Source organism: Mus musculus, chromosome 11 (genome assembly GCF_000001635.26).
Source record: "Mus musculus strain C57BL/6J chromosome 11, GRCm38.p6 C57BL/6J".
NCBI lineage: Eukaryota > Metazoa > Chordata > Mammalia > Rodentia > Muridae > Mus > Mus musculus.
In genome coordinates, this window is record NC_000077.6 from 44,510,031 (window position 1) to 44,581,323 (window position 71,293).

Here is a 71,293-nt window from a genome sequence, read left to right on the forward strand (position 1 = left end):
ACACCATGTTCTTTCTGTCTGTGAAAGCCCATGGCTGGCTTCTTCTCTCTCTCAATCTAGGTACTGTCCAGATGCTTATCAGCTTATCAGATTCCATATGGGTGAAGTCTACTCGTCTAGGTGGCCTTCACGTTCTTCAAATCCACCAGGAAGCTAGTCCTAGCTCTTTATTTCTTTGGTTAACATCATTTTTTAAAATAGCAATTAATTGAAAAGGAAATGTAGACACACAGCTTAAAGTTACCTAGCTGGAAAAAGAGAGCCCACAATATCCCAGAATCTCGAATTGTTTGGTGAACTTGTTTCCACGCATTGGTCGAGAGGGGAAAGGCAGCCTTTCAGGTTGCCTCTGCACTGTAGAACACGTAATACAAGTAGATATTTCACAGAGCTGAAATTGTTCTTGATAGCACAAGGGGTGGATTTTTTTTCTAATATAACTAATCAACCATGGGAAGAAGTGGGTGGCTCTCTATGGATTGTCTGACGATTCTTAACGCTAGTAACTGTGATGTGGGCGGATTCATCTGTCCTAAATCTCCACATGTCACCCAGATTTTAAACTCCAGTTTTTTACTGCTGGGCCCCTCTGCCAGCCTGTTAACTTCTATTGTATTGGCCCCCAGTACACCCGAAGCTAGTACTCTTTCCTGTGCGCTGTCGTCCCTTTGTCTTAAACATATACTACTCAAGAATGAGTGTCAACTTAAAAGGTTAAACAGCTCAGGACTCTTAACTGAGTATAACAGAAAGTGCCACCTAAATTGCCATAAGCAAATGAGGTACTTTATTAGCAATGTCAGTAGGGGAGTAGGGTATAGGCATGTTGTTAGACAGGCTGAGCTAGATCCCATTTCCCGAGACTTGGTTTTGGTTTATTTTTATGTCTCAGCATTAGAGGTAACCCCCAAGTTAGTATTGACTCACATTTATGATTATTTTGTTGCTTCAGGACTTTAAATGTTTTAATTATTTATTTTATTTTAGCATGTGCGCCTGCACGAGTGCAGTGCACACACATGTATCTGTGTGGGTATATCCACATGAATGCAGATGTTATCAGAAACCAGAAGTGTTGCATCCCCAGGAAGTTGCAGTTATAGATGGTTGTGAGCTGTCCAAAGTGGGTTCTGGGAGCCAAACAGGCCATCTACAAGAGCCATATGTGCTCTTAACCATAGAGCTATCTCTCCATTTCCCTGTTTTGTTTTGTTTTGTTTGTTTTGTTTTTGAGGCAGGGTTTCATTGAGTTCAGCCTGAATTAGAACTAGCTTTATAGTTGAGTGTTGTAGTTTCTTTCAATGTTTATATTATGTTGGCTGGGTTTCCAAAATTGCATGAGAATCTGCTCATAAGATGCTGAGGGTCCCTGTCCCCAGTTGGTTTTGATTGGTAAATAAAGTTGCTGGTGGCCAATGGTTGGGCAGGGAGACAGAGGCAGGACTTTTAGGATTCCTGAGAAAGGGACTGAGGGAGGAGGAAGGAGTTAGCCAGCAGGTCGGGGAAGGAAAAAGGAAACATCAGGCCTGAGAGGTGCAGAAGAGAGAGCATAGCCACCATGGAAGAGTCAGGGCTCAGGAGGGCTGCAGGTCTGGGTCCGGGCAGCCAAGATGGAATATAGGTTTTAGTACTCGATGAGTTGGGATTATCAGAAAGTACACCGGTCATGTGGAGGTTTGGAAGTGGCCCAACCATTGAGCTGTTTAAGGCATATTAAAATATAAGGCTGTGTGTATGTGTGTCCCACTACAGCCACTGGGACAATTTGAGTAGTGCCATTTGGGTTCAACAACAGTTGAGTAGGGTTTTGAACTCCTGCTTCTCCTGCCTTTACCTTCCAGGTCGTGCGTCTGCAAACAGCCATCATCGCGACTAGCTTTTTAACATTTTAGTTTACAAGGGTGTGGTTGCAACATTAATAGAAACAACACCTCTAGTTTTTAAACTTTTTTTTTTTTTTGAGACAGGGTTTCTCTACATAGTTCTGGCTGTTCTGGAACCTGCCATGTAGGGCTCACACTCACAGAGATCCTCCTGGCTCTGCCTTCTGAGTGCCAGGATTAAAGGTGTGCACCACCTTGCCCGGCCTGTTTTTAACTTTTATTTTTCAGTGAGCTAGTGGTATGTTACACGACTCTTTCAGATAGCTTGGCAGCCACTCAGCCCTGCTATCTCTGAAGTGAGCCACCCACACTGCACACTAGTGTGCTGTACTGCTAAGCTAGGATGATTACCAGGGCAAGTGCATTAAGTGAACTGTCAGCTACAACAGTTCCCTTTCAGAGTTTATCGGCGCACAGCCCCATTTGTGAGGTGAGGAACATGTGTACAGGCTTCCTTTCTCAAGTCCAACAGTAAATTTTTCTCCCGAGTGGTTTAATCAGAAGCGCTAGTGGTTATTACCTTCATTCTGATTATCCTCAGGAGTCATAGATCCTTCCTTGATTTATTCGTTAAGAACTAAGATAAATACTCTAGATTCTTCCTTCCATGTCATGTGGCCAGCCGACCACATGGCTGGTCTTGTTCTAGGCATTACTGGAATAAGACAATAAAGAATACTAACAGGAAGCAATTAATACATCACCAGGATCATCAGTATCTGTCCTATCTGGTTAATCTTATACTTGGAAAAGGACACACAAGTTCATACCACTCCCTACTGCAGATTGAGCCGGAACAAACACATAGAAAAAAGCTGGGTAGGAAGGTATATACCAGCTAAGCCTAGGTTTGAAAGCAACGATAAAAATATTTTTTCTTGGCTAACGTTAGAATCTTAACGTTAACATAATCACAAATGCCCAGGTTGACTTTAAAAAAAAAAAAAAAAACAGTCTGGGAGTGGGGGAATAGGGATTCGGCTCAATAGCAACTGCTTGCTTAGTATGAACAAGGCTGTCATTTTGATCTCGAGGACAGTAAGTAGGTTAATAGCTTTGTTAAAAAGCAACAAAGTAAAGCTGGCTTATCTTTTGTAAGAATTAAAGTAATGAGTCCAACTTGATGGGACCCTCCCTGGAGAAAAGTGACATTTTGACAATGATGGGGTGATCTATTGCCTGGGCAATGAAAGAGTTAAAAACGTCTTTCCTTCTCTTAAGTGAAGCAATAGCAATTGGTAATTTTGAAGAAAGTAGCAGAGGCAGTCTTAGAATACTTAGGGGTGGGGTATGGTGGTGTTTTCAGCCTACCCTCAAATAGATTAGTGGCACACACAGATAAGGCAAGTAACTTAGGACACTGATGAGTGTTGAATCTAGACAGTGTGTATACACGCAGTCATCAGAATATGTTCTCAATTCTTCCATAAATGAAGTGTTGGTGGAAAATGTGTTCAGGAAAGTCTGTAAAATCCAAAATAAACAGCAAAATCAGTATACACTCACACACACACACACACACACACACACACACACACCCTGAAACACATACACTGACACACACTTGACACATACACACACAGAGATACACACATATTGACACACAAAGACATGTACACACAAAGACACACACACACACACACACACACTAAAAATCACCCAAACTTGGCTTATTTTTCTGTTGTTCCCTTCTGAAGTCTCAGATTAGTTCCATAAAAGATAAAGAGTCTTAAGCTTATATTGGTATTAAAATAATATAAGATTTATTGATTTTCCAACTATATATGAAAAGCACCTATAGGTAGTGCCAGCTATGTGTCTACTTCTCTGTTAATAGCGTATTATAATTTTGTTTTGTGCGTGGATTTACTTGTGTGTTTCAGTACACAAGAGCACACATGTCCAGGACACAGAACAACCCCGGGTGTTACTCCTCACTTGCAATCCCTTTTTATTTATTTGGCCTAGAATTTTTCGAGTAGGCTAGGTTAGCTGGCCAGTGAATCCCTTGAATTTGACTGTCTTCCTCCATAGTGCCGTGATTATAAGTATATGCTACCATGCCCAGTTGTTTTCTGTTGTTGTTGTTTGTTTACTTACTCATCATTTATTTGAAAATTAAAACATAATCACATTGTTTACCCCTTCCCTGTCTTCCTTCCAACCCCTCTCACATACCCCCTCAAATTCATGGCCTCTTTTTCTTTGTTATTGTTACATACATACAGATGCATAAACACAACCTGCTGCTTTCATTCAGTGTTGCTTGTATGTGCGTCTTTAGGGCTGACCACTTAGCACTGGGTAGTTAACGAGTGAACCTGTACCTGAAGAAGACAGATGTCCTCCTCTCATTTCTTTAAAAATACTCTGCCAAATGCAATTAACCGGATCTATGCCCCACCAAATACTGCCCCCTTTATATAGCATATACTACCACTGCTGTGTAAAGCAGAGAGCAGGTGAGGACGGAGGATTCCTGATTGCTCCGAGCTAAGAAGAAGGGCTTAGAGTGACTGTTAATGATACTACTCTCCTGAGGTTATGATGAAATGTTCTAAACCTGAATGTAGTAATGGTTGTATAACTCAGAATAATTAAAAACAAACAAACCAACCTTGAATATTTTGGTAGATTCAACAGTTTGTGAATTTAGTTGTTATATATAAAAGGAAAAAAAAAAAACCTCCCTGTTTTAGCCTGTAGATGGATTTTAATAAACTCTACTAGTTATTTGTATGACCCGGACAGCCCCCTCTGTGTAATAACTGAGGCAAAGTTCTGTGGATTTATTTAATCAGCTCTTGTACAATGATGGGGGATTACCCCTGATCTGTATTGCTAATGCTAGACTGTCTACTTCCCAGCTGCATCACCCAGATACTTGCTGTTTGAACCTTGCCCAGGTTACCTCTGCTCCAGCAGTCTGTCCTGGAGGGGGAGGGGGCATTCCACTCAGGCACGTGCTCCTGGCCCATCATGGCTAATAGAGACCTCTTGTTCTCTCCCTCTTCTTCCTCCTTCACTCTCCTCTCCTCCTCTTATCCCCATGGCCTCTACCTGCGACCCCCAGCCAGGTAACTAAAACCCTACCTCTTCTATTCTCCCCAGTAATTAGCTGTGGTCACTTTATTTAACCAATCATTTTAAATTGGGAAGCAAAATTTACATAGCATTATTTGGTGTGCTGAGATCTGCTCATCAGGGGCAGATCTTGGGGGCTAGTGTTTAGCATTTGAATTCATAGCAGCACCATGCTATTGCTGTGAAGAGACACCATGACCATGGCAACTCTTATATAGGAAAATTTGGGGGCTGGCTAACAGTTTCAGAGGTTTAGTCCATGAGCATCATGGTGGGAAGCATGGCAACATGCAGGCAGACACTAGAGCAATAGCTGAGAGTTCTATATCCTGACCCTTAGGCAGAGGAAATACTGGGCCTCGCATGGGCTTTTGAGATCTCAAAGCACACCCTCCCCCTCCCCCTCCCTCTGTGACTCCTACAACAAGGCCACACCTCCTGATCCTTTCAAATAGTGTCCCTGGTGACCAAGCATTCACATCTATGCACCTATGGGGGCCATTCTCATTAAAACCACCACACTCCCCTTAATGGGCTATATTGCCTGGTAACAATATCATTTTCTTTATACAATTAACTTTCAGAAAGAAACCATGAGGATAGTTAAGTAGAATGGGATTCTTGTAGACTTCTAGTTTAGGCAGTTGATTGTGAGTGAGAGTGTGTGTGCGGTATATGTGTTACATATGAGTGTACTTGTCTGAGCCTATGGGAGTGAACGATACAGACAACAAAAAAGGTTTTCAGTTATTTTTTTTCTCTCTCTGCCACTTGCCTAAGCTGGTCGATCAGAAAGCTCTTGGGATGCACTAATCTCTGCCACTCAGTTTTAGGGTACAGGCATGCATGTTCAGCTATGGCTGGCTTTTTAGGTGGGTATTGGAGAATTCAAAATGAGATCTTCAGGATTGCAGAACAAGCCTCATGCCCGCTGAGCTATCTTCCTAGGCTTTTAAAATTCTCAGTGTTGATTGTATAATAATTTTAACTGGATAGAAAAGATGTCTAAATACTCAGAGAAAAATAGTATAAGAATAAATGAACACATGATGCTTCTCCTTCAATTCTCAAGTTGGCTATCCAGGGTCTTTGGAAGTTGCCTTAATCGTGTGAAAGCTGCGCTAGGCTATCTCAAGTCTGGATTGCAAAAGCAGTGCCTCCTGAACTGGCCATCGGTTACCTGCAGATCTACCACAGATGCCCATTTCCATTTAGTAGCAAGCGTTGGCTCTATAAGAAACCTGGGAGCTAGTCTTTTAGAAGGGCTAGAACTGCAACAAAGATTCAAGGTTTAAAACACTGCCCTGACTTTCTCCTGGCAATTGGATGCGTTCGTATCTTTAGAACTTTGCATGCTGTTGTTCCCGGTTCCCTTAGTTCCCAGGCCAGTTTCTTTTATGAACAAGTTGTGGCAACTGGGCATTTTCTTAAGTTTGTTCCCATAAATTCAGTTCCTGGTTTTTCCTGCTTTGGATGGCTGAGTGACTCTTTCCAGGAAGTACTTACATTGTGACCCTTCTCTTCTATTCTGGTGACCCTTTCTTCAATCCCAGCTGGGTTTTTTTTTTTTTTTTTTTGTCTCTGGGATTTTCTTTTTAGTTTTATTTACATAGTAGCTCCTGGAGCCTTACCCAAACTGGATTAGCAGCAAGGTTCCTGCAGTAACCCTTTCATTACCAGAGCAATTTTCTTCACACATTGTTTTGAACTTCAGCATTTACAAGCCACTCCTGTGAAACTCAAAGGTAAAAGGACACATGATTTGTTCTTGCTTTGACATGTCCAGTGTACTTATGGTGGAGTGCTTAAGCTTTGAAGCCATTTTCTTTCTCCTTTAAAAAGACATAGAATGGCAAAGGGCAGAGGTGACCCCCCCCCCTTCCACTAAGGCAAAGCATGAATCTAATGAAACTTTTAAATATTGTCAAAACTCTGAAATTTACCTGAGGACAAAGGCAACCAATTCAAGTTTAGTGTTATATGCATTTTGAATTCTTTATTCTGTGTTTCTGGCCACATATTTTCCTGCCTTAGCCAGCAGTGAAACTTTGAGAGTAAAAGCCAAGGAAAGCTGTTGCTAGCATAGGCAGCTTCCTATTGCAACCATCAGCCAGTGAGGATTTTTACCTAGGAGGCTACATACAGAAGAGACTCATGAAACCACTGCTCTGTGATGTGACAGGTTTAATGGTTATTCCAAGGTGGCCTAAGGGATCCAAACAAAAGTGGCTATAACGAGTTATGAACAGAACCCCCAGAAACATTTAAACCCTGCTATGAAGCTAGTAGGTGACAGTTACCGATAATCATCAATTTGACAAAATTAGTCACATGGGACCATGGCTCCTGAGGACATTCTCTTGATTAGTGTGATGCCATTCCTTGGATAGGGCATCCTGCACTGCTTACGAGTGAGGAACATGAGGCAGTGAGCAGTGACATGCATGCATTCACATCACTCTCTGCTTCTAGACTCTGGGTGAAGTGACCAGCTGTTTCAAGTTCCTGATGCCTTAACCTGCCCCACGAGGGACTGTGCGTTAAACAGTGAGCTGAAACACACCCATTCTCCATAAATTCTGTCCAAGTTTTATCACAGTCACAGAAAATGGGAGGGAGATATGCTACTGTGAACTTTAGTGATGGCTTTGGCTACATATTACTTATTTTACATCTATGAATGTTTTGTCTGCAGATATGTCTGAGCACCACATGTTTGTAGTGTCCATGGAGGCCAGAAGAGGGCGTCAGATCCTCTGGGACTCGAGTTACCAGCTACACCTGGGTGCTGAGAATTGAACCTGGGGGTGGGGTGTTCTCTAGAAGAACAAAAAGGGCTCTTAAGAGCTAAGCCATCTCTCCTGCTCTGATGACCTTGTATATGTAGAGGTTGTGTTTACAGTTTTATAGCAGGGGAGACCCAGAGGTTCAGAATCGTGGGTGTATGTGTCTCATAAGCAGTGGACAAGGACACATAAACATCAAAGAATACTCATTTTGTCTTGTACAGATTGTAAGGTGGAGGCTCTTGGCAAGTTTCCGAATGAGCCAGAATGGTTGCAATGCCTTACAAATCACTTGGTGTTCATCTTCTGTTACCTAGGCACTGCCTAATGAAAGGCCACACTAGTTTCTAGTGGCAACTGATTCTCAAGGGACTAAACTAAAAGCAAGGAACAACAGAGCAAATGGCAGAAGGTAATAGCGAGGCAATGGTAATACAGATGAACGTAGTAATAGATCCCTGCAAAGATCAGCTTAAGTCCTCAGCAAGCTTATATACTATATAGACACAGATCCTGCTCTAAAAGCTTCTACATTTATAATACGGCAAGAATGTGCCATAGTATTAGGAGACTAGAGCAGAACAAAAGGGTTTCAGGGAAAGGGTGTGTGCACACTAATGTGGTTTGAACCTTGAACCAAAAGAAATGGCAAACCTATTTACACCTTTTATTTTCATACAGTAGTTAATCATTTGCACCAAACGAAGGAGCCGGAATACAGTCCCAGGGAGCAATTCCAAACCATTCACTCATCCAGCATTTTACTCTTCGTCGTCCCTGATGCCTTAGAGACGAGTCTTAGTCTAGTCAAGGAGAGAGTTAAAAATTGCTCTGGGTTTGCACGCGGCAGGGACCAGCCTTTCACATTGTCCCACGTGGTCCCAGCAGGTGAGTGTAGGTGTGGGCGCGTGCGGCTCGTGGTGTCTGCGGAGTGAGCGCGAACACGTGTCAGAATGGCTGGGGTCACAGTGCATGTCCCGGTGTCGCCTCACCCTTCCTTGGAATAGTCTGCCGGACCAGCACCAAAGAGAAGCCGGCGTTTCGGGCCCACTCAACGGAGGCGGTGCGGGAAGATCCCGCCGTGCGCGATTGTGAGTGAGCGTGGGCGCACGGGGGCCGGGCGATGGCGAGCTCGCGCGCAGGCGCAGAGCGCGCGAGCCGGCGGTCGCCGCAGAGCGCGGGGGGCGGAGCCGGAGCGCGGGGACCAGGCCATGGCGGCCGCCGGGCGCTGGTGCCGGCGCTCGGCCCGGGAGCGCCTTTGTCGCCGCGGAGGATGGTGACCTCACGGTTCGGGCCGCTTCCGCTGCCTCCGCCTCCCGAGACGCCGCAGCCGAGGCCGGACGCGGGAGAGCCGCCGCTGTGAGCCGCGCAAACCGGGCCCCCCGCCGTCGGAACCGAAGATCTCACCGGAGGGGCGGGAATCGGAGCCGGGCAGCAGCGGACACCGCCATCCCCAGTGCCGCCCCGCAGGCAGGGAGGCTGCGGCTCCAGGTGACTGCGGTCAGCCGGGAGCATCCCGCAGGCCTGCTGCCCACTGCGCCTCCCCTCCCCTCCCCCACCCTCGCTCCTCCCCGCCGCGCCCCCTCCTTCTCCGGCTCTTGGCCCCGGCCTGGTCCCCCTCCGCACCGCGCCCTCCCGCCCACCCCTGAGCAGCGATCAGTCTCCTGCGACCTCCTCGCAGAGCCTCATACTCGTTCCCGGGGCCTCGGCTGCCTCCTCACCACCTTCCATCCTTCTTTCCTCCCGCGCCTGGAGAGGGAGAGAACCCTCACATTCCTGAGATGCCCTCATTGGGGCTCACCCCTCTCTGCTCTCCTGTACCCCGGTTGCAAGGCCTTTCCCGGTCTCTCTGGCAGAGGTGTCCAGTCCGGGCTCCTTTGCTCAGGTTTGCATTTCTAACTTTTCGTCTTTTGCGTTTCTGTTCACTCTTTTTGCTTTCAAGCTTCTTCCCTCTTCCCTGGCGTCTCCTCACCTCGCAGCCCCTTAACTCAGCCTAACCATGTGCAGGCGGTGCAGGTTGCGGGTTTCAGAAAGACCTGCCAAGCCCAAAGAATAGGGGGACCCCTGGCTTAGTGTGCAGTGCGCCTCTCTTCAGTCACGAGCAGCTCATCTCTCTCTTACTGTGTTCCTTTTCCCGCTCGCCATCCCTGGGTTCGCCCTCTCCAGTTCTGCTTTCCCACCCTAGGACCTTTGTGGAATGAACCCCCTATTCTATCTAAGGGTTAGGAACTTGACTCATATAAGCGCGCCTTATGAGGCGCGGTAGAGCCAGCACCCTTGGCGAGGCAGGGAGCACCCGGGCTTCTCTTCCTGGCAGAGTTTCTGCTCCACGTAATCCCCTAGCCTTGGGGCTGCTGCGTCCGTGCCGCGCTGCTGTGCTGTGCTCGCTGCCTGCTTGCGGCGAGCTGGCTTGGGGTTACTACAGTTCAAATGTATCTGAGCAAAGCAGGCGGGGTTGGGGGAGGTGCGGGGAGAGAGTGAGATGGGGCGGGGGAAGGGGCCTTTGCAGTGGGAAGGCATCAAAGATTAATGGATGGCTTTGCATCTCTGTCTGCAGTAAACAGGAAACTAGTCTGAAAGGAAGGGGTGTGTGTGTGTGTCTGTCTTTATTTTATAAAATACCGAGTGTGCAGTTTTGTGAATCTTGAACCAGACCCAAAAGGATGAGCTGCCGGTGCTGCAGTCGTGACCTAGGCTGAGCGTCCAATGGCAGAGGTAGCGTTGTTTTCCTTCTCTGTGTCGGGCCCTTAGGTTGGACGATGGCTCTTTCACTGGAGGGTGGACTCTTATCTGTGGATGTGGTTTCGGAGATGATGAGGAATCACAGGATTGCTAGTAGTTTCTGTGGAAACCAAGTCCCTACAAAGTTAGCTAGCAACACAGTGGGAGTGGGGAGGATTAGCTATATTTAAAACGTGTGCCAGCGCTTATGTAAGGAAGTTCTCTTTCCTGGTCTCCTTTCTGGGCGGAGTTACTTTCGGATTTTAGGGTCCAGCTTCGCCCTCTCGTTTTTGTTTTTGTTTTTTTGTTTTTTGTTTTGTTTGTTTATTTTTTTTAAGGTCTCAGCATCCCAATGGATAGACAGCCTCCTTGTCCCCCATTTGCTTAGATTCAGTTTTAGTTGATTTAGAATTTGTTTGAATTGCTGGGAGCAGAGAAGGAAGGTTGATGGTGATGGTTTTGTTTGTAACTTTCAGCCCTAAATTATCTGTTATCAATTTAAGTCATCTTATTTTTGCTTTGTCTTTTTTAAAAAGGTAGTTAAGGAGTTGTGGGATTCCTTTTTTTTTTAATACCACATTTTTTTTTTTTTAAAGATAGTTTTCCAACGGAGCCCAGCAGTTACATTTTTCTTACTGTTGAAGTTTCTTTGTCTGATTTCTCCCTATTCAAAACTAAACTTTGGTAGTTTTAGGACAATGCAGAGTGAGGATCTGTGTTTCCTAACCCTCAAGCCCTATAATAAACTGCACATTATACAAGACGTTGTTTCCATGTCTTGGAAAGGCATTTATTGAAACAGCCAGGGTTTGGGGTTTTGGTGAGCATTTATTGAGTCTTTCCGTTTCTGGGAAGAAACATTTTCTGTTTCTGGAAAGAAAGTTTACTGTTTCTGGGACAAAACTTTTCATTTACTTAGCTGCTGGGCTGTCTAACATGGGTTTGAGTCACCTTTAGTTTACGTGGCTTGCAGAGACATGATGGAGAATTCATTTCCAGTTTGTTTCAATAACCCAAGGAAATTTTGGGATCTTACAGGAAGATAAGATAGTGCAGAAAGCTTACATATTTGCATTTGGCGGTTTTGGACCTTTTGTTTTTGCTATTCCTGTGTCTAGGGTTGCTGGGTATCATGGTTTTAAGGGAATTCTGAGCTCCAGCTTAATAATTGTTCATCAGCAGTGTTTGACCCTGGATCCAAAATAACATATAAGGTTTGAGCCAATTATTAAGGATCTATGATATCAGTTATTTACTTTTAGCGTCTCTGTGTGGGCAGATGTGCAGTGTTTTGTTGCTGGTGTGGAGGTCAGAGGACAGCTAGAAAGTTCTCCCTTTCAGCCATGCGGGTCTCACACCTGACCTCCAGCATCTAAGCCATCTTGCTGGCCTGGACAGCTGTTTTTTTGCTTCATGTTCTTACAGCCTAGTACTATGGAAGATATAAGTAATCGCAAGCTTCTATAATCATGGCAAATACCTCTGAATTTTGTCTGGATGTTGGTTTAGTGCATGGAGCTAGAGTATAGAACATTGATTTCTATTTGGGATGGTTTCCACCTGTCCTAGTTATGAATTACAAAGTTCTGAGGCATGGGGTTGGTCTTTGCTATTGCTTTGCTTATCCATGTTGTTTTCTCCATGTATCACTATAGGGCATTTTTAAAAATGACTTACAAAAGGTCCAGAAATAAGTGATCCATTGAATAAGTAATAGATTTATTCTTTTTGTTTTGTTTTTTGTTTGTTTGTCTTTTTGAGACAGGGTTTCTCTGTATAGCCCTGGCTGTCCTGGAACTCCCTTTGTAGACCAGGCTGGCCTCGAACTTAGAAATCCTCCTGCCTCTGCCTCCTGAGTACGGGGATTAAAGGCGTGAGCCACCACGCCTGGCTAATAGATTTATTCTTAGGTGGGCTACTTCATCTACCCCAGTCCCTTTAGATGTTTGGCTTTTGAGTGAATATGCTATCATTCTTTCTGGATATTCTTCTGCACTGACAGCTTTAGGGACCCACGGTTTCTTTTCTTTTTTCTCTTGGTTATATTCCTGAGACAGGAGCTGTAGGTGGGAATTCCCAGAGAACATGTGCCTTTCGGCTAATGGGTTTCTTTTGTGACACGGATGACCCCTCTAAGGATTAGGCAGCATTTTTTCCCCCACCCACATTCAGATCTAGATTTTCACAATAGGCGTACGTGCTAATTATTTTCCTTTAGAGCTACAATAAATGGAAAACATTGTCATTTAAAAAGTAACATTAAACACAGAGGAAGTTTCCAGATTAGATAAATACTGACCACAAATATTAACTCATTGATGCCTACTTTTGCTTGTTAGACAAATGGCAGTAGCGAATTATATTGGATTCTAGAATATGCAGAAATAGTCACTTTACCAGTATGTGTATGTGTGTGTGTGTGTGTGTGTGTATGTATGTGTATATATATATATACATATATATATGTGTGTATATATATATGTATATATGTATATAATATTATATTAAGGCCGCAGTGCTTCTTCTGTTTCTCTCTAGGGCGTGGGACATCTCTTAGATACCCAAACCTGCAAGACCCAAGGTCCCTTTCATAAATGGCATAGAGCTTTCTGCCTGCCTTTATTAAATTATATTAATTGTCATTCAGTAGCAGCCTGCGGGTGGGACCCTGGACAGCTTGTGTGAGTTTGTTCTTTCCTTCCACCATGTAGCTTCTAGGGATCAAACTCGGGTTTCCAGGCTTGGCTGCTGGCACTCTTACATGCTGAGGGCCATCTCAGCTGCACCCACCCCATGTCCAAACCATCTCTAGATTACTTACAACACCTAATACTAGGTTTGAACTAGGTAGGTAGTTTTTATACTGTATTATTTAGGGATCAGTGACGAGAAAAGGTCTGAACGTATTTGGAACAAACATTTTAATATTTTCAGGCGAGATTATTGACTGCACAGATACCCTGTGGACACCCAGGGCTGGCTCGAGTAGCAAGAGCGTCCCCTAAGTTGATGTTTCTCCACTTTGTGGCTTACAGTCATGTCAGGTTATAGAGATGTTATTCTTTGTGATAGCTTTTTCCTTAGGATAGAGTTGCTCTGTCCTAGTCCCACGGTATATTTTTGTGTATAGGAAAATGATTAAAAGCTCTCATTTCAAGTCATCGGAATTACAGGCTTTATCTATAAAACAACCATAGTGTATTATTGTCAGCATGTTTACATATATAACAACATTCCCATTATGGGAATGATTAAAGAGAGCCATTAATATCCTCTCAATGGTGTGCTAAGCCGGGTTCCTTTTAGTTTAAAGTATCAGAGCTAGGGAGTTCCACTGTCCCAGAGTCGGACGGAACACTGACAAACACTTAACTAGCACAGCAATCTGTCACTATAATTTCCTCACAAATAAATGTTTTCACTTCTCCTGTAATGTCTGAAATTACTGCCAAAGCTAGAAATGTATTTAGCTTTCTCAGCAGAATTCTTAAAAGGATATTGTCAGAGCCAAGAGTCCAGGATCCTCTTTACTCTTGAAGCCGTCCTTTACCCACTTGGGTTTGCCTGGTGTCATTCCACAGGTTATTTTGTAGCTATTTCTTCAAATTGCCCTTTAAGATCCAGATAACCACTTTCCAGTTCCTTCCTTTACCCCCAACCCCTTTCCTTTCCATTTTCTTTATGCTTGTCATTGTCTAAGCAGCGATCTCCCAGACTCAGAGCTTGGCACCTCCCATGGCCATGTAGGCCTGCTACCTTGCCAGGGAAGCATTTGATGGGCTTCATTTTCCTTTTCAGAAGAGAGACTTTGAGGATTCCAAACTAAGTGTGGAAAAAGGAAACAATCTTGCAAGTTATGTTTCTTTGTGTCTTCACTGAACATTCTCTGCATTGTATGTCCAGTATTCAGTTGGGAGTTTCGCTCCATAGGCTTTCTGTACAGAAGCAGGGCCATGGGTCTGATCTCTGTAACTATAAAAAGGAACAAAAGGAATTCTTAGCACTTCCATTTTGATTATGAATGATTAAGGATCAGCGCAGATGTAAGATTCAGAGAACTGAACCTGCCACACATCCATTACTGTATGCTTTATCATTTAGTAAGTTTTTTTTGCCTCTTCTTAGATAACTCAGTCTCAAATAATTACATAGGGAGGATATTTTCTTCAAATTAGAACATTCTCATGGGCTGTTTTTTTTGCCAGGGTAGATTTGGAGCTGGCGGCTTCTTTAAATTTTGAAGTGTGAACGTTTAAAGTGTGAATCACATTGAGGCAGATCTGAAAGTTTGAGCGTTTTGATGTACTATAACTATGGAAACACAGTAGGGGTGTTTCCGGGACAGCCCATTAGGTTCTTAGGAGGCTCTCCAAAGGTGGTCCGTGTTGACTTTTTTTACAGCTTCCATCTTTTGGTGTTTTAGGTCTGCTCCGAGGAAACAATCCAAAAGCAACCATGGCTGCGAAGGAGAAACTGGAGGCAGTGCTGAACGTGGCCTTGAGGGTGCCAAGCATCATGCTGCTGGATGTCCTTTACCGCTGGGACGTCAGCTCCTTTTTCCAGCAGATCCAAAGAAGCAGCCTCAACAACAACCCTCTTTTCCAGTACAAATACTTGGCTCTTAATATGCATTACGTAGGTAAGTGTCTGCATGTGCGCTCTGGCTTCACGATGGATGAGTCTGCCTTCGTTTACATTTTAAGAATGATTTCTTAAGGTATGCTGTGCTCCCTTCTCCTCCCTCCCTCCAGCCCCTCCCATGTCCGCCTCTATGCTCGCTTTCATATTTACAGCATCTTTTGATTAGTTGCCACTACATCCATGTTTTAATTTAGATAAAACGAGCCTCCAGTACATGGAGTTGACTGTGCTAATGGATGTATTTGCAAGTTTGTCTTGTTGTGTAGGATTAACCGAACCAGAGGAAAGTAGGATTGATTTTGATAGACTAAAATTGGAAGGCACAGGTAAACATTTTTCCTTTTAATATGATGAAATGTAAAATGTGAGAGATACCTTTCTGGAATCTGGCCTCTTCTGATTTGGAGTTAAGTAGGAATTACAAAGTAAGCTTTTTTATGCAGTCTGTCTGTCTGTCTGTCTGTCTTTCTTTCTTTCTTTTTTTTTTTTTTTTTTTTTTTTTGTTTTTTTTTGTTTTTGATTTTTGGTTTTTGAAGACAGGGTTTCTCTGTATAGCCCTGGCTGTCCTGGAACTCACTTTGTAGACCAGGCTGGCCTTGAACTCAGAAATCTGCCTGCCTCTGCCTCCCAAGTGCTGGGATTAAAGGTGTGTGCCACTATGTCCGGCTTTATGCAATATTTCTTATTACTAAAGAATTGTTTTATAGGTGTATGAGGGTTTGCCTGGATGTATAGAAGTGTAACACATTCATGCAATGCCTACAGTGGCCAGAGGGGGCGTTGGGTCCCCTGGAACTGGAGTTACAGATGGTTATAAGCAACCATATAGGTGCTGGGAACCAGATCCGCGTCTCCTGGAAGAGGATTCAGTGCTCTTAACTGATGAGCCACATCTGTAGCCTTTCTTACTACTATTGAGTCAAAATAAAGCATTAGAGTCACTTGCAAGTATACTATTCATTTCAACTAAATGAAATTTTAGACAGTAATATTTCCTTCCTGGGAAAAAGATAATCCTAGACTAAGACTTGGTATGCTTTGAAGGTAAAGAAAGTCAGGATATTAAGGCATGGAACAAAATCTACTTAAATTAACTTTTAGCTAAGCAATTATTAAAGACAATTTTGTTATTAGATTTGTAAAGCAACGAAGTATCTCTTTTATAAAGCTGTAGGCAGTTTGTTCTGTCTCTATGAGACATTCACTTTATCCACAGAAGGGTTTCTGAGCCCCAACGCCTTAGCCATCAGAAGTCTGTAAGAATATGCTGGCTCAGTCATGAGAAGAAGGGCGTTGAGGTAGGAAGGACAGCGCATCAGATACAGAGCATGTAGGCTCCATGAATGCCCCTCTCCGTGTGACACTACCACAGGAAAATGAGTGACATGCGGAGCTTGCCGTATGTTGGGGACCCTGGAATGCTTAGCCTTAGACTATCTACGTGAGCCACTTATGGGAAGTAGCTCCAGTCAGTTGTTGAACAATGACAATTTTTTTTTAGCTTTAATGTAAGAAGTATTTTCACCTGTGCTTTTTTTAAAAGGGGGCTTCTATCCTACTATTTTCTAAAATGTTTGGACTCGTTATTACAAAACAGCTGCCGAGTAAGTAGAAAATTAATTTTAGAAGTTGAATAGGTTCTGATGCAATGGAAATCCCCTCTGGCCTGTAACTGGGGGAACTCGGCTGAGCCTTCTTAAATACAGTGACTAGGTAGAGGTCATGGTGGGGTGAGCACAGCGTTTGTGTGAGCACAGCGTTTGTGTGAGCACAGCGTTGGTGTGAACTGGTGTTTCGTTGTTTGGTTGGGGTGCCTCTGTCAGAGTATTATGTAATCTAATACTTCAGTTTACAGAATTTACTCCTAGATACATTGTAACAATTCTCAAGTGTCAGAATTGCATTTGTGGTCAGAAATCAGAACATTAAAAGTGTTTGTTCAAGTGTTTCTGTATGTGGCCCTCTGAGTGCCTTAGAGTAGCTACTATTTCCTTGTGTGGCAGTCTAGGTTGCATCTGGGGGTAGAAGTCAATATGAATGCGTGCATCTTCCTTTCCTCTGTGATAGACCGTAGTGGGCCTGGCGGGGACGCCTTGGCTTGCACTTGCTTATGTGGAAACATCACTACTGTGCGTGGGCGCTTGTGTTTTTCTATTGAGACTGGGTTTTACTATGTAGCCCAGGCTACCCCCAGATGCACTATCAAGGCTACCATCCCCCTACCTCAACTTCCCAATGATCTCCTTCCAGGGCTTTATCACACTCAGGAATATAAAGTTTTGTGCTGTGTTGTTTTGTTCTGTTTTTTAATGTTGGCACATTCTAGTCTACCAAATTTTAAGATTCTACTTAAATGCCCCCTGCCCCCAGCTGATAAGTCTTCACTCTCAAGAGTCTGGAGCTGGGTATGATGTTGCAGGTCTAGAATCCCAGCACTGGGTAGGCCAGGGAGGAAGGAAACTGTTTGATGCCAACCCAAGCTACTTAAATGAGTCCCAACCAGAAAAACTGGGCGGCGGGGGGGGGGGGGGGGGGGGGGGAGTTGGGTTGGGATTTGTCTTATTTATAATGGTTTCATTATTACACTGAACTCTTTGCTCTGTTTGGAACTAACCTGTACATGCAAGTCGTGGTGTGTCCTTGAACCGTTTCTTCTAAGGCATGTGTATTAATGTAACGGCTTTTCTCCTCAGTGATATGTTCTAAATCCTCGTGTGTGCTCTGGTCTGGTGCAGACGCCTGCCTGCTGTTTTAGGCATGGGTGCCTGGGGCCAGTTAGTACACTGTCTTGTATTTACTGAGGGCTTGGTTATGTTGTATAGCCTGAGATGGTTGGCTTCTTCCTTCTTACGGCTTTTATTAATTAGTTTTCTTTTTCTTCTCCCCTCCCCCCACTTCCTTCCTTAGTAGAGGAAGCCTCTTAAAAATTGATTTTATAAAATCACATTTTTTTCCAAAAAGCAGGACACAGTTTGAAATTAACCGTCAGTCCTGTTCTCATCAAGATTCAAAATTATAGCTCTTTCATTGTTTTGTGAGAATTTAGTTACCTAGTTTCATTCCTCAGACAAGAACCCTGTGGAAATTTTACTGCGATTATATTGTTAGTGTGAAACGATAGCATTAAAGATGTTCTTCTCTGTGAAACCATAGGCAGCTTGTCTACATTCAAGATTTTTTTTTGGTTTAGAAAAGCAGTGACTCATTGACTTCAGGCTGGCTAATAGGATAGGCTGGCTGGTCAGCGACCCCAGGGTTCTACCTGTTTCTGCCTCCCCAGCACGGGTATAGTAAGCACGCACCCCACGTGTGGCCGTTTGTTTTGCACTGAGAACTCAGGCCCTTCTTCTTGCTTTGCCCTCATTTGCTTTCTCTTACTAAAACACTGAGCAAAGGCAAATTGGGAGATGAGAGGGTTTGTTTCAGCTTGTACTTCCTGGTCCGCCATTGAGCCGCGCCAGGCTGGACCCCAAGGCGGAACTGAAGTCCGCTTTATCGAGGACACGGCTTACCTGCTCCTTCTTCCCTGGCTTGTGCTTAGCTGTCTTTCTCATAGAGCCCATGCTCATCTACCCAGGGACAGTGTCTCCCCTAGTGGGCTGGCCATGCCTCCCATGTTAACCCTCAGTCAGGATTGTCTCACAGATATGGCCACGGGCTAGTGGGATCCAGGCACTTCCTCAGTTGAGGCTCCATCTTTCCAGGGGACTCTCGGTTATGTCATGTAAACAAGAGAAACTAACGAGTACCCTCCCACCCCAGTTCTTTATCTTATTCCCTTACTCCTCCCTCCCCACCCCCTCCCCTGCCTTCTTTGAGACTAGGTAGCCACTCCTTGGCATGGTTCAGACATGGTCTTGATAGGCAGCTACTCCTTGGTATTTAGCTCAGGCTGGCCTTGACCTCAGCCTACGCCACCGTGTTCAGATTCAGACTCCCTAGGTGTTGCTGGTGCTCAGGATTTGGGTTCCATTTTCGGCTTTGTTGGTTTGGAAGATCGCTCACAGTTTTGACTACAAAGCTGTTTCTGTTTCCCATTGCCTCTGGAGTTAGTGTTCTTCCTCTGTGACCATGACTCCGTTTCCAGTCTCCCATCTTGCTTCTGCTGCACTGAGGGCCGTATCGTATCTCTGATGTAGAGATCATGAGCTCCTGTCTGGTCCCACGAGCTGTCTGTTATCTCCGAGTTCCAGCAGGCACTTGTTCTTCAGGGAGCTCGTCTCTAACCACCTGTCGGTTGGCTTCCCGTGAGCAGCCTAGACAGTGCCTCCGGGCCAGCCTCTGCACACACCTTGACTTCTCGTCAGACTTCCTCTTCCTCCTGTGTTCGCTGGTTCAGTAGCTGAACCAGCCTCTTGATTGCCCAAGCTAGAAAGTTCATGGCCACCTCCACTTCCGTTTTCTCAGCCACTCATGCAGAGAGCAACACTTAGATCTGTTTAAACATGTTTCTCAGAGCTGACCATCGACTCCATAACCAAGCTGCTGGTTTGGCAATAAAACTTACAAGGATCTCCTGCCCCAGGTCTTAGTCTTATTCCTTCATTCCTTATGAATCTTCCTCCCTCCCTCCCTCCCTCCTTCCCTCCCTCCCTCCCTTCTTGCCCCGGTTCGTCCACAGTCCTACTGTGTCTCTAATAATAGAAATAAGTGGTTCATCAATGACATGGGCTTTGATGTTATGTGTTGATTTTCTGTTTTATGTACTAAAGTGTTTTGTCTTCATGTATGTCTGTGCGTCCCATGCATACCTGGTACCTGCAGAGGCCAGAAGAGGGCATCTGACCTGTTGGGTAGAAGTTACAGAGAGTTATGTGCTGGGGATCAAACCTCAAACCTGGGTCCCCTGCAAGAATAAGTGATCTTAACTGCTGAGCCATCTCTCCATCCCCAGTCAATACTGTATTAAATAGGTCATCGTTTTAAAATGTTGCCAGTTTACTTAGTTATAAATTACCATTGGCGTAGCTTCATCATTACCAACCTTATTTAGGGTTTTCGGTTATCATCACAGAGCAAACAGTGATGTGTATTTGCTCAAAATCAAACTGTGAGTTTGAGTGAGGGGCTCCCATAGTGGAAGAGGTTATGCTAATCCTGTCAGTAGCAGGCAAAGAGCTCTTTGGACCTGTTGGTTATGTGAACACATAAGCAGACTCTTCTTTTGATTTTGGCTGACCATTTGGAATAAAGTGGGGTTTTTTGTTTGTTTGCTTGTTTTTGTTTTTGTTTTTTTTTTCATACCCAGGAGGATTTTTGGAAATGACTTGTGGGTATTGTATCTCAAAAATGCTGTCAGTATTCAAAACAAGAGTGAATGCTTTGTGCCAGATCCCTTTATGGCTCCGTAGAGAGAGGAGCAGCTGTGAAGAGAGCACGCTGCCAGCATTTACTACGGGAGGTGAACGGAAAAGCGGGAGGAAGGGAGAAAGGACAGGTCAGGAGGAATCCGGGCTCTCAGCTGAAAGCCTAACAGTGTTGCCGGGGGTTGCCTCCGGATGCTGGGATCAGCAGGATGTGCCTGGCTTCTGGATTAGATAGCAGAAAGGTGAAAATGGTTTTGTAGTAGAGGAAGGGTCAAGTAGATGGCTAGAAAATAAAGGATTGGGCACAAATGGTTTGAAATAATGGAGTGAAAAAGTTAATCACCAAGGGGAGATGCTGTGAAGGGAAGCATTCTGGGTTTTCCCTTCTGGGATGGGGAAGAGGACCTGTGTTGGGTGTTGGAGTGATGGGTGGGAAGATGTCGGAGAGACGGGGGTTGTGGGGAGGGTTGAGGTTGGGGGGACGACGACAAGGACACATGATAAGTAAGGCCTCTGGAGATGGAGAAATCTAAAGAAAGGCAGCAGCTCCTGGGAGCCCAGAGACAAGGTGAGAGAACTGGTGTAAAACAGGGAGGAGCCGCAGAGGAGAGGTGGGTGTGCCTCTGTGTGCTGCAGCTAATTATAAAGCAGAAAGATGGCGCAGAGCGCAAGGCTATTTCCAGTTTTAAATCCAGAGTGATCGTTTTGAGCAGAACGAACCTTGGCAGTAAAATTAAAAGGGTAACCTCCATTTGTGGCTAGCTGCTTGGAAAATCAGTCAGAGCGGGAACGGCAACCATTTCTCCTTGTGTCTCTCCCCGCAGGTTATATCTTAAGTGTCGTGCTCCTCACTCTGCCCAGGCAGCATCTGGTGCAGCTCTATTTGTATTTTGTGACTGCCCTGCTCCTCTATGCTGGACATCAGATATCCAGGTAAGGCTGCCACCCCAGTTTTGGGATGAGTGAATGAGTTGAAAATTCTTGGGTTTTGTTTTTGTTGTTTCTGTTTTTGTTTTCGTTCTTTTTTTTTTTAAAGATAGTTGGTTTTTAATGTCAACATAGTGTTTTTTTATGAATATTGTTACAAAGTTAAGGCTTAGGTAGGTTGCTAGTTAAGACCTGCTAAAGGAACTGATAGATTATTTGTATTAAGACAGGTTTGTTAGATCGGGTTACAGGATGCAGTGGAGGTGGTCCAGCGGCTGGTTTTCTACATTGAGAGCCCAAGGAAGTTGGCTCTAGTATCTGCGGAAGATGCTGCTGGAACAGGATAGCTGTACCTGCCAGCAAGTGTGAGGGGAAACAGGCAAACAGCAGTGCTCCCTTCTTCCTTGTCCTTGTATCTGGGCTGGCAGGTTTGGCCACTTTAGGGTAGCTTTTCCACTTCAAATAATCTGGTTAAGCAAATCCCCTCACCGCAGTGGGCAGAGCCATTGCAGTAGGCTTCCAGCACAGAACTTTTTTTTAAATTTTTTTTTGATATTTGTTTTCCCATAGATTTTATCATTGAAGATTAATAGCTAGGATTATGTTGAGATTAATGGTTTTGTGGGATGAGGGAAGCAAGACAGGAAACAGGCCTTGAGGTCATATGTAAAGATATGCTTCTGCGTTCTCTGGGAAGAGAATTTTCTGCAGACAGACTGAGAAACAGCTTAGCTGTCCTGACTTCGCAGGTCCTGTCTTCACCGGAAGATACTGGTATAAAAATGATGGGAATCAGGGTTAAGTTGTAGACGTGTAGGCTGGTGACATCAGTTAATTGGTGGGACTAGTTGTGTCTGGAAGACTAAAATGCTAAAGCTAAGTCTGCCATACCATATGAGGTTGATGCCTTTGGGATACAAATTTTAGAGTGTAGTTGAAACTTAAAGCAATAAATGTAATGGGGTAGTACATATTTTCAGATATAGTTCCTTTTGCACTTAAATTTCATACTTTTTGGTTGACATGTACTTACTATAATGAGATACACTCTGAATTCTAAGGAGATTTGGTAGTGGCCTTGGGTATAAAACAGATCTTACACATTTTAATATTGGCTTGAAGTTGAATCTAGAAATCTCATGTTACAGGACTGAAATTGAATTGATTTTTATAAATGATAGAAATGTAATTTTTTTCTGGTTATAAGATTGCAGTCCTCATTGTAGATAAATTTTATGGAAATTCAGAAAGGTTAAGGTAGTGACAGTTACCTGCCCTGTTAGTGTCCTGAGGTGTCACCCAGCTTTTTCCCGTGTCTTTGTGTTCCTTTGCTTCTGCGGATACCTGTGCTGTCCCTTGCTTCTGGCCCCTCGGCTGGGGGAGCATCCTCCCCCTGTTTGGTAGCTGACCTCTCACCCCCGGGCTGTGTCTAAGGACTCAGTCCTCTTCTGCGGTCTGCACTGTTCCTCCCTGGGTGAGTGCGGTGGTACCTGGAGGGATTGCATGCACTTACCTTCTGCCCTTCTTACCGCCGCAGATGTCAAGGCATGCAGTCTGGAACTTGAAACGGTCCCAGATTTCTTAGAATCCTGTGTTTCCATCAACCTTGGTTCCTCAAGTAGAGACCTTGGTTACTCTGTGTCCTGCATCATGTCCCCGGGTCAGTGAGTGGAAACCAGCTTCCAGTTATGTTGCTTGGCAGAGAGAGCAACATGGCCTCACCCAGCAGTACCAGATGGTATCTGGTGGTTCGTAATCAGAGTGGACATACTTCGATACTCATTGTAAATGATAAAATACTGAACAAAGGATTTTAATAAATCAAAGTCCCATCCATGAAAGATACTCTGTTTCAGACCAGGGCTCTGGGGCTAGCGTCTCAGTGTGCACATGGGTGACTAGACACCTCAGAGCCATGTAGTGCGTGCGTTTGTAGGTGGAAGGCTGGGTGGCTGGGTGATAGATACATTTAACTCTCCGGTTTCATAACTCACTGCTTCACAGTTGGCGTGCGCCAGAAAGACAAGACTTAGTGTCCTCACCTCAAGAGCCGGTGATGGCAATCTGACAGGACTGCCTGCGGTAAGAGGAAATGGGCTCTGAGTTTCTCAGCACAGTTCTGGCAGACAGTAAAGGCTTGTTAAAAGTTCCACTAACGTTCTGTTAAGCTGCACCATGGTTGTGTTTAGTGACGGTTTCTTGTGCTATTATGGTAAGCATTCCAGGGCACAGCCATGAGCCTGGCCTGTCAGAGAGGATAATCAAGAAAACCTCAAAATTCAAGGTCAAGCTATCCAAACTGCTATTTTTATTACAATCATAATCCTGGGTGGAAATCCTGGGCATTTCCATGTGGTTTAATGGTGTAGTGACAACCCAAAACATGAAATTCTGTCTTCCATTATTGCCTATCCACCCGTTTCTAAGTGGGGCAAAGTCCTTTTATGTAAGGAAAATGGGGGGACCTAGAACAGCTTCAAGGGCATAAAGAGAAGCCCATTTAGGGTGTGACCATTGGAACTGTTTAGTTTAGCATAAGGGTTTTATTTTAAATGGTTCATCATTAGAAAGCCAAAACATATAAAATACTAACAAAGAATTTGAATATTTTATAGTGGGCAAGAACAGTTTCCTGTCCCAGTTCATGTCACTTGAGGATCTGCAGAAGGAATTTCGGACAGGAGAACCTCAGGGAGGGGCGGCCCCTATTTGACTTTGCTTCTCCTAGGGAGGGACATGATCAATGGAAAGAGAATTGTAGCAGCAAGTTTGTCAGCTCAGTGAGTATGGTGCTGTAGCAAGCCTCTGCTTGGAAGGCATGGACAGTACCTGCTTTAGAGTGTTAATGTGGGATAACTTTTTTGTTTGTTTTGTTTTGTTTTGTTTTTTGTTTGTTTGTTTTCGAGACAGGTTTTCTCTGTAGCCCTGACTGTCCTGGAACTCACTTTGTGATAACTTTGAAGACAGGACGTATCCTAGTGTTTCCCATCACTAATTCACTGTCTTTCCTTTTCTTGTTAACGGTCAGCAAAGATGTACTGCCCTCGAATTATTTGTGACATGTCACATTTAACAAACACTGATGTTTGAACACACTGTATTTTAAGATACAAATGTTGATGTTTGTACTTCAAAAATAGTGACACATTAAAATTGCAGGTCACGTAATACTTTCCAATATTTATAATGTCCCCTTAATAACCAAATTTAACAATGCTTTTACATTTTGTTTCTCGTGGCTTCACACAAGGTTTACACAGCCCTTTACAGTCTCCAGTTCAGTTCAGTGTCTCTTAGTGCTTTTGCAGAGCTGTGTAAACTATGGTCACACTAGATATTAGAGTTTTCTAGTCCCTCCTAAGACAGTGCTTCCCAACTTTCCTCATGCTGTGACCCTTTAATATAGTTCCTCATGCTGTGATGACCCCAACCATAAAATTATTTTGTTACCACTTTACAACTAGTTTTGCTACTGTTATAAATTCTAATAGAAATATATGATATATAGGCTATTTGATATGCAACCCCTGTGAAAGGGTCATTTAACCCCTGAAGGGGTTGTGACCCAAAGGTTGAGAACCACTGCCCTAAGAGATCTTCATCCTCATTTCCCTTAAGTCCCTTGACCATTCCCAGGCTGCCATCTGCTCCCCTGCTCCCCGCAATGTAGTTGTCTATGTGAGCAGAGACCAAGGCACTGGGTATCCAGATCTAACACTCTGCCTTGAGTCGCTGAACCCATTGCTCAGCTAGGCTGGCCGGCTGGTGAGCTGGAAACGGCTTGTCTCCACCCCTGCGTTGCTAGGATTGCAAGACATGCACAGCCATGTCTACATTTTTATGTGGGTGTTGGAGATTCCAGTTTTGATCCTCAGGCTTTCGTGGCAAGTGATCTCATCTCCCTAGCCGTTGTTTTGTCTGTTTTTGATTAATTTATCTTGAACTGTACAAGCGTGGCCTTTGGTGCCGAGGTTTAAGACATTGGTTGATACTGAAGTATTTTGGCTGCTTTTCCTGATTCTTACCCATCCCTCTTTCCCGCCTCCCTTTTTTTTTTTGTTTGTTTGTTCTGTTTTTAAAGCAATGATGTGCATGCAACCTAGTGAGCTGTAGCCCCAGTACTTTTTCTGTCCAGTAATGCCCACTGGGTAGCTTTGGTGCAGTTTGTTCCCTGCTATGCACCCATGCATGGGCACTGAGGTAATGTCTGCTTTGAAGCTATTACACTGTGGACTTCTGGGTGCTGGCTTGTGTGCGGGTATACGTCTTTACTTCTCTTGGGCACTACCTACCTTGGAGCAGGATAACTAAACTGTACAGTCTCTATATTGAGCCTTTTGGGGAACTGTTTCTTTTTAAGTGACTCCACTGTCCTTCGATCCTGTCAGTCTCAGTTTCTCCTCACCCTTGCCAACAAACATTTCACTGTGGCATCTTCGCCACGCGTGTGAGGTGGCAGTTCCTTATTCTTTTTCTCTTGGCTAATGATGTTGAACATCTCTTCATTTACCAAGTGCAAATCTTATCTGGAAAAAATATTTACTCAGCCCCTTTGCCAGTTGCTTTGATTGGATTGTCGTTACTATTAGTGAGTCTGGAAAGCCTGTGTATGTTCTGGACACAGGGTCCCTACCAGATAGTTTACTAGATAAGCTGCCTCCTTCACTGCTATAAGAAGGCACAGTGTCTGGACTGGAGAGATGGCTGAGCCCCAAAGGGACATGACAGTGCAGTGCTCCTGGAGAGTCAGTATTTGGGCAGTTTCAATAATTAAATTGCTACTTCAGAAACTGGCCATGGAAGATATTTATTGATATTAATTTACCAAGTTGAAAATTTATCAACACTTGGAAAGCTGGGTTTCTGTCTTTTGTTGTGGTTGTAATTATTTATGTCATGCTGAAAATTATCTGTGAGTAAAATCTTGTTTGAAATTTAACTGTACACAGAGTTTGTAGTATAGGAGAGTTAAATATTTAAACCTCTGTGACTTCACTCAGTGCAATACAAATGCTTTAAAATCTTCCCATTTGTGTGTGTGTGTGTGTGTGTGTGTGTGTGTGTGTGAGACTATGATGTACATGTAGAGATCATATCACAACTTGGAAGTTGATCCTCTCTTTCCACCATCTGGATTCGAACTCAGATTGTCAAGCTTGGTGGCAAGCACCTTTCCCTAGGGAGGCATTCCAGCAGTCATGAGCGTAATAAAAAATATTTATTGGTAGTATTCTAGTTGAACTTGGTTAAAATTTTAAAATATTATCTTCCTTGATTTTTAAAAATTGTAGAACTCTGCTCTTCACATGCAGTGGTATAGTTGATATAAATCCCCAAATGATTACTGCTTTAAAGTGGAGACAGTCCAGAATGAAACCATATATGTTCTTGTGAGCTTATGGTCATGAATAATTACGTGTCTTTTGTCAAAAACAAAACCAAGCAAACAAAAAACCTGTTAAACTTTAGTATTTTTAACTCTTGATTTATGAATTAATATAACAATTTTACATATGCCCTTAATTAAGTTCCCACCAGGAAGGGCTTTCAAAAGAGGGAAAGTATATGAGTTTTATTCTGTCTGGATGGGCATGGAAGTTTGCTTTCAAATATAAAACAGTCCCAAGAATTTATATGTAAAATAGAAACAAATAGCTCGGACTCTACAGCGAGCTGTAGATCGGGGAGTCTCTGTTCTGGGAACCGAGCATTTTAGCCCTGTTCAATCTCTGTTGTAGTGACTGCACTTCTCCTCACTGGCTGCGGCAGCACCTCCTCCCGAGCAGTACCACAGCCAAAACATGTCCCCAGACATCACTGTGAGCCACCTGGGACCCCGGCTGCCCTTACGCAAAAGCTGCTGCTGGGGAGGGGTCCTCAAGTGGACCGTTGTCATATGTACACTACAGGTTAAGTTTCCACAGGAATAAAATGAACCAGCTCCGACATTTGTCTCCTCTTCTTTGGGACATCATTAAGTCCAAGCCGTAAATATTGAGGAGGCCAGAAAGGAGTGGGGAGAAAAAGCAGGTATGAGAATAATTAAAATTCACCTGGGTATGCAGTCACCAGCCCAGCACTGAGACTGTAGTAGGTGTGTGTGTGTGTGTGTGTGTGTGTGTGCGCGCATGTGTGCACACATCAGGTACTTAAATGCAGGCGCTTGAATACCTGAGTGGGGCTCTTGTGTGGGTACTTTTTATTTGTTCAGACTGCAAAGATTTTGAGCTCTCTGCTTTGTTCAATATGAAAGTAGATTAGGTTTCTTTGAAATTAGCGTCTTTTGAAAGCTTCCTGTAAGTGGCCAGAATGTACAGATTGTTCCCACGCTGTCCAGAGACCATGTCAGACTACTTAAGAGGCGATTGCATAAAGGAGTCAGTCACTAGCTGTGGTGGTAAGCGCCCTCCCTGGATTTGTTAATTTTTGTTGCTGCTGTTCATTTACTTTTAATGGCTTGTATACTACTTTATAGCAAAATGTTTTTGTTTTTTGTTTTTGTTTTTGTTTTTGTTTTTGTTTTTGGAGACAAGGTTTCTCTGTGTAGCCCTGGCTGTCCTGGAACTCACTTTGTAGACCAGGCTGGCCTCGAACTCAGAAATCCGCCTGCCTCTGCCTCCCAAGTGCTGGGACTAAAGGCGTGCAACACCAAGCCCAGCTTTTTTTTTTTTTTTTTCTACTTTCAGAGTGGTATCCTTGGGGGCTTCTCTGTGCATCTCACACATTCTTTATCCTCTACCCCATCTCCCCAAAATGTTCCAGTTGAAAGTGATGAGGCTCCTACAGATGACTGGAGAGCAGTGTCCTGGTGTTTGGTTTGGTTTGGTAGTGCTCGGGGCTCATGGTCAGCATTCCACAGTTACAGAAATGGAAAAGGCCCAGGGAGGAAAAGACTCTGGTTCCCTGAAGAATGCAGGAGTGCTCGCTTCCAGCTGGCTTAGTGCTCTGTCATCCACTGAGTCGTCCTATTGAAAAGTGTGAATGTTCCTTCTGAGCAGCTCATCTGATCATTTCAGAGAAGAGTAGAGCCTCTTGGCTGGCACCATGAGTCTGTCTTTGTCCTCATGGGTTTTGAGGTGTGTATGTGTCCTCACTCACTTGTATGTGGTTGGATGCACATGGAGGCAAATGTGTGGAAACCAGATGTCTTCCCCCATTGCTCTTTGCTTTATTTACCAAGGCAGAGTCCCTGGCTGAACCCAGAGTTCTCTGTTTATGACTCCTCCGGTTAGCCAGCTTCTGTCCCTCCCTCGATGCCTGGAGTTATAAGTGATTCCCCGACTATCTGGCTTTTATGTGAACCCCATTCCTCATGCTTGCAATGGCAAGTGCCTTGGGCACCGAGCCATCTCCAGCTGCCTTTCCCACTTCCCCCTTCTCTTCTCCACCCTCTTCCCATCTTTCCTTCTCCTTCTTTCTCATTCCCCCTTCTCCCTCTTTACATTGTAAATTAGAACTTGCTGGAATCTGGCAGTGTTCTCTTTGTCAGTCTGAGTTGCACTGAAGCCATGTAAGTTGGACTTGGAGATGTTTGTCTTCCTTGCAGTTTGGTGTGCACTGCTAACCTATCCAGAAGTCCATCTCCATGGTGGCTTCCCTATGAGCTGAGCCCTCACCACAGTCGCTTTCACTTCCAACACGCGCATCTTAGCTCAGCTGGGCCAGCAAGGGAGCCTACTGCTTATGGGTTCGCTGTTTTACCGAAGCCAGCCAGATGGGTTTAGAAGGCCTATCCTTTGAAAGGCAAACTTGATGAAGGTGAAGGGAGGTAAAGGGCCTAGGAAAGATGCTGCTCTCTGGAGTGGGGTGGTCAGTAGGCAGGGATAGGTTAGCCTGGAGCAGCGAAGGTGGCAGCATTTGGAGTGAGTCATGCCTGGGGTCCTAGAGGGTGGCAGTGCTGGCACTGGCCAAGGGAACTGGATAGGGTGTCGTGGTTACAGCCCCAAAGCTGATGATTCTGCTGAGATGTAGACCTCCCTTAGGGTCCTTAGCTGACAACATAGTGCATATATAGAGCATATACAGAGCATATACAGAGCATATACAGAGCATGAAAAAGAACAGAAAGTGAAAGGGATTAGAAGGCTTTCAGATAGAAGGACTGCTCTGTAGACCTGACTTTTATAACAGCTTACAAAGACAGGAGTAAAACAAGCACTACTCGGGCTGAAGTAAAAGCTGCACAGAACCGGTTAGATGAAAAGGAACTGACGTGTCGACCGTCAAGGAGGTCATTTTAAATAGCTCCATGAACGTAAGAATTCCATTTTCCAAAAGTTTGAGAGGGCCACCATTATTTGCATTGTTGCTACAGCATTTCACACAGCTGTAACTAATTAGGAGAGTGGTGTTGCTGTAGCCCAGCAGGGTTCTGGCATCGGATCTCTGCATTGATTCCTGTTTGAGTTAACAGTCCTGGCTAGATGAGCGTCCCACCGCTGAGTTATGTCCCCAGCTTCTCCTTGTAAGTTTTGTTATGACATATTAGAATTTAAAATAAGAAAGGTCAAAGACCAAGCAAAACTTTTAAGAAGGTAGGCTAGACAAGTCATTTGGTGGCAAATGACTTTAATCCCTGCACTAGAGAGGCAGAGGTAGGTAGATCTCTGAGTTCGAGGCCAGCTTGGTCTACAGAGTGAGTTTCAGGACACCTAGGGCTACACCGAGAACACAGTCTCAAAGAAAAAACTGAAAGAAGGCTTTTAGGTAGTGTGAGCGCCTGGGCAAGCACCTGACATTTCTCTGGGCAGTGAGATGAGCTAGAAGATAACGTGAGTCTGCAGTTGTACTGTCAAATGTGGATGATAACAGTGACAAATTCAGCGGGGTCCTCCATTCTACAATCTCCATAGTCTCCTCATTTCACTCCTGGGACCCAGGCCCGGAGCCTCCCTTGCTCACACGGCTTGTCTGTTGATGTGAAAGTCACCTGGCAGAGTGCATCCGTGGACCCGGTTCCTTTACACACTCCCCACACAGATCCCTTCCACGGCTCCCCAGTGTTGCCTGCTTCACTTGTGGGCCATAACTTCCTCATAAAAACAGGGTGGGCGGGGAGGGGTTGTTTTGCTAGCCTGTAGTCCTGTAGTCCTGTTGTGGGGAAGTCAGGGCAGGAACCTAAAGCCTCAAGTTCATGGTTAAGAGCAGAATGTACAGACACACAGACCCTCGCTTGCTTCCTCTGCTCCTACAGGTGTAGTCCGTGACACAGTGCTGCCTCATTCAGGGTGGCTCCTCCTGTCTCGGTTGTCAATCAATCCTAAGACAGTCTCCCACAGACATGTCCGCAGTCAACCTGTTTTGGACAAGGCCTTAATTGAGACTGTCTTTTTAAGTGATTCTAGGTTGTGGCAAATTGACAAGTTGACATTTAAAACTAACCACCATGGCCAGTTACATTCATACCCCCAAACTCCCCACCTCCCTTTCTTAGGCTCTGTCAACTTTAGTCTGCCTTCTGCCTATGGGGTTTCCCTGTCACCTGTTTACATTTGAAATGGACCAATGTACAGAACGGCCACAAGGAAAGAGCTGGGCTTCAGGGGCCTGGCAGTGGCAAGGCTCAGCCATCTCTCCTTTAGACAGACTGTTGCCTGCACAGTGTTTCTAAGGCTGTGTGAGTATTGATGGCGTGTGTATGTACCTGTTGTTTCTGTCCCACCCTGCAGCTGTGTACCATGGTTAGTGTTGAGCAGAACGTTAGGTGTCGTTTGCAGAGGTTGTGTTGGTGCCTCTTTACCTCAGAGCTGAAGTTTTTGGGGTTTGCTGTTCACACTGTGGGATGCTTAGCTTTTACCCACCAGAGGCCAATCATATGCTCTCCCCAGCTGAGACAGCCACAGGGACAAAATGTCTCTTTAGACAGTTGTTCCTAGTTGACAAACGCTGACTAAAATCTTTCCTCTGAGACTCTGACTCTCTTCTTTGAGTATAAATGTGAGCACATCATGTGTTAGAGACAGTCATCAGAAGGTAATGAAGGAGAATACGCCATGGCCCAGGGCCTTAGTCATTGGCCTTTTCATCGCTCCCTAAACTGTTATTCTTAAAAAAAAAAAAAAAAATAGTTTTCAAGTTTGGCTTTTTGGCAAGCCCCTGCTGTCTGGTTATGTAAAGCTCACTCCAAGCTGACTGTGCTATGCTAAAGGAATCCAACCTGATTGCCTAACTGGAAGTACTTTCATGGAGACGGGGAAATTCAGAATTTGAGTCTGTTAAGAATACTAGAAACCTTGACAGTATTCTAAAGCCCACTGAGTGGCAGCAGCTGAGGACGCAGGGGAGCGTCATTGTCCACAAGCGTCCGTCTCTAATAGCAAAAGCTACTGTCGACTGGCTCGCGGCTCTCTGGCTCTCCTACCTGAGATTTAAGTTAGATTCTCCCCTTTCATGCTTCCTGCCTGTATTTTCTGAGTGTGAACAGTTCTCACAGGAGTGCTTAAAGCTTTCTATTTGTCCCATCCTGAAGGAATTAGATTTGGAAAGTGCTATTTGATGCGATCTGGTTCTTGTTTAAAAATGTAAGCACTGGAGCTGGGGACTCCCTTAAGAACGGTCACTCCTCTAACTGGGGACTAGTGTGTGCTTCCCCTCCTTCACAGCCACCTTAACTCAGCTCCAGGGGATCTGACACCACCTTCTGGCCTCCCTGGACACTTCACTCAGGCACAAACCCACACACAGATGAGCACATATATACCTAATTAAAACAAAAACCTCTCTTTAAAAAGAGGTGTTACAGTATCATCACGGATCCTCTGTGGGTTTGAAAGAACGGCTGTGGAGGACTGCCCTGCTATGAGTCAGTTTTCCAGCTAGTTTGTTGTGTTATGTATATAGCTAATGGAATGGTTGAGGACAGACCTTGGCAGGAAGACAACCCAAGTGGCAATGGGAGCGAATGAAGAGTTTCCTGTACTGTCTGTCATTAGACATTGTCTGTTCCTTAGTTTTGAGAGAGGACATCTCAGCTGGTTTCTTGCTGGGTATGAAATATTGGGTAGCGTGACGGGAAGAAGAGAAATCCCACAAAGTACAGCTTCCGCAGCCAGCTCTGCAGAGTCGAGTTCAGTTCTGGCCAGCAGTGTCCGTCTCCGCTGTATGAAAGATGAGATGAAGGCAACCCTGTGTGTCCTTCTTTTTATCCGAGTCTTCCTTAGATGTCGAAAGACAAGTGGGAGCGTGAGCCAGTAAGAGCCGGTGCCTGACCGCCTCTCCCTCATGCAGGATGTTCTTACTGTTTTTCTCCAGGGACTACGTAAGGAGTGAACTGGAGTCTGCCTATGAAGGACCAATGTATTTAGAACCTCTCTCCATGAACCGCTTTACCACAGCCTTAATAGGTAAGTATTAAGAAGTAAAGGAGTAGAAACTGACCACTCTCTTTTGATTAAAACAAAACAAAACAAAACAAAAAAGACCTGATTCAGAGTCATTTAGAAATAATTTAAAAATTCAAGTTTATTTATTGACTCCTCAGATGAAGCTATTGTTTTGTTTGGTTTTCTTGTTTGTTTGTATTTAGGAGTCATTTGTTTTGCTTTGATTGTTTGAGACAGGGTCTTGCTCTATAAATGGGGGAGAGGAAGGGGCTCAAAGTTCTCCGTCTGCTTCCCTCACACTCCTGGCCTCTTCTCTCTGCTTCCCTGACTCTTCATGGGCAAGTGGTGCCACATGCACAGTTTGATCTCTATCTGTGTCCTTTCCTTTCCTTTCCTTTCCTTTCCTTTCCTTTCCTTTCCTTTCCTTTCCTTTCCTTTCCTTTCCTTTCCTTTCCTTTCCTCTCATTCCTCCCCTCCCTCCCTCATTCCCTCCCTCCCTTCCGCCCTTTCTTGCTTTATTTCTGACAGCCCCTTACAAAACCCAGGTGGGCTTTGAACTCACAAAGTAGCCAAGGATGACCTTGAACTGCTGGCTCTCCTGAAAGCAGGGGTTTTATGCAATGCTAGGGATTGAACTCAGGGATTTGTTCTTGCTTATGTTAGAAACAAAGAAAAATCAGGTTGTACAAAGAAACATATGAAGGAAGTAGAAGGCCGCCAGGCAGTGGTGGTGCACGCCTTTAGTCCCAGCACTCGGGAGGCAGAGGCAGGCGGATTTCTGAGTTCGAGGCCATCCTGGTCTACAGAGAGAGTTCCAGGAGAGCCAGGGCTACATAGAGAAACCCTGTCTCTAAGAAACCAAAAAAGAAAAAGAAAAAAAAAAAAAGGAATGGAAAATGGAAGAAGCTAGGCGTGCATCTTTTTCTGCAAGAAGGGTAGGACAGGCCCCATCCCTAGCCAGCAGGCGTGAGCACACGGGGGGGGGGGGGGGGGCAGGAAGGTCACTTGGAATTTATTCCAATGCATGTGGTGACTGCCTTTCCTCCATTGCCTGGGGTCTGACTCAGTCTTTCGAAGTTGACTTGTCTTAAAGAGTCAGCACAAAGGAAGTCCAGGTCAGGGGTCAGGAGTCAGGTCCTCACACCATCATCCAGTTAGAGTAATGCAGCCAGGCCTTTTCAGTACACAAAGGTCTTGTCGGGTGGAGATTAAAAGGTTAGCATAGGTAGGAAATTCATGAAATTTGGGGCCTTAGACTGGGTAGAGTGCCTTTATAGAAAACAAAAAAAACACCCCATGGCCCCTTACACTGGCAGGTACTCTACCAGCCAACCTACACCCTTGGCCACCTTTACTTCCTCGCCCTACGCTTGCTTGATAGCTTGTTTGCGTGCTTGCTTGCTTTTCTTCCTCCCTCCCTCCCTCCCTCCCTCCCTTCCTTCCTCCTCCCTCCTTTCCTTCCTCCCCCTCTTTTCCCTCCCCCCATTTCTTCCTGTACTTATTGAGTGTGTGCACACGTGTGTCATGTGCTCATGCCTTGATGAGTGTGTCCGTCAGAGGGCAGCTTGCAGGAGTTGCTGTTCTTCTTCCGTCCTGTGGGTCAGGTCATCAGCTTGTTCCCATAGATGCTTCTTACTGTTTGTATTTATCATCATATCAAAAATAGTTCATAGAGGCTTGTGGTTCTTAAGGGGTTTTTAAATATCGGAGAAGATTAATTTTTAAACAGCTAGTCATTACTTTGAAAGGCTAAAGTGATTAGCTATGTCTCAGGCTTACTTACTGCTGCTGGAAGTGAGCGTCTTGTTGTCAGAAACATGTACATGGCTGAAGCACAATGTTAAAAATAAAAGTGCTGAATAGATACAGTCCTAAGTGAACCACCCACCATGCCAGAGACCCCACACAGGAAGCGAGGGAACCGACTCTGAAGCCAAGCCTCTTAGAAGACAGTATTAAAGAGAGGGAAACAGAGGTCAAAGGACTGCCCAGATCTCTATACAGAGAAGACTCAGGGGTGCACCACTAAGAGGGTTGTGTGTCTGGGGACGGATCTAGGCTGGCCAGCTAAAGCTGGTCATCCAGAACTCAGCCACACGTGGCTGCCAAGCACTGGAAATGCCCCTCTCACACATGGTACTCCAGGTACACTTAGTGCAAGTAAAACATCTCTAATATGTGCTGATAAGATTTAAGGTATACTTGATTTTGTAAAATATATTGTTTTTACCTTTTTCTGTTACTTTTTGAAATGAGACACCTAGAGGAAAAATGTAGATTCTGTCTGTAGCCCCTCTCTTTCTTCTGATGTGACGTCCAGGACCAGCAATGGACTGTTGAGCTTCTGCACGTGGAGTGAAAATTCTTGCAGGGTTTTCCCTGCGTGTTCTGAATTGTAAAGGCCAAGGCTGGGCTCCCTGAAGCCTGGGAAAGGTGGCTGAAACCTGCACAGCACTTTGTCTTGAATTTCCAAATCTCGGGGGTGGGGTGGGGTGGGGTCAGAGCTGGCCAGTGCTGATGCCTTCTCAGGTGCTACTTGAGGGATCCCTAGTGATGAGGGCAGTCTTGGAGGCACACGTATTTGTCTCCGGGAAGAAAACCAGTTGGGCTTGTCTAGTTCAAAGGGCACCAAAAAGACGTCATTCATTCAGCCAAACAGGAATTGACCCACTTGCCCACAGTGCTGCAGATTGACGGAAGGAGCAGGCAGCAGAGCTCTTCCTGCTCTGCCCGGTGTAGGCTGGCTGTTTTTGCAGAGGAGGGGGGGCCTTCAGCTGTGCTGCTTCTCCTCCTCTTCCTCCTTCCTTTACCCGCTCTTTACTGTCTCATTTTCTCACCAGTTCTCTTTCTCCCCCACCCTTTTCTTCTTCCTCGTACCCTGTTTGAGTTGTTTGGTCATTTGAGGCAGACTCTGCTCTGGTCCAGGCTGGCCTGGTTATGTTCTCACTGTCAGTATCTTAACTAAGAACTAGTTGATGAGGAAAGAAAATGATGTCTGTGCCATATTAAAGGGTGGCTTTTTTTTCCCTCACATTGATGTTTTTTTTTTGTTGTTTTTGTTTTTTTTTTTTGTTTTTTTTTTTGTTTTTCGAGACAGGGTTTCTCTGTATAGCCCTGGCTGTCCTGGAACTCACTTTATAGACCAGGCTGGCCTTGAACTCAGAAATCCACCTGCCTCTGCCTCCCGAGTGCTGGGATTAAAGGCGTGCGCCACCATGCCTGGCTCATATTGATTTTTAAAGTAAATTCTCTCTGCTGTTTCAGTAATAATGAGCTTCTGGGTTGGAGATGCCGCTCTGTAGTGGGACCATCAGCTCAGCAGGATGAGGCTCTGCGTTCCATTCCCAGCACTACAAAAAGAGAACTAACAAACACAAAAGCAGTCTTTTAAAGAAAAACCAGAGCCATTTAAATGTTCCATGAGTTCCTGGAAGTTCAACCCTCCCAGAGTTTTTTCTAATTGTGGAGTCATGAATTCAGAGTACAGAGTCTAGAGTGCTTCTGATTTACTCAGTGTGACCATTGGGGTAGGGGCCTCGCGGAGGGAGCTGTAGGGGATTTCACTGAGTCCCTTGCAGCAGCAAGGATCACTAGTCCTAGAGGAAAATGCCTTCTGAGGCATGGTCCCTCAGAGGAGATGTGGACATGTGGCCAGAGCAAGTCCTGCCTGCCGGGGCCTGGACGCGGGGACTTCAGAGCTGGGCGAGGGGTGGGGATTGGAGGGAAGTTTCCATCCTGCTGACCAGGGAAACCGAGGGAGGCATCACACCACAGCTTCTGCTGCCCGAGCACTTCCTCCCAGCCTTTGCTTTTCTGCTTTCACTTTCTGATTTTATTTTAATAAAGGAAATGTTCCCATTCTTATCATCAAAAATGGGCTAATTATGATGAAAACGAGCCTCCTCCTGCAGCCTCTCCCGCATGCTCCATCTGCCCCAGCCTCTCTAAGTTCCTGGTGACCCTTCCTCCCCGGCTGGGTGCTCTTCCTTGTGGAAATCCAGCCGCCCTACTCGTGCATCCTCCTCCTTGCCAGCTCTCTCCCTCTCTGTAGTTTCTCAGTCTTTGAAGGGAGTTGTGCTTTTGTTTGGCTTTCTGATTCATCAGCTCTGTCTCCAGTGGTTTCACATTTTAAGTTTTGTTCTGCGTTCTTTCTGACACTTGTTCTATTGACTGTTTCCTCTTACTTTTTAAATGTTTACTTCTCATATGAAGCATTTAACTTTTTGGAGGAAGACTTGGTTCTTTTTGTTTTTTTTGTTTGTTTGTTTTTTTCGAGATGGGGTTTCTTGTGTAGCCCTGGCTGTCCTGGAACTCACTCGAACTCAGAAATCTGCCTGCCTCTACCTCCCGAGTGCTGGGATTAAAGGCATGCGCCGCCAACGCCCGGCTGAAGACTTGGTTCTTTAAGTTTATCTGGAGGTGTATGTCAGAGCCCATAATTTTTTTTTTTCCCTATCAGGCTTCTAGTGTACCCTGTAGTCCTAGGGTAGCTAGGAAATGGAGGCAGGAGGATCCTGAATGTGAAGCCAGCCTGGGTGACTGATCCACTTTAAGCAAATATTAGGAAGCATCCTGGTTTATGCTTACTCATGTGTATTATAAAAGTGCAGGGTTATCATAAATATATATGCTTATTCCTACAAGTACTTCATAATTATGTGACATGGGGAAAAGCTGAATGCTGATACATCAGACACACTCAACATAATGTACCTGACAGGTGATAGCAATGCCTACTGTGGGGTAGACCTGGGCCAACAGTGAATGGAGCGGGGCAAGTCGTTTGCAGAACAGTTGAACACTCTGATCATTATATAAATAAAATATGGGTGTGTGATACGGGGCTGGAGAAATGATGGCTCACTGGTTAAGAACGCTTTCTGCTCTTGCTGAGGACCCAAGCTTGATTCCCAGCACCCACACCTGTCTGCTCACTACTGTCCTACAAGCCCAGCTCTAGTTCTAGGGGTTCTGACCCCCTCTCTGGCCCTCCCTGGCGTACACATGTATGTGCCCATGCACATAACGCACATGATAAAGTATAGTAAAATATTTTAAAAGCAAAAGACATTAACATCTCATATTCAGAGTAAATCTGGAAGGTTGCTGAGTATGCAAACAGCTGTCGCACAGTGGGTTTCACATGCTGGTGTCGCACAGTAGGCTTCATGCTCACCAACGTTCCTGGCTAGGGAGCTGCTGGTGCTGCCTGTGGGTGGCGGGAGCAGAACTCCTTTCTCTGCACTCCTCTCTGTGAGCCTCAGCCCTCTGAGAAGAACAAAGCATGCAAGCCTTTCAGCCTTCCCGCTCGGGATTGGGCTGTTTGGAGGTTTATGTGGTTTAGTCAGAGATTAGGAGCCTCAGAACAGATGGCATCTTGTTGAAGTGTGATGATGGGCAGCCAGCCTTTATCTTGGCTTTATGCTTTGCATATGTAAGTGCAGAATACTCAGGATCCAAAACCTTTGAGAAAGAAGCTGTATGGAGAGCAATTGACTTGTTGCGACACTGAAGTAGACATTTAAAAATCCTTCCTCTGTTCCTCAAACCATCACAAATGTGATTAAAAACTGTAGAGGGTTATTTATTTTCTGAATCAGCCTTTGGGAGTAAGTATTCCAAGTTCATCATGCAAATATGTAATTATAACTAGATGAAATGAAAATCTGATTTAAAGTATCGCTCAAGTCTTTAGACTTATTCAAAAGCTGTGATAACATCCTTAATTTTTTTAAAAACATTTTTGGGATGTGTGTGAGAGTGAGGAGGGGGGAGAGAGAGAGAGAGAGAGAGAGAGAGAGGGAGAGAGAGAGAGAGAGAGAGAGAGAGAAGGAGAGACACTGATGTTAGAGGACACTGACACTGTTTTGGGAGTTCTCTTATTCCACTATGGCTTGGGGCTCTAACATAGGTCCTCAGGCTTGACAACAAGTCAGGCCCCAGAGCATCCTCCTCTTCCTCCTTGTCCCTGTCTTCCTCCTCCTCCTCCTCACCATCATCATCACCACCACCATCATCATCTTGTCCAGATGCTCAGGGTTAATGCTGTCTGTTCCCCTTCCAGGTCAGTTAGTGGTGTGCACCTTGTGCTCCTGCGTTATGAAGACGAAGCAGATCTGGCTCTTCTCGGCACACATGCTTCCTCTGCTGGCTCGCCTCTGCCTCGTTCCTCTGGAGACCATCGTCATCATCAACAAATTTGCTATGATTTTTACAGGATTGGAAGTCCTGTACTTCCTAGGGTCTAATCTCCTAGTACCGTATAACCTCGCTAAGTCTGCATACCGGGAGTTAGTTCAGGTAAGCGTGCTGGGCACACGCGGCTCAGTACATTCCCCTGTCCACCTGTGGCTGTGGGGACGCTCTCTCCAGCTCCTGTTCTCATCAGGGGAGGCAGTGAAGGAGCGAATCTGCAGATGCAGAGCACTTGGGTTCATGCCCCTAGGCTGAACCTATGTGACTTTGACATAATCACATCTCTCTACTTTCTATGAAAGGAAGCTGATTGTACCACAGCACTGTGCTCTCCTGCTCAGGGTAACTATGAGATCCAGATAAGCTTTGGGTCAGGCAGGCGATGTGCGCTATGTCTTAACTATTATTGTAAAGACAACAATAAGAAAATACCTGACGACAATCATTGATTTCTCTTCTGACTCTACTTCTACTGTGTCAGCAGTGTCTTCCCTTTGTTTACCTAGCCTGTTTAACCTAGGAAGCTAAACAGGTTGGAGTTACAGAGTGATAGGTCTCATTTAGCAGCAGTGCCAGAGGCTGGCACACAGAATGTGCTGCTTGTAATTGTCTCTCTCCTCTTCTTTGCCTTCGCTCAAGGACAGATGACCCCAGATTAGACATTCGGGAAAAACTTGCTTCTACTTGTGACCAATTGATAAGCTTCATTGTAAATGCAGGGTGTTGGTTCGGTTTCTTTTTCACCTCCTGGCTGTGTGCATGTCTGTCACTTACAGATGGACCAGATTAATATCCCTGGGGGAGAGGTGCTACCTTGTGCTCTGCCAGCAGACCTGTGGGCACTCTTCCCTAAGCCCTGGACCTGATCCTGATCCTCTCCTCTTCTCTCCTACCCAGTGATTAACATGGGTGCTCTCCCCAAAGTAAAACACTGCTCAGCACAGAGCTGCCTTGCAGCGAAGGGCTGTGTTTGTATTTAGGATGAGAATGGCAGTCAGCTCAAGACCTGCATTTTATCTTCAAATCATTATGGTGTGGAACAATTCTACATTATAACAGAATAGCCATTTTGCAAACCTTTATTTATGTCAAATATTTAATGGCCATAAGACAGCGTCTCTGTTTCTCTGTTTCTCAAGGTCGTGGTGAGATCCGTGTGGTTGCTATGTAGTTCACACGTCACTAGAGTGAGATGGGTGAACATAAATTACAGGTTATAAAGTTTATGACTTGAGAATTGCATAAGCAAGAAATGGAAAATGTCAGGCTTTTAAATGGTGTGCTCGTGATTGGAAAAGCAGCAGCCTACTGTCTACTTTAGATAAATTAGCCTTTAACAGTCACGTTCCAACTAGTTAATAGTTTACTTAAATATTTTCTAGATGGGAAAAAATTAGTTTTGACCAGATTGTAGAAAAAGTATATTTTACTGACGAAAAATTTAAATTAGAAAAAAAAAATAAATGTGAGGCTGGAACAGTGGCCCTGCAGTTAACAGAGCTTACAGCTCTAGGGTAAGACTTGCATTCAGATCTAGCACACACATGGTGGCTCACATACCCTGTAGGTCCAGTGCCAGGGCATCTGATGCCCTTTGTGGCATCTATAGGTCCCTGGATACACATAGACTCACACAAGCACACGTATACACATAAATGTGTGTGTTCTGGGGGGGAAACAAATAGCTAGAAGCGAGGCTGAGTGTGTCTGACACTGCACCTCCAGCTCTGTGTTTTATTGGAATGCCCCGGCTTCACATCAGCAGATGCCTTCGGCTGCTGGGTTAAGGATTTGTAGACGGCCTCTTTCAGTGCTGCCGGCTCCCCTGGGCCTGGTGCCTGGTCAGGACTCTAGCAGCTTGCTTACACGTCTCATCTCAGATGTGGTAATCAAGAATTCATTCAGTGATTCATGATTCCTGCTAATGAGATTTGTGAGAGATGATTTATAAACTGATAAACTTGGTGAGTTTTGAGTTTAGTAGCTGTTAAAAGTGTATCCTTTTCATCGTACTGTATTTGGCACAGCAAATACATGGTGAGGGTGGCGCACATGGTGAAGACATGGGACAAGCAAGGGAAGGAAGGGGAATCGGTTTGTCTATGGGACAGACATGCTGAGTTCTCTTTGCTCCTCTGTAGTGAGGACAACAGAGATGAAGAACTCTGTCACAACTGTGACATTCATTAGCCAACCCTGAGCAATTCCTTTTTAAATGTTCTATTCCTTTCTGTATATGAGTGTTGGCCTACGTGTTTACTATGTACTACGTGTCTGTGCGATGCCTTTGGAGGCCAGCAGAGGGCTTCGGATCCCTTAGGACAGAAGTCATGGAGCTTTGTGAGCTGCCATGTGGTTCTGGGATGAACCTGGGTCTTCTGGAAGAGCAGCCAGCACTCTTAACCTCACGCCCATCTCTCCAGCCCCACTCCACCCGCCATTTTCTTAATCAGTGTCTTGATTAGATATGATCATAAACCAGGTTTCTTCAGAACCCCCATTGAGGTGGTTTAGTTTTGAATCCAGCCTTCTCTCTCAACCCTTGGGGCAGTGTGTTGTTGCTGACCTGTGCACTTAGACCACGTGTGAATCAGAATGTGAAATTCAGTACAAACGCAACCGTGCTGCCTGCTGTGTATCCCACCTCTGAAGGAGTCTAGGGAGCCAACCCTGCGGGAGGACTGAGCTGTGTATTTTATAATTATATTTTATACTTGAGACCTAAGGCAGCCTTGTCTCTCCTTTTCAGGTAGTGGAGGTGTACGGCCTTCTGGCCTTGGGAATGTCCCTGTGGAACCAGCTGGTGGTGCCCGTGCTCTTCATGGTCTTCTGGCTTGTTTTATTTGCTCTTCAGATCTACTCCTACTTCAGCACCAGAGATCAGCCTGCATCCCGGGAGAGGCTTCTCTTCCTTTTCCTGACAAGGTAATCCACCCTTGGAAGTCTGGGAACTTGGGTCTGGGAAGTCAGGTAGGCAGGCTGCTTTTAGCAGTATCATACCACTGTGTTTAATCAAGATGGGACTTTTAGCTGTGTGGGGCCTATGGAGTGAAGGGATATGTGGACTGAAATAGTGTGTGTTCAGCTGCCATGGGGACCAGGGTACAGAAAGCGATTTGTGGGTATGTTACTTAAATGATAGTCCTGTTCAGTTTTTAATACATGCCACCTCTAAACACTTTTACTCCCTTCTAGTCTTTCTAGCACTCTTGAGGGACAGGGACCTTTATTGCCATTTTCTGTCTACCGTGAGGAGAGTGCAGGAGAACATCTCCCTGGTGACACTGTGACAACAGGCACAGTTGCCACTCAAGCCAGGTCTCGTGCCTGTTCTGTGCACTTGGACCATATCCTCATATTCTTCATGTTTTGCTTAGTGTTGAGATAATAAAATAATTGGCTAGATGGGTGTAAGCACTTCCCTGGTTAGCCTCTGTCAGTGACCATCCAGGGTAGACTGAGTCAGGCATTGATGGTGGCGACAGCGGTTGTAGGGGCAGCAGTTGCTTACTATTTGGCAGTCTTTCTCTTCCTTTAACTCTTTGCTGTTCTAAGGCCAAAAACCATGAGGTTCTGGTAGTTTGACTCCTGCTGTTGGCAGCAGTGGATTAAGAAAAGAAGTTAGTTACTAGGGCTCTTTTCTCTCTGGCTCAAGGGCCCCTGGCTGGCCAGATGAGAAGCTTAGAATTTTTTTAACTCTTCCTGAACCAGAGAGAAAAGAAGAAAGAGCAAAGACTGTATGGAGTTGGGAAAGCTGCGCCATTGTTTCACTGTGGTTCTTAGCTTTTATACCTTCTCAGGATAAGTGATCACATGGTTTTCTAAGCATTTTTTACATTCCATGAGTTCATAGTTTAAGCCAATAATTCATGTCATAAATCAGTAAGACTTAAGGAATATCAGAATTGTTTACATGCCTTTCCATTAAGACCAGTGTCTCACTAAACATGCATTATCTATCTTCTAGACCCATAAGTTCATTATAAGTTTAAAGCAATAATTTTTATGCACAAGTTAGCACAGTTTTGTCAAGAAACAAATCATTTGTTTTGTGTCTTACTATTTTGAAGTTTTGTATAGACAAACTAGTCAGTATTTTATTTTCTATCCTTGCATCTGCAATAAATTGTTCATTCCCAGCTTATGACCTTTAGTTACAGATAATGGTCTCACACCTAACCTAGAAGGAATGAATGTTTTGCTTGACTGTGAATTTGTTCCCAGCCTGCCTTCTTCTCCAAGTACAATTAGCTCTTGACACGTGAAGCTTCACAGAGCTCTAGGTGCAGCTTTTATTCTATAGTGGGCTTAGAATTACTTGATCAACTTAGAAATTCTTTAAAATCAATACCAGGAATTATGAAATCATCAATTCATCTATACAGCATTAGTATATGAACTCACATCTTTATACTGATTCTGCAGGGAATCTGCCCAATAGGGTGGGTTAGTGCCCAGATCATTAGGCTATGCAGTAGTGATGGGAAAGGCACATCAGCAGTGAGAAGGAATCCTGGGGTGAAGTCCCTGAGGACCCTACCCATCACAGCCATGCAAAACAGTGGGCCATCCCCAGAAAGTGCACTTGCTTGCCTTAGCCTGTCCTAGATAGTTTATGACAAGCCCCAAATGAGTCAAACCTGGGTTTTCAGGATTTAAGGTTGTTTGCGTATGTGGGAGTATATGCACACATGTATTGGTATTGGCGTGCACACATGTATTGACATGCACATGCAGAGGAGAGTACCAGATGTCCTGCCGCATCAGTCTCTGCCTTATTACCTAGAGACAGGTGTCTTGCTGAACCTGGAACTGGCTGGGCTTCGTAGCTAGCAAGACCTAGTGGTCATCTTCCTGTCTCTGTTTCCCCTCTCCTCTCAGTGCTGGGATTACTGGTGCACACAGCCACATCCTGGATTTTAGGCGGGTGCTGGGATCTGAACTCGGGTCCTCATGTGTGTGCAGTACTCACTGAGCTATCTCTTTGACCCTAGGTTAGGGTTTTTGTTTTGTTTCATTTTAATTCTGGTGTATCATTTGAGTTCTTTCCTGCTGTGGTGTCTATTGTGAGCTTAGATAGGGTCGACATTTGTCATTTCCACTGAGATTGACTTTGAAATGCTCAGCTCTCTGTATAAATGTTCATTCCTGGTTTTCTGTCTTATTTATTCATTTATTGATTGATTTTATGTGTGTGTGTATGTGTGTTGTGTTCATATGAATACTTGAATGTACCTTGTAAAAATTAGGTATTTTAATTATTAGTAGCTTTTGTAAACAAGTAATTATCAACAAAACCAGATGCATTTTAATGACCAGTTGAATATTAAATAAGCCTAATGTTTATTTTTTTTTACCAAAGTTTGATTTTTAATTTTTAAAATTTCAGCAATGTTTTAAGGATCGTGAACTCTATTACTGGGTGTGCTCTCAAAGTAGCCGTTTAAAGTTAGATTCTTGTAACTATACCCAAATTAGATAAAAATTTGTGGCCCCCATAGTGTGGCTGGTACTGCTGTATTTGTGGGGTGAGTGGGTAATAAGGAGGCTCTTGCTTGATAATGATTGGTCAGGTAGGGAACTCTGAGAAGCCCCTACCTGAGAAGTGCAGTCTGCGCCATTGGAGCAGCCAGCAGTTGCCATAGCAACGTGCGCATAGCAGGTTACTTTGGAATGTTTGCCATCCTGTGAAATTGCATGGTTCTGGAGGTGTGGGCAAGGCGCTCTTTGAAATTTACTGCACTTGAAGGTGATAGATAATAAAAAGTAAAGACCTTGCTGAGATGTGTTGCTGCAGCCTGAATTTTTGCTGAAGAGGCAGAAGGCTTCTAGTGCAGAATGGCAGGAGGTAAAATGGCTTAAATTATTTGTGGTAGCCGGGCATGATGGTACTGTCTTAATCCCAGCACTCTGTAGGCAGAGGCAGGTGAATCCCTGTGAGTTCCAAGCACCCAGGGCTACATAGTGAGATCCTGTCTGAACAAATGTAACTAATGGGGTGGGGGTGGGGTGGGGTAAGCAGCCAGGGCTACTTAAGTGAGATCCTGCTCAAATAAATAAATAAATAATCAATTAATCAAAGCAAAATGAAAAAGTAACTTCTTTATGGGGTGATGGGTGAAGCCCCCTCAGGTTTGGGTCTGGGATGATCTCGGATGATCTAACTCTGCAAATGTAAAGGCGTAAAATGTTTTCATCACAAACAGAGAACTCAGCCTCCTTTCCTTCCTCCCTCGTTCCCAGCATCGCCGAGTGCTGCAGCACGCCCTACTCCCTTCTGGGCTTGGTCTTCACCGTGTCCTTTGTTGCCTTGGGTGTTCTGACACTCTGTAAGTTCTACCTGCAGGGATACCGAGCCTTCATGAACGATCCTGCCATGAATAGGTAAACTGTTCACTTACAATCTGAACCTTCTTTGTAGTAATAATCATGAGTGTCTTTGAGTTTTAGAGAAAATGAATTTTTTAAAATTTTTGTTTCTTGGCTAGTTAGTTGCATTATTGAGATTGAAGTACTATTAAAGACTTACTAGATTATAATGCAGAAATACATTTTAATTATATGTACATTATGATAAATGCTGGATATTTAGCTTCTCTGTATTTGAGAATTTGGAAAACTTGTCTTCCCATTTGAAGCACGTGTCCTGTTAAAATCTGATTTCTGTTTAGTGCTTTCTCCCAGGGGCTTTTTGTTTTGGGGGTGTGTTTGTGAGTGTGTGTGTGTGTGTGTGTGTGTGTGTGTGTGTGTGTGAACATAAATTTATTAAGACTCACTGAGCCGTCAAAGGATGATTTGATGAGAATTAACAATTCTCAAAGGCAGAACAATTAACCTTTCTGCCTAGCTGAACATCTTTGGAGAAAAATCCCAGATGCAGTATTGGTATTTTGCTCCTAAAAGTTTCAGTCTATAATTAATTTATATGTGCGTGTGTTTTGCCTGCCTGCATGTCGGTACCATATACATGTCTGATGCCTACAAAGAGCAGAAGAGGGTATTTGATCCCGTGGAACTAGAGTAACAGCCGGTTGTGAGCCATTATGTGGGTCCTGGGAGATGAACTGTGGTCGGTGTTCTTAAGCACTGAGCAATCTCTCCAGCCCCACCTGTAAATGTTCTCACAAAGGTACAGCTAGGGTCAGATCATCCTTACCAGAACCGTGATGTGATAGCCAGGTATTCAAATTCCTCTATTGGACTCTTTAGTACTTTGCTCAAATAAGACCCAGTTGCACTTGACTGCTCCATTTCTTATGCCTCCTTAATGCTTAGATTCCTGGTGGTTTTATTTTCCTGCTGTCTGTTCCGCTTTGGCTGGGTGCTTCTGCGATGTTACAGAGCTATCCCGGGATTCGCTGTTTTCTTTCATCATGTTTTAATTTCTGTGTAGACCACCTGTAGGATTGTTGAGTAGCCAGGTTTGTGCTTTGTACCTCAGTATTCAGTGACTTATTAGCCCGAGTTCTCCAGACAGATTTGCTGGTGTATGTATGTTCTCAGGCCAGCGTGTTCCCTTTTCCACGCTGTTGTGTGCGGTGCTGTCACATCTTGAAGGATTTTCTAAAACTGTGCCCATCATTTCTCCATTATGTGAGTTTTTCTAACCAAACCAATCGGATATTATAAAGTCTTGTGACTTGGCATATATTATTCCATATGAAAACTGAATTGCAAAGAGATTTGTCTTTGTGCTGTCTACAGCTTTTTTTTTAGATTTATTTATTTATTTATTTATTTATTTATTATAATTAAGTAAGTACCCGGTAGCTGTCTTCACACGCACCAGAAGAGGGCATCAGATCTCATTACGGGTGGTTGTGAGCCACCATGTGGTTGCTGGGATTTGAACTTCGGACCTTCGGAAGAGCAGTCGGGTGCTCTTACCCACTGAGCCATCTTACCAGCCCCAGCTTATTTTTTTTTAAAGGATATTTTCTTCTCCATGATGGTGAAAACAAAACATTTTTTAAATAAGTGCTTTCATATTTAGTGTGTGTGTGCGCGACAGAGAGATCAGTATATAACTGATGCTGTAAATCTTTACATTGGCTGTCTGTGAGGAGCAGGAGGATCTGCCTCAGTGGTGGTCTGCTTGGGAATTATTTGTTTTATAACTCTTCTTTCGTTCATTCTATCCTAAACCAACAGCATGCTTTTGAACACGTAAAGGTGCCTGTAAATCGGTGTGCCGCCACACTGAAGCAGTGAGCCATGAAGCTACTTTGCATAGGACTTTAGCTTGAAATGTCCGAATAGATTTAAAGCTATCCCATCAGCATTCAGGGCCCTTGGAGTGCCGTCTTGGAGTTTGGGGATGGTTGGAATATGAATTTAGTCCTGCACTTGTCCGCCCGTTAGGGGGATGACAGAAGGAGTCACTCTGCTGATCCTGGCGGTGCAGACGGGGCTCATAGAACTTCAGGTGGTTCACCGTGCATTCCTGCTCAGCATCATCCTCTTCATCGTCGTTGCCTCTATCCTGCAGTCCATGTTGGAGATCGCAGATCCCATTGTTTTGGCACTGGGAGCATCGAGAGACAAGTAAGGAATTCCCTAATCTTTGATTTAGTTAATGGACTCTCTTCCCACGGACTGCCTATAGCCTGAAGGATGGATGGAAGCTTGCTGTTCAGTGTCTTTGTGTGGTGTCTGTGTGTTCCGTTTGTCTTTGCATGTCCATGTGCGTGTTGAAGCCAGAGGTGGATGCTGGGTGTCTTCCTCCATCTCTGCCCACCTAATTGACCGATTCACGGTCTCAGTGAACAAGAGCTTGATGGTTGAGTTAACCTAGTCTTGCCTTGGGCAGTCTTGTCTCCATCTCCTGAACGCCAGGAACATAGGCAGGCACCCTGCTGGCTTTGACATGGACTTTGGGACTCTGTATTCTGGTCCTCCAACTTACACAGCCAATGTCTGATCCACTGAGCCATCTCCTCAGCCGGTCTTTGGCTTTCCTAATCAGTTTTGGTTTTCTTTTTAGGACTTCCATAGTTAAAAGACACTTCAGAAGCTTTGAAGAAAGAAACTCTTTTCAGAAAAATGTAATGCATTTTATATGCCAGTTGTCTAGGTATAAGAGCACTTAGTAAATGTACGGCATCCTGTGTGACTGTATCCTATGTAATGCCAGTTAAAGGGAGCAAAGCATTAGGGGAAAGCGCACGTGGAGAAGAAGGATCGGATTCATAAGCACAGGGACTTACAGAGTTGCACCTCCTGTGATGGTCTCAGGAAGTTGCAGCATAGGGGAGGATAGTCTAACGTAGATTCTTTTTTTTTTAAGAGCCCCACCCCCATTTTTAACGATTTATTTATTTTATTTATATGAGTGCACTGTAGCTGTCTTCAGACACAACAGAAGAGGGTATCAGATCCCATTACAGATGGTTGTGAGCCACCATGTGGTTGCTGGGAATTGAACTCATAACCTTTGGAAGAGCAGTCAGTGTTCTTAACCTCTGAGCCATCTCTCCAGCCCTTAATGGAAATTCTTGATGCCATGTGGGACCAAATAAAATTGGGAGCTGGATCTGTGTACATCTAGTATTCAGAGAAAGCTTAAATTATATTTACTTTTATTATTTAAAAAGTATTGTTTTATTTTTCTGTGGGCCATGTACAGGTATGCAGTCATATTTCTGGAAGCCAGAGATTGATGTCAGATCAGAGAGTCTTCATGAGTGAGCGCATGCCTGCTTGCCTGCCTGTCTGTGTGTGTGTGTGTGTGTGTGTGTGTGTGTGTGTGTGTGTGTGTCTCTGTGTCAGTGTATGTGTCAGAGGTTGATATTGGGTCAAGGTCTCTTACTAAGCCTGGAGCTCACTGATTGGCTACACTGCCTGGCTGTTCAGCCCCAAGGATCTTCTTGGCTGTCCGTAGGCTGCACTGAGGCTATAGACACTAACAAGTGAGCTGATGGTGTGGTGGCTGCAACCCTAGACATTTTAAAAGACCTAAAACCCAAACTATTATTGCTTCCAAGATACTGCTTGGCATACCGGGCATATCTGGCTTAGTGGTAGAAGATTTGCTTAGACTGTTTGGAGACTTTAGATCAGTATCTGGCACCTAAAACAAACACACAAAACTGACTGTACTATTTTGGTTCGTAGTTCATACAAGAGATCCCAGATAAAACTGGTTACAATTCACTGTCACCATTTTCCCCCCAGCTTTCCCTCATATTTTGATGGTTGGTTCTAGAATTTGGTTCTGAATTTGTTGCATGGAGGAAGTAGTCTCTTGGGAGGTAGAATTGTGAGAGCAGATTTGTGAGATAATTCTTAAATTAGCTTATAATTACAGCTGTTCAGCTTTGCTTGAGTGCCCCATAGTCCGCTTGGGCAAACCTTTCGTAACGTCCTCTGAGAAGGTACCGTGGCTGAAAAAGTCAGTTTCCTGTGCCTCCAGCTCCTGGCCGTGTGTCAGTCTCAGTGAGTGTAGTGAATCCCAGTTACTGGGGCTAGATTTCAAGTTGGCGGTTTCTCCATAAAGCCTGTCAGGTGGAGAGCCCGTGCACACTGCTACCTGCACTTGGCTATACTTCATATCTGCTGATTCTGAAAGTGTCTTTTAAAGAGTACATTAAGTAATTTTGCATATTGATGGGTGTGCTAGAACACTATAGAACGTTTATAAAAGCTGATGAGAAAGATCCCGATTGCTCCATAAGAACTGGTATGGTTCTGCATCCCTTCAGGGTGCTGTGTCAGGCTCACTTTTGGTCCTTCGCCACCAGAAGCTGACTCAGAGCCTTGCCTGAGGGTCTGGGCTATTGCTGGAGTTGGTGTCTCTGCTAGCATTACTTGTGGTTGGAGCAGCATTCGCTAAAGCAGGGTTCCCTCTTGGCTGTGGGAGGAAAACAAAAGTAGACCACTGGGTGCCCCGACCCTGTATGCTCCACCCTTAGTGGTTTATAGAAGGACACTGGTAGCTATAGTGAACGGAAAAGCCATGAGAAAACCTAACCCACCACAAGTGACTCCAGAACTAAGGAACCGCTGTTGTGCCCTCACCGCCGTGGTGAGGAATCAGTTTGTGAACGGCTTGACTGTAAGACTCTTGTGCCTTGTCCAGGAGTTTGTGGAAACACTTCCGTGCTGTGAGCCTCTGCTTGTTCCTCCTCGTGTTCCCTGCGTATATGGCCTACATGATTTGCCAGTTCTTCCACATGGACTTCTGGCTTCTCATCATCATCTCCAGCAGCATCCTTACCTCTCTCCAGGTGAGCCTCACAGTGACGCTGTGCCCCTGGTGGCCTGTGTTCTGAGATGAGTGAGTGGCTTCGGGCTCCTGCCACTCTGCGTTCTTTATTAGAGCATCCTGCATACTGATGAAGTGTGATATGAAAATGCGAAACTGTCATGTGGTCAAAACTGTCTTCATGATTGCAAGTATGAGACTTGCATGTCATGAAGATACTAGTTTTAGTAAACGTTACTTAACCCGGGTGGTGTTCCATTTGTGGTGATGACAAAAAGCCTTTGGCTTTACTTTTATTATGGTGAAAAAAGTATTTAGAATTAGCCATCTGGACTGAGTTTAGGTGATCCCAGTTTTGTTGGCAAAATCCACATCATCACAATCATGAGCCCGCTACACACGTGCCTTCTCCCTGTCCAGACTGAGCAGGGCGGAGGAGGTTTTCTCGGGCGGTTTGCTCTGGGGTTTGTTGGCCCTGACATCCACGGGTTGGCGGGGAACACAGTGCACTGTGCCTTCTTTAGTCTTCATGGCTGACTCCGCTCTGGCTCAGGGAGCTTAGTGGTGGCAGAGCACCCAAGCTTGTGCCTCCTGGGCAAGCTTTCTTTTCCAGGCTGTTGGGGTTGCCTTCCATCACTGCCTACTTTCTTGGCTGTGGGAGGGAGAGCCTAGAGGCCTCCTCCTTTATTTTTAAAGCCATCATGGCAAAAAGTGCACAAAGACAGGCAAAACAAAGCAAAGCAGCAACAACAGAAAATGTAATTAAGACTTGCACATGTTTGTTTGTTTGTTTTTTCAAAATGGTAACGTTCTTTTTTAAATTGCCAAAAAACCATAACACTGAAATATCTTAGAGCTTGTTTAGAATGGGCTTTTCAAAGTAAATGTCTACTCAAAATACCCTTGTAATATAAATCTATACAACTCACATATGCACATGCATGATGTGTGCCATAAACATACATAGCTAATGTATGTGCCACACAGACAGACATGTGTTTCATATGTATGAACAACATCACCAGGATGCAGCAAGCTTTTTTGCAGAGGTCTCTGCTGCCTGGCCAGTAAGAGGTGACAGGAAATGTGGTTCTGGAAACGATGCTTTCAGCCCTGTTCCTTGTAGAGGTGAAGTGTTTTGAGAGACAAGGACTGGACGGATGAGGAATGAGGAAGGTCGGGTGGGCCTGAGGAGACTGAACACTGCTTCTGAAGGTGCAGCGTCTGCTCTCTCAGTAACTGGTCACTGTCACCCACACACAGCCTTCAGTGGGTACCAAGAGTTCATGTGTTATTATTTTAAACTCAGGGAGAATGCTTTTCTTATGATCACATTTATCTTAATATACATACTCTTCCCTCCCCAGGTTCTGGGAACACTTTTTATTTACGTCTTATTTATGGTTGAGGAATTCCGCAAAGAGCCCGTGGAAAACATGGATGACGTCATCTACTACGTGAATGGCACTTATCGTCTGCTGGAGTTTGTTGTGGCCCTCTGTGTGGTGGCCTACGGCGTCTCAGAGACCATCTTTGGAGAGTGGACTGTGATGGGCTCCATGATCATCTTCATCCATTCCTACTACAACGTGTGGCTTCGTGCCCAGCTGGGCTGGAAGAGTTTCCTTCTGCGCAGGGACGCTGTGAATAAGATTAAGTCTCTCCCTGTCGCGACGCAGGAGCAGCTGGAGAAACACAACGACATCTGCGCCATCTGTTACCAGGTGACCTGCTCAGGGGGAGTCTGCTGATAGGTCAGGCGGGGTAGACCTCGGGGCCGCAGCATGCACCAGTCACAGTGTAAATTTCCGGGCACAATTAATCTCTGGATTGGAAAGGGATAATGGGGCTCATAGATTAGAGTAATAAAGCCCTGATATAAACATATCCATTTTAGTTCTAAGTTCAGTTTTAATATAGTCTTTCAAGTTCTAATTATTATTGTTTCCAACATTATTGCTCACCCATAAATAAAGGAAAAACAGGTTAGGTGTATTTTATATTATTACTGACTACACACACAGACACAGTGTTCATGTGTATGTGTGATTAAATATATCCTAGCAACCAGGAGTCAGCAACTTCAGAAAAGTGCTGTGCCAAGATTTTGACTCTTCTTAATATCTTCTGGGTGGGGAAGAAGCATCCAGACTTCATGGTGGGTGACAGAATGCTGCTCTCTATCAGAGACTTTCAGTCCTGTGGGGTTCGGAAAGTGGTGGTAGAAGCAGGCGGAAGGGTCCTATTGAGGGTAGACAGACTGCCTGCCATCCATACAGCTCTGGCCCCAGACCGAGATGATGGTTACCCTGTAGTACAAGTGAAAGATATGTCATCTTGGGAACATAGTGAGTTTGGTCCCCAGTCACCTGGGGACTGTCAGGGGGACTGAGTTGCAGCATTTAGCACTAAGCTGCACTCCTGGAGGTGTAGACAAAGTTACCTGGCAACAGCTGCAACCAGGCCCCGAGTAAACTCACTGGGAGTGTAGGCTGGTGGCAGCCAGCCATAGATAGTGGCAGTGTATATGCAGAAATGCTTTTAGGGCTGCATGGGAGTGCAGATGCTGTGGGTGGGTGTTTGTGTGTGTTTATAAAACTACCATGATTTCTCATAGCAACATAAAGCTTCCACTCTTTAAACGAGTTCTGAGAACACTTTTTGTATGTTAGTAACCCTTGAGTGCACTGAGAAGGAGTATGGCCCCGGGCCTGTCCCTGTCCCTGTCCATCCTTCTCTGTGCTCCTGAACTGGACTCTGTCTTTTGTAGCCTCACAGTCCTCAGGGCCACCCCGGGAAAACCAAGTTTGGCACAGTCAGCTTGTGCCACCCTCCTGCCATGTCTGCTCTCCTGGGTGGGGTCCGAGAGTCCTCTTTGTCGGTGTCACATCACTTTTTTTGAAGTGCTGGAACTGCCTGCCGCTCACACATGGACCACGAGAGTGGAGTTGCTTAGCTTCCTGGCTGGCTGCTTTTGTGTGGACGGCTCCCTGCTTCAGAGTTGCCTCCCCCGCCCCCCCCCCCCCCCCCCCCGCCTCCACTCCCTGGTGTTACCAGCTCTTGGCAAGGAATTTGGGGGATATTCACTTCCTAATTGTGGATGTTAAGCAGTGGTTAAAAAAAAAAATCCATGTGTTTTAAATTCCTGCCTTAGGCCTTCCCTCCCCAAGGAATACTGATAGCAAAAGGAGGTGTCACCATTTTTCCTCATGTTTGTGAAGCGCGAGCACCTAAAAGTCCCACATGGGACTTGTTCTAAGTATAGATTTATGGTTCAGATTTTCTAACTCTGGTACAGCCCGAGCATAGGGTGAAGCTGAGGATCGCTGGTTTACACAGCAATTGTAAAATGTCTGTATATTGGCCCTGATACAACTGCGACTTCCTTGCCAACACTCTGGTGTTCCGAGGCTGAGTTTTGTCTCCTTGCATATAGGCTCATGGTAGAATAGTCTCTAGCTGCATTGGCGCATAACTGTGGGAAAAGTCCTGTCTGCAGTAGATTTCCTGAGGTTGTAGTTACTGTCTTAGACCCGTGGCTCACACCCTCTCACTTCGTGCGCCCGCCGTGTTCCGTGTTTAGGATATAGTTTCTTCCTCACTTGACTCCCGTTTGTTTCACCGTCCACAGGTCTCTTACGTTACTGTGTAAGGGCTCCTCTGATAGCAGCTTTAAGAGCAAAGCCAGATGATTCTAAGTTCTGTGCTGCAGGTTTTCTGTTTGTGCTACAAAGCTTATATTGAGGTTGGAGCTTGTGGGGTGGCATCAGGAAGGTGAAACGGCTGACGTTGCTGAGGTACCTCTTTCGACCTCTCTTCTAGGACATGAAATCCGCTGTGATCACACCTTGCAGTCATTTCTTCCATGCAGGATGTCTTAAGAAATGGCTGTATGTCCAGGATACCTGCCCTCTGTGTCACTGCCATCTCAAAAACTCCTCCCAGCTTCCAGGACTGGGGACAGAAGCGGCTCCACAGCCTCCTGCGGGGGCCGAGCAGAACATTGTACTTCAGGAAGGTCCTGAACCCCCGGACCATGAGAGTCCACCAGGGACTGGGACCCAGGAAGGTTCTGGGGACAGTAGTGAACACATCAACAGAGGCTCGGCTAGCCAGGAGGGGGCTGCTGATGCTGGAGAGGGTCCTCAGATTCCAGAAGGCGAAGTGTGTCCTGTTGAGTCTGCCTAGAGGAGAAGCAGGCTTGGAGCTCTGGACTGTGGAGAAGGCCACCCAAGGTGGAGTTCACACTCAGATCTGAGGAGTGGATGTAGGAGAGGACTAGGCAGGAACCTGACATTCCGAGGATCTGCTCCAGGCTACTCAGTGGACACACCCGCTCTCCACCCCACTTCATGCTGTTGGAGAAATTTTGCAATGTACACTAATCAAAATGTATTTATATGTTCTATGCTGATGTTTTGTAGAGGTTTGCCAAGAAAACTTAACCTCAGCAACTTCAGGAATGGCCCCTGATTTGCGAGGGATAATGAAATCAGGTCTGAGTGCTTGAAAGGGGCTAAGAGGACGCAGATCTGGAGGTCAGAGTGGGAAGATGAAGGCAGAGGTGGACCTGGCTTTCCCCTTCCCGTGGGACGGGGTGGCTCTGATTGGATAGTGTGGGTAATGGCCACTCCCCTTTCCTTCAGTTAATTAAAACCACCAAATGATCCTGGAGTTTTCTACAGAACCGCAATGAAATCAAAGATGTAGACGGGACTCATTGACTTTCCTCCGAGATGGAGGAGCACGGTACGTCAGGATGTGCCTGGGGAAGGGGCGGGCGTGCACTAGGCCTTGCGGGTGCTCTCGTGTCGCCTGAGACTCTTAAACCTGATGCTGGAGTCCTCATTATTTTGATGTATATGGAACTTTTGTTAATATATTGTATACTTTGTTGGCTGTGTGAAGTAAACTAAAACTCTAGTGAACACTTTGGAGTCCACTTTAACAAAGGAGCCAAAGTGGGAGGGGCTTTAGGGAACTGATAAAGGCCCTGGGTGTACTGTCCAATCCTGTGTAATGTTTAATTCTTGCAACTGAATCAAAAGCAGTGTTAAATTATGGCAGTGTTTGCACTCTGGGAATGAGTACTGGACTGTATGACCCCACTCTGCAAACACCACTTTTGAAGCTGTTAATACACTTTGCACCCTTTCTTTGACAAGGATGTGTCATATTTAAATTTTTACATTCATCATGGCTACAGGTAGAACTGGGGAGGGGGGATGTAATTTTTTTATGGGTTTTTGATATGAAAAGAAACTAGTCATTTATTTATACAATAAGCTTGGCTCAAAAAAAAGTGTATTTCAGACTTGGTATTCCTACTGTGGGGTGTGGTTTTCCTTTGTTTTTAGTAGCAAATTTGGATGTAGACTGACAGACATAGCTGAATGTCTTAATAAATTTAAATTTGAAGATAACCGTTGTATTCCTGTGATGTGTTTACGCTATGGGTGTTGTGTTGGGATTGGATTCTCTTCTGTGCAGTTTCTGTTCTGAACTCCCAGGACCTCACGTGTTCCCATTCCACACATGCTCTACAGATGGCAGAATTTGTGAGAAGGCCAGAATTTGTTTGTTTGTTTGAGACATGGCTTTGCTGTTGTGTGTCCTTGGATGGCCTAGAACTCTATATGGAGAGCATCCGCTCAGATGAGATAGATCTGCCTGCCTCTGCCTCTCTGCCTCTCTGCCTCTCTGCCTCTCTGCCTCTCTGCCTCTCTGCCCCTATGCCCCTCTGCCCCTCTGCCCCTCTGCCCCTCTGCCTCTGCCTCCGCCTCCCGAGTGCTGAGGCCTTAGACATGAGCCATGACTAGTGAAATATTTTTCATCTTTAACTTGTTCTTTGAGTTTCATACATGCAAACAATATATCTTGATCAGGTGCAGTCCCACTCCCCTTGACACTCCCAGCATGACCCCTTTCATGTCCTCTTTTTTTTTTTTTTTTTTTTTTTTTAAGCCCACTGGGTTTAATTAGCACTGCCCATTGGCCTCATCTTGTGCGGGTGACCATAGCCTACGTAAGCTCATGATTCGGGGACAGTGGCATGTTGGCATGTCCAGGAGACAGCACTTCACAGTGCTCCTCATCCTCATGTCTTCTGCCCTGTTTTCAGTGGTGGGAATCTTGAATCCTGGTGGTAGCACACTCCAGCCTGTATCAGAAGCTTGTGGGAGCTTTCGAAGAATGAGGAAACAACACCCAATTTCTGGTCATCTCTTCAAAAGTACTGAGTCACCAGCGGCGGCCTCGGAGGCCCGTAAAATGCACTTGAGATTCTCCAGGTGCTTCGATCCAGCGCCATTTAGAACTCCTCCCATCTTTTTAGAGAGCGTGGTAGAAGAAACTAAAGCAGATGCCTCTCCCTTGTGGTGTTGAAGTTTCTGTTAAGTAACTGGGTCGATCTGAAACTTAATGATTCTCAGTGTTCGTGTGGAGGATACATGTTCGGGTACATTGTGGTACCTCATTGAAGGAAAACCCAGCGGCTAAGTTTGGGAGTCATTTCCGGCATGCCTACCTCGATTATCTGTTAGCGCAGAGCACCTATATGACAGCTTGCTGAAATCTATTGCCTAAAGGACACTACACTGTCATAAGGAAGGCTCAGGTGCTGGGTTCACATTATGTAACACACTGTGCCAAGTCAGATGAGCCTTTCAGCAGCCTCTGAACATGAAATTCAAACTGCATCCTTTAGCCAAGCAGTGGTGACGCACACCTTTAATCCCAGCACTTAGGAGGCAGAGGCAGGCAGATAGATCTCTGAGTTCGAAGCCAGCCTGATCTATAGAGTGAGTTCCAGGACAGCCAGGGCTACACAGAGAAACCTTGTCTTGAAAACAACAAACTTCACAAAAAAAAAACCAAAAACCCAAAAGACTCTCCATCCTTTGATTCAGGTCAGTAGTGAGACAGATCTGAACATTGCAGTGGTTTAAAAGCACTGTTTATCTTTATGCACGTGTGTACCTGGCAGAGGCTCGGATGCTGCCTGAAACAGGCACTTGTGTGCCATTCCTAATGGTCCCACCAACGGGGGAGCACTGAAGGGCTTTATAGTTGTCTTCTCCCAGGCGAGGACACTGGTGGCTTGACTAGGAATGGCTCCTAGGGCTCATATATTGGATGTTTGGTCATTAGGAAGCGACAGCCACTTGACCAGGATTAGGACAAGTGGCCTTGTTGGAGGAAGTGTGTCACTGGGGGTGAAGGGGGGTGGGCTTTGGAGTTTCAAATGCTCATGTCAGGCCCAGTAGCTCTCCCTGCTGCCTGCTGATCTAGATGTAGAACTCTGGGCTTCTCTAGCACCGTCTGTCTGTCTGCCACCATGTTTCCTGTCGTCGTCGTGATAATGGACTGAACCTCTGAACTGTAAGCCAGCCCCAGTGAAATGCTTCACTTTATAAGGATTGCTGGGGTCACAGTGTTGTCATAGGAATAGGACACAAAGATACCACCAGCATCTCACTGGAACCACTGCAGTGGCTGTCACATGCAAAAGTTGTCTTTGAAGGCCTGGACAGAGCTAGCTAACACTCTGTTGGAGCAAAGCCTAATTATATTAGTACTTGTTTTTTAAAAACTTAGTATATACTTATGTCCCTTGTTCTGGTAACACTGGGATGGTATATCAGACGACCCAGTGGTGTCAGAACTCTCCACCATGGAGGCTATGGGGATTAGGTTGTAGTTAGGCAGGGCTGCAAATGATGTCACCTACTGAGCCATCTTACCTTTGTGCCCTTGTGAGTGTGTGTGTGTGTGTGTTGCATGTGCAGAGTCAGGACAACCTGTGAGAGTTGGTTCTCTCTTACCATGTGGGTCTCAGGAATTGAATTCAGGTTGTTAGACTTGGTGGCAAGTGCCTTTCCCCACTGAGCCATCTTGCTTGCTCACTGGTCATTTTTGGTAATACTTTCCATATCACAGTGTACTTGACCTAGGAAGATCAGCTAAAGTTTAACCATCTAGTTAAAGAAGAAAAAGTGAGAAAATTTACCTTCTATTATACTTGATGTCATCAATTCTACTTCTCTTGACCATGTAGTATTCTATTTTATAGATAGGGCTTCATGTCACCTGTGAGCAATATTGCTAAAAAACATACTTAGCAATATGCTAAATTTCTGGCTCCAGCCTGCAGTCCAGCAGCCTTAGCCTCCACTCCCTTTTAGAGTGTGTGTGTGTGACTTGGACTTAGCTCTATATAAATGTATGTAACTTGGATTCAACTCTCATTTAAAAAAAAATAGATCTATTAGGAAAATGAATGTTTTTAAATAGCAACTATGTGGCTCTCTTACATGTTTGTCAGTGACCTCATCAAGATGTCAGCAGCCACATGGCTGGTAGCCTTCTTTACTGAGGTTAAAGTATGTGCCATGTGACTTAACCACATCTTCAGATGACCTCACAACATAGAACAATCACTGTAAAACTTCTCAGTCCTAACGAGCTCTGTTATCATTGTACCTCTTCTTAGACGAAGGAAGCAATAAGTCTCAGAGATTTTGGGTTGGTATGGATTCTTGAATGATGATGAAAGTTTAAGGTTATATTTGATACAACGTACTGTACATGTGGTTCAGCTCTGGTTTAGAATATATCCTATGTGATCAGTAAAAATTTAAGGTTCTAAAGGTCTGTTCACATTAACAAAGGCTAAGTTAAGATGTGTGTCAAACTCCTTATGTCTTTGCTAACTGTTCAACAATAAGCTGCTAGAAAATTTAGGTAATACCATATGCCTGATAAATAATATATATTTGATAAATCCCTAGTTCACAGTATGATTAAATGTTTAATTTTGATACTAGAAAAGCTTTAATTAAAAAATTGTTATTTCTAATGCTGAAACTTAACAGGGAAAAAGCTGTTAAAAAATCTAATCTTATAAAAACTACTAACTTACTGTAAACTGTTAAGGATAATTAAGACATGTAAGTTGATAGTCACATTATAAATGATCAAATTCTTTTAATGTGTTCAGAACTATTTTTGCAGTTCTAATTAAGTACTAATTAATTTTAAGAATAAGCTTTATTTAGCCTCCTGTATAGATTTTTAAAGTGAAGCCTAAGACAAGTAACTAGATATAAAGAAAGCTTGTATATTTATATATACTTAATTGGATAGATTGTCCTCAAACTCTCTGGAGATCTGCTGAATATAGCACTTAAAATGTTTAATAAGAGTATCTCTACCTAGTAGATAATGGTCCCCAACCTCTTCATAGAGGCTGCTGAATATGGTGTTCACGATGTTTAACAATAAAGCTTCCTGTGATAGAGGTACCAGTTTCTGGCAGCACCCCTAAAATCTCCAAAGAATATGGTGGGCCCCGAAGAATTTCAGCTGGAAGCTGCTTTAAGTACAGCAAAGCTGGACACTGGGTGAAGAACAGCCCTTTTTCACCTCGGTCACTGCCAGGACCTGTTAAAACTGGACAGGCGGGATACTAGAGTGTTGATTGCCCTGATTTGCCTAGACAAGGTAGGCCAGTTCCCTCAGATTCCTCCTCCACAGGGTAGTCTGTTGGATCTTCTGGGCCCGGCAATCAAAGACTAATACCGGCCTAGGACCTCTTCCTGAAAGGATCATAAAGGAACCCAGGGTGATTTTCTGCCATGGACTGACCTCAGTAGGTCCCTCCATCCACAGGAGAATCAGAGTCCTGGTACAGGTGGGCAGGGAGTCAGTGAAAAGGATGACAAACAGACTCGAACACAAGGGAGTGTTATATCTGATTGTAATTTGTCAAAGTGAGCATCAGACTTAAATATTACAGAAGAAAACAAAGAAGTTAGGTGACACAACAGCCAAGGTTTCGTTGAATTATCTGACACAAAACAGAGAAATGCATTCAAAAGACTGGCAGGAACCAGGCAGTGTTTACAATTGAGATAAGATCAGTCCTATCTAGAGTCGGCTATAGTCAGGAGCCAGGTGAGGATTTCACACCCTAGTCACAATTTATGCTATTCCTCTGAGCCCTGTGAAAGCTTGCACCAGGGGGTTCTGCTCTAGCAGACCTTTTTCATGAATAATGCAATACTGTAGTTCTTCCTTAAACCACAACCCTCTTTTTCCTAGGCCATGGTAAATTCTTGCATTTGGGAGTAACTTGGCTGCTCTTTTAAGTATCTGTAGGGAATCTTCATTTGTCAGAAGAACTCACCGACTTTCTTCTAAATACACAATGTAGTCTGCCATACCTGACTGTAATGAAGATTCTAAGTATACTTTGCTAAGCTTGCCCTGAGATTTCTAACTCCTATCCAGTAAAATATGCAAGAAAGCATGCAAGACCCTCCACACGATCGCAGGGACAAATTTGGAGCATTCTTGCTATGGGAATGCCAAGGTTCCAGGAGGCTAAGTTTCCGTGAAACCCTTTGCCTTGGGACTGCATCCAAGCCTTTAGGCCTGTCATGCAGACTTCACTGGAGTGGGTGTGGCAATTTTCCAGGTAGCCAGTAAATCTGTCATTTTTAGTAGATTCAGAAGCTGCTTGCTCTGAGCTTCCTGCTTACTCCCGTGAAATTTATCCTCAGCTCTCTGATGGTGTAGATGACTAGGTAATGATAGCTTTGCTAGCTTTTCACAGTGACCAAGGCTTCAGTTGCCTTCTCAGCTCTTCATGTGCAAACACCAAGTCTCTCGCCTTACTTTTCTAGAGCTACTACTGGGTCTAGACACAGTTTACCTTGCTACCAGACTCTAAAAGGAGATAAACATTTCAATGTAACTTTTTACTATTCCTTTATTTAAAGGAACTCTATTTCCAATGACAGGTCTCGGTCAGCCACAGACAGAAAAAAGGTGTCAAGTCTATGTAAGGTCTGAGAGACGAAAGCTTAACTTGTGAGGGCCTAAGAAAATATTTTAAGATATGTCGATGCAAGTCCTAAAGGTCTAAGAAAGTGTCGTACTGTGTATAAATGCAACGTGTAAAGGTATAAAAAAAATGACTTAAGACATGTAAAAATCAAAAAAGCACTTCAGATGTCTTTCCTTAACTATGCTATTGTTATATTAAGACTTCAAAAGTTCAGTTTTAACATTAATCGGGAGAGTTCGGGTAAGATATTAATCTAGCTAGCTCTGGTAAAGTACTGACAATGTTATCATACTCATAAGTTCAAGGTTTTAAATTTCCTTTGGTTGTCTTCTATGTATAGACATAAAAATGCTTGTCATTGTGCTAAAAATATCTGTCTAATATTTATACACCCAGACTTCTGGATAGAGGAAAGATTGTTCATACTTTTAACCTAGAATCACTTTTGGGTCCCCAAGATTTTACTGTGACTCAAAGGCGTGAGTCTACTTACTGCCTTTTCTACAACGTGGATTTCAGTACAGATTACAAACAGTGGTAATGCTAACATATCTAAAACTTATTTCTTTTTGTAAAACATAAAAACATTTTCTTTTTTTTTTCTTTCTTTTTCTTTTTTGGTTTTTTTGAGACAGGGTTTTTCTGTGCAGCCGTGGCTGTCCTGGAACTCACTCTGTAGACCAGGCTGGCCTTGAACTCAGAAATCTGCCTGCCTCTGCCTCCCAAGTGCTGGGATCAAAGGCGTGTGCCACCACTGCCCGGCTACATAAACGTTTTCTCTCATAAGCTTCAGGGAATTGATTTGGATCCACCTCTCATAGGTCAAACCAACTCCAGAAAAGTGCTGTCAATCAACAACCTGTCCCCACTTGCCAACCCCTCCTATCCCTGAGAGTGAGCTCTCTCTCTTTCATGGTCATGGGACTCCCCTCCCCCAGCTACCACGCCCATGGGCCTGAACATTTAATGTATGCCCGGATACAATTTTCCATAAACTCCTTCACTTTACCTTCATTCCCTAGTCTGTCTGTCCCAACAGACTTCAAGTCTACTGCAGATTGCTCCAGCACCTGTTCCTGGTGTCCCCTCGAAATCTGCATCCCAGACTGCTTCAAACTGGCTAGCCCCAGGTGATCTGGCCTTACACACTGCTCCAAATGCTGCCTGCTTGTCCCTAGCCCTAGCCGGTTCCGCAGAGCCTGGATAGCAAGTGAAACGGCCTGTACTTCTAGGGCTTGCCAGCATCACAGCTTTCTTGGGTCCCAAAGATGTTGACACCCCAGACAGTAGGAAGCAATCTAAAGAGCACCCCCATTCCTGCCTCACTCTCAATCACCCCTTCCTATCTCCTCTTTTATAATAAACAAAAGGGAAGTGTGTTGGGAACTGGGTCCCCTCTCCCACCTTCAGCAGCAACTTAGCATCTGTAACCAGTCAACACCAGTTGCCAAATGCAACATCCGTACCCTTTAAAAAAGTTCCTGCCTACATGGTGCTCTCTCTCTCTCTCTCTCTCTCTCTCTCTCTGTGTGTGTGTGTCCTTCCCTGTCTCTCTCATCTGTGCCTCTCTTTCTCAGAAGCGGCCCTCACCCCCTCCCAATAAATCTCTCAAGTGAGGTCTGTCACTCAGTGTGATCTTTGCAGCATTCCTTGGCCACAGTATTCTTCCACCACCGAAACCCTAACAGGCCGTATACCCTAGGTTATACGGACAGCACAAATTAGACTCAATGTGTTATTAAAACTTAAAAAAAAGAAGAAGACATGAAATTGGGGGTAGGATAGGGGATGGGGTGGATCTGGGGAGAATGGGAGATGAACACGATCAAAATACATCAAAATTCTGAAAGCGTTTATGAAAATTTCAAACCCTGAGTGGAGGTGGCCTGGGGATGTGGATTCAGGTCACATGTCTATGGTGGACATGACATGTTCCACCAGGGAGCTGGGCACACAAGCTCACAGCGTAAGAACATCGGGTTTGCAGAGCTGGGGTCCTGTTACAGGGTTAGATGTGGATTGGTACCATCCTTCCTTCACTTTTAGGTTATTGAAAGCCAATGGTCTGCCAGAGTAAAGTTTGCCTGATAGAAGGCGGCTGTGAGGTCAGTCACGAGTGGGCCATAGGGACTACAGAGAGGGCTGCAGGTATCCTGAGATCACTTTGGCTGTGGATTTGCAACATCCCAGCTCTCCATATTTTAATTAGTCAGACTTGTGGAATCAACAACACAGGTATGATTTCCCCCTCCTCCCCATCCCCTAAACTCAATTCATAGGCATTCTAATCTATCTCTTCTGAATGTTGGCTGGCTCACTGTTTCTCTGGTTTTAATTAATGTAAGCAATTCCTGTCTCCCGTTCCTGTTGCTTTCATGTTCCCAGGTAAGGAAAAAAATGGCTTCCAACTTAGCTGGAAAAGAATCTGCACGGAGCCAGTTATAGTTGGAGATCCTGTCACTTTTCAGATGAGGACCTCCCAGCTCTGAGGACCCTGAGTGGCAGTGAGCCCCGGGTGATTCCCTTTGATGGTCCTTCCTGCTCCCCTGGGACACTGGGAGACAGTCTGAGCAGGTTGAGGTGCCTGCAGAGAGTCAGGAATCCACAGTTCAGCTCTCTCTCCTCTGTGTGCTTCTTGGCACTTGTTTTTGTGGACTTTGGTTTGCTAGGGAAAACAGTCACGGTTTCTGAGGTAGCATTCGGTCTTTGCCTATTTGTATTTTAAATCTTGATCACTGACTAATGAACTTCAGATACTTTTAATGTGCTGTGCCAAATATTAGCCAAGGGTCTGGAGCTCTGCACAAGCAACTGAGTGAAGTAAGGAGCTTAGTGTGGGACACAGAACTATTCCTTTTAGAAGCAGATTGGAATACTGCACAGCAACTAGATGAACTTGTGTCTGTCTGTCTGTTTGTTTGTTTGTTTTTGATTGTCTTCATTATTTCAGCTTTTAAGCCCTATATCCGACTTGAGGTCGGCATCAGCTGCTGAATTCTACTCTGTTATTTGGTTTCAACAGGACACTAGAGATCATTTTTAAGAGGTATTTTTCTTTTGAAGTCTGTCTGTCTGTCTGTCTCTGGAGGCTAGAGATGTGGAGCTGGAGTTCTAGACAGAAGTAAGTAGCCTGAGTGCCAGGAAATGAACCCTGGTCTTGTACGAGAGCTGTATGTGCTCTTAGCCTCTGAGCCCCCCCACCCCCCATTTTGATATATTAAACCAGCCGGCCACAAACCTTTGACGGCTGTGAATGTAGTTCAGTGGTAGAGTGCTTGTCTAGAATGTACAAGGCTTTGGGCTTGATCCCCAACACTGAAAATCATTTTTTTTAATTAGTTGTCAACCATTTTAAATCTTTCAAGATTGGATATTACACAAACTCTAATATGATCTTTGTATGAAAAAAAAAATGGTAGGGGCCTGTGATGGGATTCTTGCTTGTTAAGTTGAATCAACTAAAACCCAAGAGGCTGGAATAACTGTGAGGGATTTTTCTTTTAGTTATTTAGAGTGGGAAGACCCAGCTTTAATCTGGATCGTTTGAGGTGGGACGATGTGGGCCTGGGTACCTGAGGTTATCCACAGAGATCTCTAGCCAGGCCGGGTGCAAGAGTTCCATCGAAGGGAAGCTAGTGCAGATAGGGAGGCGAAGTCTCTGCTGTGCCTTCCAGGTCGCTGGGTAACTCCAAGCTGCTCTGCACTGAGTTGGGTTGGGCTGGGCCGATGAGAAGCGAACTATCCAGTGAGGAGTGCTGTGGAACCTCAGGTGGCTCTTCAGGAGAGAAGATCTCTTCCCAAGTGTTACAGCTCCTGGAACAAAAGACTCAGATGACAGAGAAGTTCTCGCACACCTTGAACTTCCTGGATAGGATTTATATACAGTTTTGGGGGTGATTCAGGGTTTGACAGCAGATACCTCTCATTGGCCTGGACTGAGAGTTTGGGGGAAACCTTATTTGCATGTGGGAAGGCTTGGTGCTGCTTCTACATGACTGATGGCCACACACCTCTCCTGTGTGGGGAGGCGGGGCTGTTGGGGTGGTAACTTAGACAGGAGCCAGGGGTTCAGGAGACATGGTTGAACGCCTTCCGTCCCATGTAGGTGGAAATCACCACCCATCGGGTCCCCGGGGGTTCAAGACCTATGCTCAACTGGAGATCAGGCTGTCTGTGTACAGCCCACTGCCCCACAGGAAGATCCATTTTTAATCTGGGCCACACCTTTTTCTGGCAGTCTACAAAAAGGACATGGAAGAAGGAAGTTTTTGCTCTTTGTCTGCCTTCTCTCTTTGACGAGTTCATTCCTTCCCTGCCATTAGAGTCTACATCCCTGGGATTCCAGCAGGTACTAAAGACAGCTAAGACAGCAAGCTTCACAGACTGATAACTACTGGGTTTCTGAGCCTTCTGTCGGTAGACAGCCATTGTTGGACTAACTGGACAATATTCTGTAAGCCACTCAAATAAATCCAATGTATTTATATAAATATATATATATACATTTGCATGAATATATGTACATAGATATAAATAGATATATATTTATTTATATAGTAGTGCTATTAGTTCTATTCCTCTAGAGAACCCTGACTAATAGAGTGCTGTATGCATAGGTTGCTTATTGGAAAACACTGAAGTGGGTGGAGTTTCTGATTTACCCCTATCCCTCCCCACTGCTACTTGCTCTAGGAACCCTGACTGTTATCAAATCTGTTTACCTGGAAGTGGCCAGGGTAGTGGGGAACTGGGCAAGGTTAGCACTCATTCAATCACAGATCATATAGCAACGGGACTGGGAGATGGTTCAGTAGGCAATGTGCTTGCTGTGTAAGTCTGAGGATTGATGTTAGGATCTCCAGAACCCATGTTGAAATTCAACAACATGCTGGGCGGTGGTGGCGCACGCCTTTAATTCCCAGCACTTGGGAGGCAGAGGCAGGTGGATTTCTGAGTTCGAGGCCAGCCTGGTCTACAGAGTGAGTTCCAGGACAGCCAGGGCTACACAGAGACACCCTGTCTCAAGAAAACAGCAACAAAAAATCCCCCCCAAAACCAAAATTCACCAACACAACAAAATAATAGGTATGTTGCACCCCCCCCTCGTGTGTGTGAGTGTGTGTGTGAGTGTGTGTGTGTGAGTGTGTGTGTGAGTGTGTGTGTGTGTATGTGTGTGTGTGTGTGTGTGTGTGTGTGTGTGTGTGTGTGTGTGTGTCTGTACATGTATATGGATGCCAAAGGTCAACCTTAGGTGGTTGGTTTTCCTCTGGGGCTGTCAATCATTCTCGATTTCTATTTTTAAAGAATGATATTAACTTATTTGTGTGTGTGTGCAGACATGGAAGCCACTGCATGAGTGGTGGAGTGTGGAGGTCACAGGACAACCTGCAGGAGTTTCTTTCTGAACTATTGTAATGAAAGACAGATGAACATATACACACTTCACAGTGAGTTCTCACCTCCACTTCATGAGACTCGGAGATTAAATTCAGTCATGGAGGCAAGAGCCTTTATTCATGGACCCATCTTGGGTCTTAAGCTTGCCGATGAGGCTAGGCTGGCTAGCCAGCCGGCCCCAGAGATCTGACTGTTTCTACCTCTAGCCTGGGATTACAAGTGCACACCACAGCACCTGCCATTTTTGACCTCGGCATTCAACTCAGGACCACATGCTTGTATGGCAAGCTCTGTAGCTATAGAACTACAGTAGCTACAATCTCTTCCCAGACCCAAGAGATTCTGATTTCTCAAAATGAATTATGGGTAAGATTTTAAGACTCTAGACCCCACATGGAGAAGTTTGATGTTCATTTACAAAGGTGTAATGGTACCAAAATGTCAGTTCAGAAAATGAAACAGAACCAGTGACCGATTGTGTCAATCAAAAAATAGTCTTCCCTGGGTATCTGAGAGATTGCTTCCAAGACACACTTGAACACTAAGCCTTCACAAGCTCCAGTTTCTCGTGTGGAGTGGTGTGGAGCCTGTCTGGGCACAGCCTCCAGGAAATGACACATTCAACACTAGATTACTTATATATACCGGATCCTGTACACATCCATTGGGAAGAGTTATACCTTCTGTTTAGGAAGGAATGGGAAGAAGAGAAAACTCTGTCCGTCAGAAGGCCTCAAGAGCTTGTCACCTTGCTTCTAACACTAACCAACCAGTGGTCTAGTGCCACAGAATAACTTCAGTGACAACATGGCGTCATGGCTAATCTTTGTTGCCAACAAACTTGTAGGTATGTCTGTGAGGGTGTTTCAGTGAGGTTCAGTGAAAGAATACCAACCCTGAAGGTCAGTGGCAGCATTCGGAAGGCTGACTAGAGAGAGGAAAGTGAGCCGAGCACCAGCAATCATCTCTTTGTCCTTTCTGACTGCAGGAACAGTGGCAGCTCATACCCGTGTCACCATGCTTGCCTGCCAGGATAGACACCATTCTTTGACACTATGTCAAACCAGTCCTTTCTTCCTTAAGTTGATTCTTGGCAAGAAAAATAACTACTACAACAAAGTGAAATTTTCAAGTGTTTGGCCCTCTGGGGCCACATGAGATCTTCCTTGAAAAAGAAAGGTTTTATTAAGCCAATAGGTGCTATATGTGAGCTTCGGTGAAAAGATCAAGCAGAATTTCTGGGATATCATAATATTCAGAATTATTGATCTGAGACAAGAGTGGATAAGGTGAATCCTATGACAAGGGGGAAAGAAACAGGAAGTAAAGAAATATTTACATGTAAAATCAACTTTAATACACAGCAACCAAAACCTAGCAAGATAGGAAGTTGGGAGCTATCGGAGAGGTTCCTGTATATCTCTGGGAGCCACAGCCCAGTGGGGACCAGGAGATCACACTGTGGGAATAAATGAGTGGGAAGGGTTTGGACCAGTAGTCCAGTCTGTGTCTAGGAACTTCTCAGTTCTTCCTTCTCAGGATGAATCCATCAACCTAAGACCTACATGTGACGTCACATGCAAGTGTAAGTTCCTCTTGCCTCCCCAGTTGTTAAATAATGTTTCTTTTAAAGCTTCTACTCTTCCTAAATTACCCTGAAACCGCTCTCCAACAACAGCGACAACCAAGAGAACACAGCTGAGATGTCAGGGGTATTTGCATTTTTGGTTTGTTATGATGGTCTGGATTGTGCTATCCAAACGTCACTGAGGCTGCCGTTGGCGCTGCTGCAGGTGGGGGCTGACATCTGAAAGCACACATGTGCTAAGAAGTGTGTTGACGGAGGAAGGGGGTCGACAGCTGGCCAAACTTCTACCGAATTATTTAAAATGTTTGATGTGTGTTTTACAAGCCTGCAGCTCACCTTCTAAGGCACTGCTTGGAATGTTTTTGTAATCTTGTTTATGGGTGAGAAGAAAACAAGTAAATGAAGCAGGGAGAAATGAGACCTAATATTTAATTAATGCACAGTGGCACTGTAGGTGGAAGAGAGAATGTTGAACAACAACAAAAGCTTTTACACACACACACACACACACACACGCACACCATGGGAAGCAGTCTTGACTGGTTAAAATAAGAACCTATTTTAATTTTTATTTAATTTAAATTTTATGTGCATTGGTGATTTGACTGCATGCATGTCTGTGTGAGGGGTGTTGGGCCCACTGGGACAGGAGTTACAGACATCAGTGAGCTGCCATGTGAGTGCTGGGAATTGAACCCAGGTCCTCTAGAAGAGCAGTGCCATTGCTGAGCCATCTCTCCAACCCAGAGAACTTGACTATTTTTAATGTAATGTCACAGATATGTCTTTATTCAAATAAACTGAATATCCATCCTATCTTGTCACAGGTGTGCATATGAAGTCTACTTTAAGGACAGAGGTAGTTTGGGCTCAGTAAACTCAAGTGTCTCCCTCTTGCCTTCTGTGAGACACGTGCTCTTACATAGCTCAGTTGCATTAGCCCTGTGAACATGGTGGAATCGCCTGGGGTCCCACCCCACGTCAGTTACTATAGTTTCACCAGGTGGCCATGAGACCTAGAAATGGGAATTTTTGAAAGATTCTTAGGTGACTACCCAGAGCACGTAAATCTGGGAATTGCAGTTCCAGGATCAACACTCCTGATGTCTCATAGTAGGTCCCCACGTTGTCCAGTGTCCCTGGGTCATCACACAGTTTCTCTCCACACTGAACCTTTCTGTTCTCTGTAGTCCATCTCCACCCGAATCAGTACCAGTCAAAACCACGGACTCTCACCCCTGCTTACTCTCAGGACGACAAGCTGGCACCTGTGTGCTTACAGACTAGCAGATATATCTAATCTGGAAAGGTTTCTTAAAAAAATTCAAAAGTGGAGAGACTTCACATTAAAAAGAATCTGCTTCTTTGAAAAAAAAAATTAATAGTTTGTCACCAGAAGGTTGATGGCTTTACCTCATTTGATGGACACTTGCTCCCAACATCCAGTTGAGGCCTTAAGTCCTATGTCACCTGATACCCTTCCTTGCAGGTCACACACCCAGAAACGATTTCATCCCACAGTTGTTTTCTGCATCCTTGCCTATAGACACATCCCTTTTCTTTAGCATACTTGTATTGTCATACAAAGAACTGATTATTATACAGATACATATTCTAAGTATTCAGCAGCCTCTGGTGACTAATATCAGTTGTTGTTTTGATGAAACTCAGAGTCACCTGGGAGATGGGCCTCTGGGAAGCCTGTGGGAGATTTCTTGATTGGGTTAATTGAAGTGGAACGATCCACCCACCGTGGGTGGCACCATCTCCTAGGCTAGAATCCAGGACTGTATAGCAGAGGAAGTGATCAGAGCACAGACATTCATTGTTTTTTGTTTTGTTTTGTTCTTTTTTTTCCTTTCCTGACTTAGATACAGTGTGACTAGCTGCCTCAAGCTGCTACCACCTTGAGTTCCCTACCATGACAGAGTACCCCTCAAACTGTGTAACAAAATATCCACCTCCCCTTCATTAGGTTGCTTTGTCAGGGTATTTTATCCTAGCAACATGAAAAGTAACTAAAACCCTCTCATAGCAAATGTCGGTCACCAGAATGTTCTACCAAGCTGTTGAGAGGTTAATCATGAGGTCTGTCTCCTGTAGTCTGGAGAGATGGATGCCATTCAGGTCGCCATGGTCCTCACCCACCCTTCTTTGCTCTGTTCTATTACCTGTAACATTTGAATCTGAAAAGTCAGTCTTCCACATGCTTTGGGATTTCTTCTTAGCTTTGTTTGTTTGTTTTTAAAGACAAGGTTTCTCTGTGTAGCCTTGGCTGTCCTGGAACTCACTCTGTAGACCAGGCTGGCCTCGAACTCAGAAATCCACCTGCCTCTGCCTCCCAAGTGCTGGGATTAAAGGCGTGCGCCACCATTGCCTGGCTCTTCTTAGCTTTTTTTGTTTTGAAAAACATCACCGAAACAAAGCCCATGGGAAGATTAAGAGAAAAACAGACAGACAGACAGACAGACAGACAGACAGACAGACAGAAGTTGGCAACAGCTGGGATATCTCCAGGAAAATGATTAAGAATAAGGAGATAATAAACCTGGAAAGAGGATTATGTGTGTGTATGTGCATGTGTGCACACATATGTGACTAACTTCTACAGTTTATTTTCCTTTAGTGGCAATAGCTGTATGTGGCTATTGGCTGCCACATCAGAATTATTAGTCCTGATTATCACAGAGCAGAAATGATTATGGGGTCAGTGTGATTTGATGTTCTGATTTTATTTTTAAATTAAAAAAATGGGAATATTGAGTGTAGTGAAATCCCTTTTGTTCATTTAAAATGTTGGCTCTACTTCTAAAATGCTGCAAAATCCAAACAATACTGGGAAACTTTTGGTGGGATAAACTGTGACTTGCGACCATCTGCGGCTGCCTTCTACCATGGATTCAAGGGCAGCCGAGGGCTAGCCTGGCCTAACTCATCTATTTCATGAAAGCACTGATGTTGGTGAGAATCAGAGGGTACAGTTGCCCTGAAGGGTATGTCAGTTTATTTGCACCAATGAGAGATGGTTGGTTAAATGTTTGTCCCGGCAAAGTGTATGTACATCCTGCCCCACGCTGTCCTGTTCTGTCTCATTATCCTATGGAAGTGCACAGCAGCTGGAGTTCAGCCTGAACCTTCCGGAAAGGAGAAAGAGTACACACATACCAAGGCACAGCCAGGGAACAGCCAGAGGCCCGGAGCTGTTTGCCCATTCTTTATGACAGCCACTAAATCATATGACTATTTAAATACCATTTCAAAAATCAAAACTTCATTTCATCGTCCACCTTAGTCATGTTTCAAGCACCCGGTCCTGATGCTACAGATGCAAGGTACATCCTCCGATTCAGAACACTTCACAGACAAACTAGGGCACGGGCACGAGGGGAGAG

At 44.7% G+C, this 71,293-nt stretch overlaps 1 protein-coding gene and 1 long non-coding RNA gene across 7 annotated transcripts; both read left to right on the forward strand.

Moving 5' to 3' along the window:
* The first annotated feature begins 8,762 nt into the window (after window positions 1-8,762).
* Window positions 8,763-55,490, forward strand: Rnf145 (ring finger protein 145). 6 transcript variants are annotated; one of them, XM_006534358.3, is made up of 11 exons: window positions 8,763-8,844; window positions 14,898-15,113; window positions 21,246-21,354; window positions 32,599-32,690; window positions 38,734-38,969; window positions 41,614-41,789; window positions 45,108-45,248; window positions 47,226-47,408; window positions 49,942-50,089; window positions 51,435-51,791; window positions 53,890-55,490. In XM_006534358.3, the coding sequence occupies exons 2-11, from the start codon at window positions 14,930-14,932 to the stop codon at window positions 54,253-54,255; spliced, it is 1,992 nt and encodes a 663-aa protein (XP_006534421.1). In that variant the 5' UTR covers window positions 8,763-8,844; window positions 14,898-14,929; the 3' UTR covers window positions 54,256-55,490. The 6 variants fall into 6 exon arrangements, with proteins under 6 accessions (XP_006534421.1, NP_083138.2, XP_030102252.1 ...); NM_028862.4 differs by lacking the exon at window positions 8,763-8,844 and adding an exon at window positions 8,926-9,244; XM_006534357.2 differs by lacking the exon at window positions 8,763-8,844 and adding an exon at window positions 8,931-9,638.
* Gm51891 lies at window positions 21,362-29,920 on the forward strand. Its single transcript, XR_003949666.1, has 2 exons — window positions 21,362-22,822; window positions 23,353-29,920. It is a non-coding gene; the product is annotated as a predicted gene, 51891 (long non-coding RNA).
* Window positions 55,491-71,293: the final 15,803 nt, after the last annotated feature.

Coding starts and splice junctions, on each gene's coding strand:
- Rnf145 (XM_006534358.3), top strand. CDS start 14,930: ATGGCTGCGAAGGAGAAACTGGAGGCAGTGCTGAACGTGGCCTTGAGG. Junction 15,114..21,245: donor TCTTAATATGCATTACGTAG/GTAAGTGTCTGC, acceptor CTCTCCCCGCAG/GTTATATCTTAAGTGTCGTG. Junction 41,790..45,107: donor CTCTTCCTTTTCCTGACAAG/GTAATCCACCCT, acceptor CCTCGTTCCCAG/CATCGCCGAGTGCTGCAGCA.